We start from the raw sequence: 72089 nt of genomic DNA, 5'->3' as shown, positions 1-72089 counted from the left end.
CCACTGGTAGGTGGCCCGCCGCAAGTTGTTTCTACCCTGCAACAATTAACCATTCCGGTTGCCTTGGGATCCTAGGGTAACCGGGTCACGATTAGGGCGCTCGTGGACAGTGGGGCGGCAGGAAATTTCATTGATCTAACCCTTGCACGCCAGCTGGGGCTACGCCTCCAGAGGCTTGCCCGGCCAATCTCTGTCTTGGGAGTGACAGGAGAGAAGATAAGGGAAGGAACTGTCCAGTTCCGCACCTATCCCTTTTCCCTCTAACTCGGAACACTCCATGCCGAGGAGATCACCGTGTACATCCTTCCACATGCCAAAGACCCGTTAATCCTAGGCCCTTGGTTGTGACAACACAACCCCCTGCTTGACTGGAGGACGGGTGAGGTGACCGTGTGGTCCCGAGAATGTATGGTCTCCTGCATGTCTTTACCCTGTCGAGCCTCTAGGGTGAAGAGCCCCAAGCCGGAGGATCTGAACTTAATCCCGAGGGAGCACCAGGACTTCCGTGATGTGTTCAACAAAGCACGAGCCTTCACCCTTCCCCGCACCGTGACTGTGACTGCGACTGCGCAATCGAGATCCTAGAAGGCGCCACTTTTCCTAAAGGGAGATTGTACCCTGTCTCCCTCCAGGAGAAGGAGTCACTAGAGTATTACATCAGGGAGGATTTGAAGCAGGGAATAATCCATCCCTCCACCTCACCAGTCACCACTGGGTTCTTTTTTGTAAAGAAGAAGGATGGTGGGCTCCGACCGTGCATTAACTATCATGTTCTGAATGCCATTTCCATCAGGAGACGGGAAACGTTACCACTAATCCCTTCTTCCTTAGAACAACTCCATGAGGCACGGATATTCACCAAGCTGGATCTCCGAGCCTATAACCTGGTCCGAATTAGGCGAGGAGTAGGGGGCAGTACAAGTACCTCATTATGCCTTATGGGTTAACTAATAGCCCGTCGATATTTCAGGCTTTCATGAACCATGTGTTCAGGGATCTGATTCATCGTTTCGTAATCGTCTACATAGACGACATCCTGATTTATTCCCCAGACGAGCGGACTCACGTTCAACACGTGCGCCAAGTCCTGCAGAGGCTACGGGAACATCACCTATTCGCCAAAGAGAGTAAGTGCAAGTTCCATCAACCCCAGGTCCAGTTTCTCGGCTACATGATTCAACATGGAGCCGTGGCTATGGAGGAGAAGAAGGTCGCGGCAATCCGAGAATGGCCGAGACCCCGGACTCTAAATACTACAGTGATTCTTGGGGTTTGCTAATTTTTACCGCCGCTTCATTCGCAATTTCAGCCAGGTGATGGCCCCCCTCACTTCCCTGACCCGAGGTTTGCCGACACGGCTGCCTTGGCCCCTGGAAGCCGAAGCCGCTTTTGCAAGATTGAAGAAGGCGTTCTGCTTGGCCCCCGTCCTCACCCAACCCCAACCCGACCTCCCCTTCGAGGTCGACGCCTCCGAGGCCGGGGTAGGAACCGTCTTGATTCAGAGGGATCCTCAGACCGGGAGGCGACACCCCTACACCTACTACTCCCGGAAGTTGACGGCTGCTGAGCGCAACTATCCGGTAGAAGAGAGAGAGCTGCTCGTGATCCGTCTGGCCTTAGAAGAGTGGAGGCACTGGCTGGAGAGAGCACGTTATCCCTTCATAGTGCTCACGGATCACTGGAACCTGGAGTACCTCCAGTCCGCCAAGAGTCTCTCTGCTCGCCAAGCTCGTTAGGCTCAATGGTTTGCTCGCTTTATGTTTAAGGTCTGCTACCTGCCAGGATGCCGGAACATCAAGGACGACGCCCTCTCTCGACAGTTCGACCCTCCAGCCGGACCGGATCGACTCCATACTCAGCCCATCGTGCTTTGCCGTAACCATCACCTGGAACCTGGAGGAGAGCATTCGGCAGGAGAATGAGGGGAGGACCCCTCCTCCCAGCTGTCCTTCCGGAGTCCAGTTCGTCGCCCGAAGATTTTGCAGCGCCCTGCTCCAGTGGATACATTCCCAACGAGGTACCGGGCACCATGGCGCTACCGCCACCCAACGCTTGGCCTCCTGTCACTATTGGTGGCCAGGATGGAAAAAACAGGTCCAAAACTATGTGGAATCTTGCCCAGAATGTGCGCAGGTCAAATCGTCCTCCCAGGCTCCGGCGGGTCTCCTACAACCTCTCCCGATTCCCTCACGACCCTGGTCCCACTTGGCTATGGACTTCATCACGAATCTGCCCCGCTCAGAGGGTAAGACCACCATCCTCACAATGTTGGACCGATTTTCTAAAATGTGATGCCTAGTAGCACTCCATAAGCTTTCCTCCGCAGCCGAGTTAGCCGAGATCCTCGTGAAACACCTCTTCCGATATTACGGGTTGCCAGAGGACATTGTCTCTGACCGGTGTTCCCAATTCAATTCCAGGGTGTTTAAGGAGATTTGTCGAAAGCTCAACATCACCCTTAGTCTGTTATCTGCTTACCATCCTCAATTCAACGGCCTAGCCGAGCGGACTAATCAGGAGGTAGCTAAGGCTCTCCGAATGCTTAGCAGAACCGATCCCTCCAGATGGGCTTCTCACCTCGTGTGGGTGGAGCACTCCATCAACACCTGGGTGAGTCCCATCACTCACCTGTCTCCATTTCTGTGCGTCTTAGGTTACCAGCCTCCGCTCTTCCCGTGGGATTCCCTGGAGGGTCCCGTACCCGGAGTGGAAGATTGGTACCGCAACAGCCGTCGAGCCTGGCAACAAGTACAACAGTCGCTGAGGACACAGACCGAGAAGCAAAAGATCCAAGCTGATCGACGGCGGCGTCCAGGACTCTCGTATCGAACAGGACAGCTGGTTTGGTTATCAACCAAGAACCTGCGTATCCCAGGGTGCCGTAAGCTGACCGCCCGGTTCATCGGTCCCTTCCGCGTCCTTCGACGGGTGGGACCCGTTGCCGTTCGGCTCCAGCTGCCGAGGATTTATCATATCTGCCCCACTTTCCATGTGTCTCTGCTTAAACCCGTGAAGCGCAGTGCCTTGCGACTCGACATCGCCCCAGTGGAGGACCCCCCTATCGAGATGCCGGAGGAAAGCCCCTGCGGCCGGATCCACTCCATCCTGGACTCTCGCCGTCGCCGGGGACAATTTCAATACCTTGTCGATTAGAAAGGAGGTGACACGGAGGAACGTAGCTGGGTACCTGCCAGCACGGTGACCGATCCGGACCGATCAAGGCTGCCTTCCTTCCTTCGGGGAAGATGGTGGCACAGGAGGTAGTGCTCTCGTTCGGCAACTGGAGGGTTGCAGGTTCGAGCCCTGGTTCCTCCTAACCCCATCAAAGTGTCCTTGAGCAAGACACTGAACCCCAAATTGCTCCCGGTGAGCAGGTTGGCACCTTGCATGGCAGCCTCCGCCACCGGTGTGTGAATGAGTGTGTGGATGGGTGAATGTGAGGCATGAAATGTAAAGCGCTTTGAGTACTCGTAGGAGTAGAAAAGCGCTATATAAATGCAGTCCATTTACCATTTACCTTCCACCACTCCCACCCCGCCCAACTCACTCCCCGGTCGCGGGGACGTCCCCGCAAGCACCCTCGGCCTCCAGGAGGCGGCCGTCATGATGGGGGGTACTGTCACGCCCACGCAGGCAGGAGCCACTGGGTGTGCAGTGTTACCGGTCACACCCACGCAGGTGGGAGTTACCGGGTGTGCAACATAACCATCAATTAGACGAAGTACAAAGGAGACCAACCTACCTCAGCACGTCGCGATGTATTGAGCCGAATGTTTACGTGCCATACCAAGCGTTTCTTTGTCTCTTGTCTTCCCAATTTCCCACTCCCACTCCGTTTGCCTAGTGTATTTGCCTTACCTGCTTCCCTTTCCTTCCCCAGAACCGCTCCCGCTCCTGACCTGCCTTCCCTGCCGAGACCGGCACGTCCCGTTCCCTCTCCCCTGTGTGTACCTGTCTCGTGCCTGCTCGTAGGACGGATTCCCTGGCTTTTGACCCCAGCGCTCCTTAATCGACCCTTGCTTGCCCCTCCTATTACCTTTATTGTAAGCACGTAAATAAACCAGACGACAGCTTGCATCACTGGATCCATGTCTTCCTGTTCGGGTGCCCCCTATATATATATATATAAAATCCCGTTATAGTGGACTCGCATATAACGAATGTCGCTTATAACAAACAAATAATTTGGTCCTCAGGGCCGCTTTTAGCTGTAGTTTTGTTTGGCTATAATGGACATGCAGGCTCCGCCTACAAGGCGCGTGGCGTGCCAGTGATATCCAATGCAGATATGTAGTCGGGATTATTAATAGTCACGCATCTGGTCAGGTAAAGTTCGATTACTACATGTACAATATAATAATCTATACTACATGTGGGGGGCGGCATGGTGATGCAGTGGTTAGCACTGTTGCCTCACACCTCTGGGTCCCAGGTTCGAGTCTCCGCCTGGATCACATGTGTGTGGAGTTTGCATGTTCTCCCCACGTCGTCGTGGGGTTTCCTCCGGGTACTCCGGTTCCCCCCCCCCCCCCCCGACAGTCCAAAAACATGCTGAGGCTAATTGGAGTTGCTAAATTACCCGTAGGTGTGCGTGTGTGAGTGTGCCCTGCGATGGGCTGGCCCCCCCATCCTGGGTTGTTCTGGGATAGTCTCCAGACCCCCCACGACCCAGTAGGATAAGCGGTGTGGAAAATGGATGGAATATACCACAAGTGTGTCTCCTGGGGTGTGGCATCAGTAAATTGTGTCCCGTAGTTGTGTTCTGGGCATATAGCAACTCTGGATATAACGGACTGTTTTGCCAGGTCCCTTAAAGTCCATTAAAACAGCATTTTACTGTATTAAATATTAGTTAATCTGACACATAGGAAATGAAATGCTGCATTGAGTATGTACAATGAACACTACTTGTAATTTGTTGGACACTTTATGCCAACCGCCTTTTCTGGTTTGGGCTGCTTTTGCTGTGTTACAGTGCCCCTTGTGCATATTAGTTTTTCAAATTCTTCATATCCTTCTAATACAAGATCCTGCTCCGCTTGTGTGAAAAGGTGTGCCCTTTCTTTCATCATTTTGTTGCAGTCTATCAAAGACTTGCTGATCATGTTTTCTAGACTCGATATATATGGGCTTTTCAAGCAGCGCGAGCGCACTCAATCAACTTGGATGAATGGATTCAGCTAGACTAATCTACTACACATTTGCGTTTGAAAGACCAACTTTTCCTGGATGACTTTGACCGGCATTAACTCATCCAGGGTGAGGCATCTGATCTTGGATGACTTAGGCGACATACGGGAAATACCTCCCAGGGGGGTATTCTCCATACGCGAATTACGTGTTTAACCGGATGAAATTGTTGACGATTCGGCATGATCCTGGATCTGTCGGTTTTTCAAAACTCTTGCTAATCGTCAAACCTGCTTGGAGCAGGGGCCTGTACTATGAAGCGGGGTTTCTGGTGTATCGGGGTAACTTGTCGAATTTAATGTAGTCTGGGCAAAATGTAAGTGAATGAATAAGAAGTCCATTTAAACTGTGGTACCTTGAATCCAACAAGTTACCCTGATAAGCCAGTAACCCCTCTTCGTAGTACAGGCCACTAGTTTGTTCTGTTTAAACAAAGATTAGCTCGCACACGTAATCAGTGTCCATGCGTAGACATCCAATTAGTCATGGCCTCGCCATTCCTGGATGAGCGACCAATTGCAGTCGGTGCACAAATAATAAGAAGGGAATTTCAAATTGAGAGGGTTTTGCGTGATCGGCAAGATCCTTTATTGTTGCCGGATGATATTCTTTTCGAAAAATCTTCATCTTCATCTTCAGCCGAGATGAAATATTATATCTTAAAGATTTATTAGCTCCGTATAGTAGAAGTCCAACTAGGCGAAGTCGGGCTCTCACAGCCACACAGACAAGTCATGTTCAGACTTCACTTTAACTTGTTCCCATGTCCTGTATGATTGTGCTTGTATTTGACCAGCAATTATGACAAAAAAATAATAATAATGAAACATTGGAAATGTACTGTAATACTACATTCAAGTGATAAATACAATAACTAAAAACTCACACATTTAATTTGTCTGACACTTTTTCCAGCCGTCTTTCTTGGTTTGGGCCACTTTTTATGCATTTCCTTTAGTAAATATTAAATCTTTGAATTCAACATACCTCTTTAATAAAAGATCCTGCTCGGATTGTGTGAAAAATTGCACTCTGTTTTTTTAACGTTTTTTGGAGACAATGAGAGATTTGCCAATGAAGTTTTCTAGACTCAATATATATGGGCTTTTCAAGCAGCGAAGGCGCACGCAATCATCTCAGATGATTGGATCCAGCTAAGCTAATCTACTAATGAAGTGCGTTTCAGGAAACGAATTAACTGAATGATTTAATTGATGACCATTAATTGATCCAAGATGAGGTTTCTGATCTTGGATGATTTAAGCGATGTATGGAAAATACCCCCCAGGATCTGTAAATATTTCTGATAATTTAAATAATATCAAACAAAAAATGTAAACATTATCGATAATAATAATGAAGCATAAATTGTAAATAACGTACACAATGACTAGAATACAACGGCTCATACTAATGACACTGGGGAGGGTCACGCCTCTGATGTGGAGGTCCAGGTGAGGGATGATCATGAGGTTGGTAGCGTCCCTGAGTTCATTGGGGCTGTGCAGGCTGAGACTGGGAGAATGACATGGCCCAGCGGGTATGGAGCAGCAGGGTGTGGTGAGCATAGTCCAGAGCAACAAATCAGACAGAGTCACTCGGCACTTAGAGGGCAAGGCTGGAATCGTAGTCAGGGAAAACAGATCAGAGTCAGGGTACAGGAAGGCAGGCAGAGGTCTAGACAGGAGGAGGGGATATGGGACAGACCTGCTTGAACTCGCAAATAAAGCTGAAAATCTCATGTATGGCTGGCGCCTGAAACGAATAAGAAGTCCAACTACTGCCAGTGCACTAGTTAACCCAAAAGGCATAACCAGGTATTCAAAATGTCTAGTGGCTGTATTAACCCTCTGGAGTTAGCGATCCCGCCGGCGGAATCTGGCAGAAATTTCAATACCAAATACCAAGCCGTTTAAATAACTCTGTGAGTTTTTGTCATATAAATATTTAAAAAACACCCACAGAAACCTTGGACGGCCTACTTTTCAAATATATATAGGTCGAAACTAAATATATTTTTACAGCTTCATGATATGAATAAATAGAACAAGAGTGACTTAAGCGTCTGTGTCTCGAAGCAGCTCTTATCTCCCTTCCTCTTTCAAATAGCGCTATTCGCGAAAGCAGGATAATCCAATAGTTTGAATTGGGTAAAGAAATATGTGAAGACACCCATTGTGACTCAAATAAACAAGAGCACATGTCTGGGTGGTGTTTACACTGATCGGCTACAATATAACACACTGATGCGTTGCTGTGTACATTGTAGCGCTGTTCAGTCGCATGTGAATGCGGGTTGAATACGCGGTAATGCGGCTATTTAGACCTTGAATAGCGATCTTATGGTGAAAGCAGCACTACACGCCCCCCATGCAGACAGATTACTGATTTAGTCAGTCTTTTTTCATGATTCTGCATAAGGATTTCAGCGAGATATAAATTGAAATACACAAGAGAGATACGCGGTCGACGATGTCCTCATCCCCAGAGCGTTAATAATAGTGCATTATTTTATTTCCGTTAACTCTGCATAGGCACTGCATCATATTTATCGCTTTCTATAGCACAGTTTTTCATTTTTCATTCCATCTACCAATAAACTGTGAAAAGGATTTTATTGTTGCATTTCAAACTACCTTTCCAAAGTGATGAGTGTGGGGCGCAGTGACATTACAGACTGATGGGCCACTGACAGTATGCAAACACCTACAGGTGTGGGGACACCTATCTTATCAATATTCATTGTGTAGGCCACTGACTTTGAGAAAAAAAGTGTCACTCCAAAGTTCTAATGTCAGTCTTCCACTCATCCTCCGTGCAGATTCTAACCAAATGATAGGCGCTCCGCAAGTCTAGTTTAGTGAACCACCTAGGCCCCCAGAATCAAATCAAGGACTGATGATAACAGGGGTAAAGGGTATCGGTTCTTGTAGATATCATGAAAGGAAAGCTTTTAAAAGTAATAGGATGAAGTGTTTGTTTTAATCTGTGCCTTTGTGCGAACACAGCAAAGAGAGAGAATAATGTTTTATTTTAATAATAATGAGTTTTTTATATTTTGAGGGGGGATGGGGTTTAAATATACAGGAGATAGTAGGGATAGGAATCATTTCATGCTGCTTCTTGGAAGCAACACACTGAACTCATCACTGCGGGTAGTGGTGTCTGTGGGCAGTGGTGTCTTAATGGTTAGAAATGCGCACTTGCAATTGAAAGATTGCTGGTTTGAATCCCTGACCAGCAAGGCACCACTGAGGTACCCTGACCAAGGTACCGCCCCCAAGCACTGCTCCCCTTGCACTGAATTAGCTGCCCCCTGCTATGTCACAATGTCACATACTGTATGGGTCAAATGCAGAGGACACATTTCATTCTTGTGCACTGTGTGCTGTGGTGTGTCAACCCTGATCACCAGTGGAGGTTTGGAACAAACTTTTTATCTTGTGAATGTGAAACGTTGTGCAGGTATTTGATGGATCATATTACTGCTTCACAGAACATATATGAAGGAACATCTACACCTGATTTCTTTTTCAGACAAATTGCCCCAAAAATGAGGCAGCAGCACTGTGTGGTAGCAAATAAAGGAAATCGCATCTGTGGAAGACACTTGGTTTGTGAACACGGTATCTCTAAAAGTACTTAACAGATCTTTGCAGACATATTAGATGGATGAGAAACTAAAAGGATTTAAATTTTGAGACTGATCACTCTAAATTTGAAGCAGAATAGTAGCATGATAAAGCATAAACTATTTAACACATCTTTTTATTTCAGCTTTTGCAGAGATGTTGTAATGGTAATCTGGACCTGATCAAATTTTGAGACAAATTGCACGAAAATTGAAGCAGTGCTGCATAATGATAGCCAAGAGAAGGGCAGCCTCAGACACTTGATCTTGTCAGCATGATACCTTAAAAGTTATTTGTCCAATCTTTTCTAAAGTTTGCAGACACATTGCACTGTGAAGATCTGGATGTGTTCAACTTTTGAGACAAGTCACACAGAACACTTAGTGAAAACTAGGGAGTTATAAGAGGTTTAAGCCTGAGAAGAGGATAACTCTTTGTTATTATTACTTTATTTATTCAATCTGATCTTTGATGGATTTTATTACCACTTCACAACACAATATATGGATGAAAATCTACTTGGACCACTTTTGGTATTGAAGTACTGACCACTGCATAAGTGGAATACATCACAACGGCCACTGTTTTGGAGATGCTCTGACCCAGTTATCTAGTTGTCACAATTTGGCCCTTGTCAAAAGTCGCTCAAATCCTTACACTTGCCCATTTTTCCTGCTTCCAACACATCAGCATCAAGAACTGACTGTTCATTTACCAAATATACTGTACAATGCCTCTTTGAGAGGTACCATTGTAAGGGTGTAAAATCACCCCTCAGTGATTTTAATATTATGGCTGATCAGTATATTTAAGTCATACACACACACACATTCATACATACCAAAGTAAATCTATTGTATAAATATTTATGTTTTGCTAGATTGAATGACATTCCTGTGTTGTGTCATTCATGAATGGATTGGGGCACAATACACGAAATCTTGAAGAACCAAGGTACGTCCTTTAAAACGGCAAAGTGGATCACTCCGCACAATCAGCAACAACAAAGGCAACTATCCGAAGAATTCAATGCAACTGAACCGGAGATGTTGTTGTTGGTCTAAGTGCTGTTGTGTGGGCGGACATGAACCCCTTGGTTTGCTGAGTTAAGCAAGAAAAGATATGACAGAGACCTGCTGCCATAAAAACATGAAGGACAACACCCTGGACTGTTCAGATCGACTCCCTCCTGCTCTAAATCTTTGCACTTCACCTGGTGGACGTCAGAATTTTTTTTCCCTGATAAATTCAACCTTTTTATTTCTTGCATCACCTGCATAAGTTTTATCTCATATTAAAACACAACAATAAAAATTATGATTTTTATGTAATTGTTAGGAATGGCTGAAAGGCCAGAGGCTTCAGGAACCAGAGAAGGCCATGTAGTTCCAAAAGGTGCAAAAATGTATTATCCTTTCTCACAAGAGGGCACAAATACAAAGTATTAACAACAACAAAAAAAATCACCCAAAAACAGGCTATATCCCGGCAGCCCCTGGATTCATAACAACTTCCCCCTTTAGCACCTTCTGCGGGGTTTATATAGATTCCAACCCCTCCCCTTGGGACAATTAATCTAACAATTATCTTCCTCAATACAATACATACAAGACCACAATTTTATTCAGATTTATTCATAATACCAACAAGGACTAAAATATCAGTTTTATTGTAATGTGTAAAAATTCTCCCCCCCCACTTGGTTTTACCCAACAAATTGTGAACACCCTTCCCCTCCCAAATCACACAATTGCAATGGTACAATCCATGAACAATCCTGATCCGAATCCATATTTCAGCGATGCTACTTTAAAGTGGAAGGGAAATACCTAAATGTCACTCATAAGATATCCGCATCATCACCATCACTATGCTTAACTTTATAAAATGTTGGCCAATTAATATTAACATAACAATATTGTCAGGATCCAATCCGTGACAGTAATACAGGTGATTTTTTTGAGAAGGATGAAATCAAGGACAACATTGATTTTATAAAACAGTGGGAGACATTGCAACATTTGAAGAAATGTGGTGCTAACGAGGAGCAGTGTGCCAAGTGGCTGATAAATGTATGTTTGTTAAGCAGTTTTTATGATGGTTCAATGAACACAGTGCACTTTACTGTGTTCTCATTTCATTTTAATTTGTTTTTTATCATTTTTAATGTATTTTTTTATAACCACAGAGAACATTTTTAAAATTTTAAATTTCTCTCTCTCTCACCTGCAGCCTCACTTCAGCTCTCTCAGTATTACATTCTCTAGCTTCTATATGACTCTGAACTCCAGTATTCAGTAATAGGGATTTCTTAAAATGTAATTAAATTTTATTCCATTTATTTTCATGACAGACCAATATATAAACATGGACAAAGCCGGATGAGAGTGGAGGTTTGGAACAAAAGCCCCATAGACTGGACCGGTAGGAGAAAAGCACACTTGGGATATAAGTTCACCCCGATGCTCCTGGGCATCCTAGCCTTACTGCATTAACTGGATATTCAGATGCCAGCAGGCAGGTAGGTGATGCCATCTGACCTGGATCAATGTGATCTGCTGTAGCTCTCCATTAGCTTGTCTTAGGAAAAGCTTGACCTCAAGATGAGGCTCATCGACTTTGACCCCGGGGCATTAGAAAATGTACTTCCAGCTCTGCGCTTTAGCTCTAAATTTGGCTAATTTTCCCACCCCCACTCCCAAAAGCAGGCACCTGCTCACTTCTTTCTCTAGGGCTGTTCTCATTCCAGTTTCTGTCCCATGCTCATTAACACTTGCTTCTTTCTTTTCAGCTGGCATATCTTAGGGCACCTAAGGGGTCTTTATGTACCTCTTGCACATAACTTGGTGCTAACTTGCTATTCTTGTCCTGTTCCCATTTGCTTTATTTATGCCCACAGCAGAATGGTAAACAGAACAAATATTAACCTTGAATTACACTGTCAACTAAGATAAAATCATATTGTAATTTATACAACTGTCAGGATGCCAGAAATAGCATTTTTTGTTTTATTGAAGTTTCTAAATATTCTTTATTGAATTGTGGTATGTATGTATTTTTATATATAGTAAGATAAAATGGATGACATTATGAAACAAAAAACCCGATTAAAAATAAAGTTTTAGTTTTACCTAATTTTAGTGGTGCAGTAAACTTCAGAGAAAGAAATAATTGGAGTTTACAAATAAGATACACAATCCAGTACAGGGTTGTGGGGGTGGCAAGGCTTGGAAAAATCCTGAACAGTATGCCAGTTCATCACCGTGCAGGCCACACACACACACGCACACACAAAACGCACAATTAATCACAAAATGCTGGCAATTTAGAGTCACCAGCATTAGATATAAAAATAACAGTCACATTTCAGCACACTCCGAGACACCTGCAGCACGGCCACGGCACAGATGTATTTCCTACAGTAGGTCAGTCTTCTAGAGATTTACAGATATGGATAAAAGTCTGAGAGATTTCAGTTAAGCAGCTGGGTATTGTCATGACCTGCTCGTCCAGTCCTCTCATGTGCCACGCCCTCTCATTAACCTTGTGTGAAACCCTGATTGTTACCAGCTGTTCCATGTTTCCTGCCTTCAGTGTTGTGTGTTTAGTCCACGTTCAAGTCTGTTTCCCCAGTCCTGACTTTGAAGTTTCTTGTATGGAAGTACTGTCTGTTGTTTATACCTCTCTGTCTACTCAATAAAGTCCTCTTTCCCCGATCCTGCGTCTCTCTCGCCTGCTTCCATGGTCTGTACCTTGCACAACAAGGTATAATTATATAAAATTGGGATATCAGGTGAGGTTTGTATGATTTAATGATTATAAACTGTACATCTGCTGATGCCTCATTCTGGACACTTCATCAGTGATGTTCCTGGGATCATCGGGTGTTTCTGGTCTTTCAACATCATACACCTTCCCCCAGGGGTGTTGCTAGAGATTTTGGGCCCCATGAAGGCATATCATATTGGGCCCCACAGTCTAGACCAATCCAATTACTTTCCAAATTTTCTAGGTCCCCTGTCACTCAGGGGCCCTTGGGATCGGCCTAACTTTCCCCCACCTTTCAGTGCCCCTGCCCTCCCCCAGGTGACCCCACTGGGGCTGATAAGACCCCAGCGTGTTTCCAGACAGCTACTTGCTAACTGTTTTGTTCATATTGTAATTGTCTAATTTTATAAAATTGCATTGTTCATATCTGCCTGTTTTAGGCAGAATAGCCTCAGGTGTTTAGTGGCTTCCACTGTGACTATGGAAAGAAAATCATTCACCTGGTGTTCACAAGAAAAGTGACTACACGGTTAGTGTCTGTTCATTTCTCTCCATGCCAATGGATAATATCCAATGCATAATATGCAAGCCTGTTACATGTAGTAATCATTAAAAATAGAAATGAATGAATGAAAATTAAATTATATATCTTAATGTGATTAAAAGTGAAAATTAAAATGATGATTGATGGACATTGGGTGCAGGACGCAAAGCGAGGCTTCACAGCCATGCAAATATCGACACAGAAAATATTCTGCAATGCAGAAAGCAGGGTTTGGCTGATATTTGAATTTGCATTATGGATTATTGCCACAATATTTCGTTCAGATGTTTTTATAACACGTACATTTCTATGTCGCGGGGCAGAGATACCAGGCAAAATACAATGTAAGGCAGCTCTAGCACATGAAAAGCCATTTTGGTGTGTGTTCACAACTCATAGCACAAATGCAAGAACTACTGAAAACCCCATTAAAGCATTCTTTTCAGCTGTTATTTTCCTCTGTTGAAACAGGAGCAGGATATGTTGCCCAAATAAACAGCGCACTGGCAGTGCTCATTAATAATAATTGATACTTGATCCCTGAGGGTAAATTCTTTCTCTCTGTAGGTGAGAGCAAGTTGGCAGCAAAGGGTAGCCCCCTGTTGTAGCACCCAGGAAGCTGGGAGTTAAGGGCCTTGCTCAAGGGCTCACAAGTGTGCCAAGGCTGGGCTTGAACTAGCAACCATCTGATCACAGACAGAGAGGCGTAGCCCACTGAGCCACACTGTCAGTGTCTGTCTGACCATACCCTTCGTCTCTTCCCTTTTCTGGCCAACAGGTGTCACTGGTCATCCCACCTTTCTCATCCCTGTTTCATGTCCTTCAGCACCAGTGGTTCTCCCTAATTCCTGGACTGCCATGTAGCTCAACGGGCTGAGCGCAGAAACAATGACCCTCTGGTCCAGCAGAAAGTGTTGTCAAATAGGACAGTCTGGCCTATGGTTAATTTCCTATTTGCATCACCAACCGTTCCCAACCTTAGCTTGGAGTTACGAAGCACCACTTCTGTTGCCTGCGCATTCACTTTGCTGCTGTGCAAAACTGTTGGGAGTTACCATCGGTGTCACGCTCACTACAAGAGCTGGGTGAGAGAGCGGGTGTTGGCTCGGGCAAGCAACGAGCAGGAAGCAGGCAATCAGGCAAAAGACGGGTAAACGGAGATTTAATGATCAAAATAACTAGACACAGCTGGGTACAATCGGGGAAGAACACGTGGGTAATCAGGGGGGCGTGGTACACACGAAGAGCGGACGAGCTGGGCATGACAGAACCCCCCCCCAAAGGCGCGCTTCACCGGGCGCGCCTGGGAGGAGGCGACGGATGGGACGAGACTGGGGACCTAGGACCTGAAAGACAAGAAAGCCATCAACTCTGGACAGGAAACAAGACCGAAGAACAAAACAGAGCCAGGGACAAGACGAAGAACAAGACCCGACAAAGAACGGGAAAAGCGGAGAGACAGACAAGAAAGGGAGAAACAGAGGGAACAGGTGGCACAAAAGGAGCAGGAGGGAGTACCGGGGAAGGAGACGAGGGAGCTGGAGGGGACCTGGGCGAAGGCAAGGAGTGCCCAAGCGAGGGGAACCGCAGGCGACGGAGGGGCCGCGTCCGGGGAGCCCGCAGGCGACCGATGAGGAGTCAGAGGAGGGATCGAGGCCGGTCGACGAGGCCTCGGAGGGGGACCCGTAGGCGACAGCCGACCCGGGGGGCCAGGACCCCACGCCGACCAAGCCCCAACGCAAGCGATGGAGGGTGAGCCAGGGGGCAGGGCAGGCGGGACCCCAGCCCTGCGTCTGTGTCCTCTCCCCTTCTTGGACACAGACATTGGGGTCCCAGGCTGGGGTCTTTCTCGCCGGGGCGAGGGACGAGGAGTCACTAAGAAGGTCCCCGAGGGGTCCCATTCCAGCTCCTCTACCTCCATGGAGGGAGGAGCGGTGGTCGGACTGTCCGGGACCTCCTCGGGGACTAGGGCAGGAAAGACTGGAGCTGGGTCAGGGACAGGAGTGGAGCCAGGAACAAGAGCCCCAGGGGGCACAGTCATTTGAGGCGGAAGGAGCGCCTCGGTCGTGAGCGCGGGAGCTGCTGCAGGCACAGGGAGCGCCTCGGGCGTGGGCGCGGGAGCTGCTGCAGGCACAGGTAGCGCCTGCTCGGGAACAGCAGGCAGCGAAGGCGGCTGCGCAGGCAGTGAAAGCGGCTGCACGGGTGCTGGACCCGCAGGCAGCGAAGGCGGCTGCACGGGCGCTGGACCCGCAGGCAGCGAAGGCGGCTGCACGGGCGCTGGATCCACAGGCAGGGGCGGCTGCACGGGCGCTGGACCCGCAGGCAGGGGCGGCTACACGGGCGCTGGACCCGCAGGCAGGGGCGGCTGCGTGGGATGCGCAGGCGGCTGTGCGGGATGCGCAGGCGGCAGGAACGGAGGGAGCTCCTCTGGCGTGTTCTCCGGATGGGGGAAGCTGCCCTGGGAGGCAGCTTAGCAGCGCTGGGATCTTCCAGGGTGATCGGGATACACTCCCGATCATCACCAGGAAGAGAAGTGGGGACAAAGGTGCACGCCCCCAGGGCGATCGTCAGGGCGATCGCCGGTCTCCTCTTCCTCCTCCGGCGCACAATGGTGGCGGGAGGCGGCGCTATGTCCGCAAAGACGGACAGCGAGAGGATAGTCCCCAGTTCGCTGGGAGCGACGTATCACTCTCTCCGGAGCTCGGCCACCCGCCTGAAGTTATCGCGCACCTCCTTCGCTAGGTGCGCGTCTTCCTCCAGATTTAGCTGATCCAGGATATCCCAGCTCCGGCTTACAAGGTTCCATGCTGGGGAATCCTCCCGGATGCCGGGCTGGGAAATCCAAAAAAGCACCTGGTCGACGTAACTGCTGTATTCCTCCTCAGTTACGGAAGGTGCCTTGTTTCGTGGGTCTGTCATTCTGTCACGCTCGCTACAAGAGCTGGGTGAGAGAGCGGGTGTTGGCTCGGGCAAGCAACGAGTAGGAAGCAGGCAATCAGGCAAAAGACGGGTAAACGGAGATTTAATGATCATTTGCAGGCAGGTTGGCTCTTAAACTTCTCCTGTGAATAGTCCAGGGTTGCTGCGGTGCCACTGTACAGCCTGGTGGAGGTCATTCAGGATGTTCAGCTCCTCCTTTGACAGAGAAAAATACCTGAGCATGAAAACAATTGTTTGATATTTCACAAAGGAAAGTAAACTTTGCTGAATCACAGTAGGCAGTTCTAGACAGGGGCGCTGTAAAGGGGGGGGTAAACGATGATGATTCTCGGGGCCCATGACTGAGAGGGGGCCCAGAGAAGCCCCCAATAAACTGTGTTGGGGGCCCTGTCAAGATTCTTTTCATGGGGCCCAAAATCCTTAGCAGCGCCCCTGGTTCTAGAGGTAACACGACAAATACATTAAACCACCTTAATTAGAAAGAAAGACCCAACACAACTTTGTTTAATATTTGAAATAAAGTTTAACTAAGGATTTCATTATCATTTTGAAAAATGTCAACACTTTAAGTGTCCTTAATGCAATACTGTGTTTTAAATGATGCTCATAGGTAAGTCCTTAGGCTTGTTCAAGTCTGGGTATTCTTGAAACTGGGAAGAAAAGTCGCAATTCAGATTATGAATCACGATTGTGTGTTAGGAGGATTGCGGTATGATTTGTTTGAGAAAATGCCCAACCCGTAATTTGTAGCATAAAATTTTTGTCTGATTTTTTTTGCTGGTTATTTTATATTACAGTTTACTTGTGTAATAAAATGTTCTGTTAAATACAGGGCAAGAGCTTCAGAGATGAGAGAAAATGATAAAATTAACCAAAAATGAGCAAAAACACACATATAAGTGATTATTTATTTGTGTGGGTTACATGCAGTAAAGCTATACTGTAAGATTAAAAACACTTTATGTAGTTTTGTGTTCTTTTCTTCTTTTTTTAAAAATCACCAACTCAGAGCAGCAAATCACATACTTTTTAATAAACCTAAAAAGTGATGGTAATTAAAATGCTTTACATGAGTTTATATATATTAATTTAATGTAATAGTTTAACTTGTGGTATACAGATTATTCATGTCCAAAAAAAATACTACTTGTGGGTTTCAGGCTGGCCATCTGTTGGTTATTTATTTTTGTTTTATCCGTAGTTCCATTGTTTATCCCTGTGTTTAATTTGTCTTATGGTTCCCTGCCCCTGCCTTGGTTATTCTCTGTTGTGCTTGTTTCTTGATTTTTCTCCAAGGCTAGTATTTCCTGTGCTTGCTTAGTTTCAGGTCTTGTAAGCTCCTTAGTTCTGTGTTCATTAATGTTTCTTCACTTGTCTTGTTGCCCTGTGCCCTTGTTGATTGGTCACTTTTGAGGATTCACACCTGCTTTTTCTTACTCCTCGTTATCATTGTATTTAAGTGCCTGCCTTTCTTCCTTTTCCCTGTTGGTCATTGTGTAAGATGTTGCTCTGTGCTGCCCTGCCTGGTTTCCTTTGTAGCTTTGGTCATAGTTTTTTTGTAGTGTTTTCCCCTCTATGGTTCTGACCCCTCCTGGTCCTGTTATTTTTGTGATTTGTTTTCAGTGTATGTTTCAGTTTCGCTAATGAAGTCCTGTTGTTTCTCAGAGCCGCAAGTGGATTGTAACATCCTTTTCCCCACTTGCACCATACCCTACATCCATAACAGTAGGTATGTTAAACAAGTATTTTTTTCATTGCACCATGAATTTAAAAAGCTCCCTAAAAATGTAGGCCATCAAAATTGTGGTTTAATGATCACACTCTTAACCTATAATACGGAAAATATGAACATACTAATATTTTCCCGAAGAATGGCACAGTGCATACTAGCACTGGTGCCTCACACCTCCAGGGCTGTGGGGTTGAATACCCTTATGGGGACCACTTTCCATAAGGGAAAACTCAATTTAATAGAAATCTGTGACTGTAATGAATAAACTAAAAATGCAAGGGCTCTTGTATTTTGCTTGGTTACTTATGATTGAGAGGTCCCCATAAAGATATGTTTATCTGGTGTGTGTGTGTTCGTTGTCCCCATATCATGTGGTTTTCTCCAAGCTACTCTGGTTTTCTTCTGCAGTCCAAAGACATGCAGTTTAGCTGAATGGCATCATTCATATACCTATAGTGTATGACTGGGTGCATGTATCTCCCCTACAATGGCCTGGCCGTGTCATACAGAGTTAGGGTTGGGACAGAGCCATGTGCCCTGTGCTGCTTAGGATAGGCTGCAAGCCCACAGAGACCCTGATCAGAATAGGCTGATGGAGGATGGGTTTTGACAGAACATAATAAATTTACAAATGAGAGGAGGCCATTTGGTCCATCAAGCTCGTTTGGGGAGAATTTAACTAATAGCTCAAAGTTGTTAATCTTATCTAGCTCTGTTCTTAAAGGACCCTGAGGTTTCAGCTTGCGCTACACTAACAGGAAGACTATTCCATACTCTAACTATGTGTGTAAAGAAGTGCGTTCTCAGATCCAATTTAAAATGTTCTCCCACTAATTTCCACCTACAGCCACGAGTTCTTGTATTTAAATTAATATTGAAATAGCCATTTGGCTGCACAGCATCCAGACCTATTAGAATCTTATATACCTGGATCATGTCCCCCCTTAGTTTCCTTTGCTCAAGGCTGAACAGATTCAGCTCAGCTAACCTCTTCTCATAAGACATTCCTCTAAAACAACAAAACATTCTCGTAGCCCTACGTTGAACCTTTTCCAAAGCAGCAATGTCCTTCTTAAGGTATGGTAACCAAAATTGCACACAATATTCTAGGTAGGGTCTTACCAAGGAATTGAATAATCGTAGCATCACCTCCCTTGACTTAAACTCCACACACCTAGAGATGTAACCCAACATCCTATTGGCCTTTTTTATTGCTTCCCCACACTGGTGAGAGTGGGACATGGAAGCATCAACATACACACACAGGTCTTTCTTATAATCAGCTACCTTTATTTCAGTGGAACCCATAAAATATCTGTACTTTTTATTTCTTTTTATTATTACCTTACATTTATCTGTTAAATTTCATCTGCCAGGTATCAGCCCAGTAGCTAATTAAATCAAGATCCCGTTGTAGCCTCTGTGCTGCTAGTTTAGTATCTGCTACACCACTTAGCTTGGTGTCATCTGCAAATTTAACCAGTTTATTATATGTATTGGTGTCAATATCATTAATATAAATTAGGCACCATAGTCAATTGTCGCACATATCATTTTTAAAGGTGAATGCGTACTTGCGTACCAGTTATGTCCATCCCTGTTTATAACTGTCCAACAGCAACTTGACTGATAGCGTAGGAGTAGTTTACTGTGATTGGTTTTTCTCCTGTGATGATCACAATATGGCCTGTCACATATTAGAAAAGAAAACACATCAAGATCTTCAAAGCTATGCTTCAAGGTAATGAGTAACAAGAACTTTCACAGAAATGTAATGAAATTCATCCATCGATGCATCCATTTTCCAAACCATTTAACCTTCTGGGTCACGGGAGTCTGGAGCCTATCCCGGAAACTATGGGCACGAGGCAGGGAACAACCCAGGACTGGGGGCCGGCCCATCAGAGGGCGGTCGTGAAATCAAAAGTATATTTGTCTTTCAAATGTAGTGGAGACAAAAGAAAAAAAAGAGGAGAGCAAAGTTTTCAAAAAATTACTCGATACTCGATAACTTGCATACAGTAAGTACAGTATTCTACAGTAAGTACAGTTTCTTACTGTGCACCCTTGATATTCATGTTGGTCTTATGTCATTTGAAACAAAATTAACATTTCCTATAAAAGACGATGCTGAATCACCGGAAAATGTCAAATAGCGTAATCAAAAAATAATGAGAAACATATACTCTAGGTTGATAAAATATATATACAAGTGCACTCAAAAATAATTACTTCATTTTAAAATATCCCATGAAAGGTCTTATTAGGATTATCTAAAATTTAAGTTTTTCGTTTCTGCAATATTGAGTGGGTCACAGTGAAAACACCTTTTTTTCTAAATTCTTTGACAAATTATGTAAAAATTGTTCAAAAAGCATGTTAATTGGTTTTTATCATTCAACAGTAATTTCCCTATGTATTTTCATATCTTTATGAAAATGACACAAACCAGGTACAACACCTGACCATGTTGCTTCTACAGTCAGAGACCATTGCTGGTTGAAGAAATTGACAATGAAAATCGAGCATGAAATTCAAAGGTTTCCCCCCACAGTCCAAAAACATGCTGAGGCTAATTGGACTTTACTAAATTGCCCGTAGGTGTGCATGTGTGAGTGAATGGTGTGTGAGTGTGCCCTGCGATGGGCTGGCCCCCCATCCTGGGTTGTTCCCTGCCTCGTGCCCATTGCATCTGGGATAGGCTCCAGACTCCCGTGACCCAGTAGGATAAGCGGTTTGGAAAATGGATGGATGGATTTTCATAATGATTAATTGTCAATGTTTTCCTGAGGTCATATCATTCGACATGTAAACCTAAGCTTACCTGACCATACCCTAAAAATGTCAAGCTACCTAATATTTTAAAGCAGGGATGCCCAATACAGTATGTCGATCGCGACCGACCAATAGATTGCAAAGGTAGTGCAGGTAGATCGCACAACATTCAAAAAAATGTTTTAGATGTCAGCCTCTATCATCTGTCAACCCCTTTGGCATTCGCCCCTTGATTGACGTTACAGGTGGCCAGTCCACTTTTTCTTAATTTATATATGAGCACATACACATATATTGTATAAGCATGTATTTAGTATTTTTTTATGTAGGTAGATCTTTTTCACCTGCTCAATTTAAAAGTAGCTCCCAAGCCAGAAAAGTGTGGGCAGCCCTGTTTTAAAGAGAGTTACTAACCTTAGCATGCAGCAGTGACAGCCGTCAGGGATCCGTCTCTATGAGATTATTTCCTATCACATGGTTTTGCTGCACAATAAGAACAAAATGAAAAGAGAGAAATATGAACTTTATCAGGCTGGGTTGTGAAAACATCATGAAACAAAGTGGTGCAGATCGGGCGCTGTTGTAAAATATGCTGTAAAGTGTAATGCTGTGCATGCGCAGACATGTGAGGTACAAATCAGGCATGCATACTGTAGATATTTCACAAAGCTATATATGCAGTTATATGTAAACTTCATTGGGTCTTACCGTTTGAGGAATTCTGCTTAAGATTAAATTCCCAGTGCAACCATAATCCATATGAAAAAGTTATTAAAAGTATACCAGCAGGCGTAGGCATGAGGCCGCAGGCTCGAGTGGGGAAGAGATCATGAGGCAGACAGCAAAGTTGTTGCGCAAACCTTTAAAAGGGCAGCGGTAAAACAACAAGTGAGAAACAGTTGCAGAGTTGCATAGCCTTTAAGGAGACAGAAGTGGATACAGGCGATAGAGACAAGGTGCTACAAGTCATACTCTGAAACCTTTTTTTCAGTTCGGCAGCTTATAAAAATTAAAAATCCGAAACGGATACAAAATAAATCCAATAAAATAAATCCAACTTTACTCTCACTTCTGCCTACGTTCATTTTTTGAAAGCAGTGGAAACATGGACGGGTTCTCAAAAGGCACCAAGTGAGAATCAGCCCAGGACTGGCTATGTGTTGGTGCAATGAGACACATGTGACAGTTTTTAGATACTGTACACCTGTAAAGCGAAGTGATACAGCTAATCTGAAATGTCCAAGTGCGGTTATACTCACACTCATAGAAAGCCTCTTACCCAATCAGATGTCTTGGTCAGAACTAACTGTTGTATAATGTGTTTCATGGCATATAGTTGTATAATTTCTGCTTCATTAATAAGAAATATTTTAAACGTTGTCGGCACTTCTAGAAGTAATCTTCCAGACAAATCTATTCAACCACATTAAAAGGAAGCATCTGACACAACTTTGTTAAATATTTAAAATATATTTTAACTTGTCACTTACAGTTGGTACAATGGTACAAATGGTAATTACTGTATCTTTAATGCTATATTGTGTACTAAGTGGTGCTAATAGATACGTCCTTAGGCTTGTACAGGTCAGGGTATTCTTGACAGTACATTTTAAAACAGAGAAGAAACATCACATTTCAGATCATGGATTGTGATTGTGTGTTATAAAAATCGCAATATGATTTTCTTGGAAAGATCACTCAGCCCTGGCTTACCATCATTATGGTCTGGGTATTGTGGGTATTGTGACCCTGAATAGGACAAGTGGGTACAAAAAACTGGAGGCATCCCTGTGCCCTGTGCATCTTGGGATAGACTCCAGCACCCCACCCCCCCACCCCCACTGTTTGGGATGATGAAGATTATATAAGATGAATGATGGACAATGTGTGGGGAGCAGAGCCCTGAAAGACAAGTGACTGCAAACACCTGGGTTCTGGGTCCCTGTCTAGTCCCCGTGTCATGTGATTCGCTTCCCCATTTTGTGTTTTATAATAACTATTTATTTGCTGTATGTCATGCATGGATGAAATGGCATAGCTATCTGTGTTTAATGATGAATAATTGTTTACTGTGGGTAAAAACAGCTACTGATAAATAATTACACTGTAGCAATGCTTGACCTGCTGGTAATGTAGATAGTGTTATCTTTTGTGTGTGAAAATGGGGTTTGAATCTTGCCCCAACTGAGCTGCCGCATTGACATCAGTGTGTGCATCAGTAGCTGGTTGCTGTGCACAGGGAGCAGAGTAGACTAAACAGCCTGTTATTTACACAGTTAGACGTACTGCTTTCAGCATGGGAGATCTTGGTTTGACTCGCCATGGGGTGGCCCCAGTGGAGCTGCTGTAAAATAAGATACCTGAAAAGGATTTGCCCATGAGTCATAAGATATCTATAGTTTCCAATGTCAGATATTTCCTCATAACTGGGTGTTCAAAAGGAAATTCAGATCAACAAAGCATTCACTTGCTAGCCTGGTTTGTTAAGCCCTATAACACAAACCTTATGGATCTGCCTGCAGAAAGTGGCAGAGATAAACTGGGGGATGATGTATTAAAAAGGATACAGTTCTGAAATAATACAAATATTAAATCTAAATTAATTAAATTAATGTTGAAAGTTGAGACTTTATAGTCATAGTCCCTGTTGATCTGAAAAACAATACACTTTATGATCATTTAACCCAATTTCTGAACACATGCTACTGCCTGACATCTGAGTCAGGAAATTCTTTTATTTACTAACATTTGTTTTAATGTGTAAATACTAAATAATTGCACCAGCTTCAGGTTTTTGGGCCAAACCCTTTGAGGGAGGCAGAACTTCAAAATACAGAATCTTCTCCTATAACACAAGAGTTTCATTCCTTAAAAACCTTTCCTTAAGCAAATGCATGTTATAGGAACAGCAGGGTTTATAGAAAAATGGGGTTGGGGCAAAACACTCAAAAACATTAAGTACCACACATGCATGCAAATACAAGAACCTGAACAGAATGATAGCACAGCGTTTTAAATAATACATATGGAAATGTATAGAGAGAAATCCCACAATAACCATGATAGTACACCTTGAATAAAGACATGAAGTTTGCTGGTGGAAATGGGTCTTGGATATTACATGTTCTCTCTTAATGCTTTAATATTTCAGGCTTCTCCTCCGTACTTAAAGCGTTCCTTTTGCACTCACTGTTCGGTGTTTTTGAACCAGGATTCTTGGACATGTTTTGGGGCATTACATAAATGTTTTCATTATAAAAGTTAACAAATGCTGACTAATAGCAAAACATACACTTGTAGGATAACATACGTGGTCCATTGATGCAGTGACTGAGCATTTCTCTGTTTCACCTGGTGTTTCTCACACAAAAAAAATCCCGCTTAAATCGCACTGTCCTGTAACTGATCGTTTGCCCTAGAGCAGCGGTTCTCAAACTCAGTCCTCGGGACCCACTGCCCTGCTTGTTTTCCAGCTATCCCTGCCCTACACACTGCTGATTACCTGGATCGGGCATGTTCGGTCAATCAGAAGCTGAATGACAGCTGGGACTTGTGTGTGGGGCAGGGATAGCAAGAAAACAAGCAGGGCAGTGGGTCCAGAGGACCGACTTTGAGAACCACTGCCCTAGAGCAAGTTCACGTTCTCAGAACAGGTGTTACAGGAGAACATACTGTAAATTCAAAAGAATGTGAGAAACTTTTTTTCTTGAAGGACAAGAAGTGTTTGTTACCTTGACTGATGTTTCTGTTTGTTCCATCACTGGGATTTTTTCATTATTTTTATTTGAAAATTGTTTTTGATGACTTCACTCTAAGACCAATATTGTTACAGTCAAGGATGCCCCTATATGTGAATGGAATGATGTGAATGAAAAGATTGGTGAGGTATGACAAATTTTTGGAGAACAAAGGGATTTTTTTAGTGGACATAGAAGCCATTTAGAAGTTAGGAGAATAGATGACGGTGTGGAGGAGGGAATGCTAGATGGAAAACAAGCAGTGAAAGAGTGACAAAGCAGACATACTGTATACAGCTTGGAGTCTTGGTGACCATAGGATATAACAACACTTGTCCTCTTTCTGCAGGTATCTACCATTGATCTACAGCTCATCTCAGACAAACTCAGCCTGTGTAAAATACATAATTTACCATCATCCAACGTGTGTCCCTGCCTAGTACCCTGTCCTGCCCAGGATTGATTCCAGGCCTCCCCATAACCCCTCCTAGGATTAGGAGGACAGTTTAATACATTGTAGGTAAGTAAGCAGGATGGTTGGATGGATGTGAAGTTTTTTATTTGTTTGCGGGAGAAGATTTGGGAATGAACAGTTTCCCTGTACTGGTTCAACTCCAGTACTACAAAGACCTGCCCACATGAGGCTCATAGCCATCTTAGCTGTTCCTGAGGGATATCAAAACATTTGACTGAAGTTGAAAAAAAAAAAGATTTGGGGCCTTGGAGAAATGTCACTATTTCCACTTTAGGTATGGAAAGGTGCATTGAAATGACACTGAATTTTTCACTCTATAAATCATTCATCTCAGTTCAAAAACTACATTATTTTTAATAACTGCCAAATAACTTGTGATTCTGTTTTGAATCCAGTTTGTTTGTTTATTTGTTTGTTTGTTTATATATATAGAGTTATATGCTCGTTCATCCATTTTCTAATAGCTCATCTAGTACAACCAAATCAGTGCTTACCCAACATAATACACATACTAAGTTTGCATTGTTTAGCACCCATATATATTTTTGCTAAGTACTTGTATAACATTTGGTCAAAATATGAATTGATGTATTCCTAACACTGATATAACACTGCTGCCTAGCTTTGAACCCAGGCAGTAAACTTGACCTGTTTTTTTATCATCATTTCTGCTGACAGGTAGGAGAAACACGAATTAGTTTATATACATTGGTATGCTTCCCATGTTTTCCAGCATGTCACTAATGGTCTGAGGCAATTTAAATTCATATGCAAAATAATCAAGGTTGACATTTTCCTCTATTAATAATTAGACTTGTTTACAAATGGAAGAGTGCATCATGGTACATATACTGTTCATTGTCAAGATGGGAATTATTTTACCATTTTTACATTGAAAAAAAATAGGATTTGTATCTCATTGCTAAACGAATTGCAGTTGCCATGTAGAAAAAGGTGTCAACAATTGCATATTTCAGCATAATATATTAAGTGTGCATACTGGGCTGTCTGAACCTCTCACTGCATCCAGTTACCTCGATTTTTTATTTTTTTTTACTTGCTACTTTTTATTATTTAATTGCCAGCTTGCTTTCTGCCCCTAAGGCATATTAGTTTCTCAATTTAATCCTGGTTAAAATGATTAATTTTATGGATCAGCTTCAGGCCAGAGATGAAATGAGCCGTCTCCACAGTGAGAACAAAGCCAGAGGATCTAAAAGGGGGGGGGTACATTTCATATTCAACAGCTTCCATGATAAAAAATACAATGACAGCATTGGCTTCGGGCTATTTTGTCATCACAGCAAAAATGTTTGGTCTAGTTTTGAACTGAAGAGCTGATATGTTATGAAGCTAAGTGCATGGACAGATCCCATATTATTCTTTCTCAGCTACTCTCTTAAAAACATTTTACTTCTTAAAGTCTAGTCTGGTACAGTGTGATGCAGGGGTTTTAAACTGTATTAAGAAATTGCAGCAGGCATTGTCCTTATACTGATTAAGATATTAATCAGCTCCCTGTGTTGCATGTAAGAGAGGCTTCTGAAAAGGAAGTATGCAGCAGTGTTATGAATCTTGGTTTCCTTTCAAATTTATTTTAAACTTAGGGGGGAGGGGGGTGTAACCCGGGGAATGCAGATCATATACCTTCTGAGATAAAAATGTCACCTGCAAGCTGCATTTCTGTTGTTAATGATACTTCAATCGACTTTTTTGTGCAATTTTTTTGTGAAGTGATGATGTAATTTAACAATAATAATAATAGGAATATTTGTACTTCAAAAGTAAAATGTGAAATTAAGTGCAAGACAACACTAACCCTAACTCAGATAATAATTACAGACTGTAATTCAGTTTTTTTTTCTCAAATTATTTCAATCATCAGTTGATCAATATATTTAATCGTTTGTATCAAATCTTACAATGGAAGGTCATTAAGTTCATGGATACACATTAGGCTGTTTGGACTCTTCTCTGTTACTGGATGATGTTTGAATGGTCTGGCCATCAAATATGTGTGCGCCCTGGCCAGCTGCCATTGGCGATGTTTCAGGAACATTCCACTGAGCGAGAGCCTGGGATAGACATGGACTTGGCTTGTCACCATCATAAACCTTACCAATAGAACTGGTGTGAAGTGGGCAGATTCTTTTCTAAAAAGCAGAATGTTTGCATCCATTCATACATTTTCTTTGCCAAGGGTGAACCTGACCTTATTCCAGGAAGTACAGGCCTTGGAAAAGAGTATTTTTTTGCCTGGGATGCCAGTTTATTACAGAGCTTTTTAAAATTGACTGTGGTCGGTATTGGAACTTTGATTCAAATTGACTGATTCATATTTTGAATGCATTCAGAACATGCTGTCAAATTTCAGCACTAGAAATTATAGGTTTAGTAAAGAAAGCAAATGATGAATAAGGGTGAGTGAGGAAAATAAAATGAAGAATTAAGATGATACCTACCTGAGACATGCAGACGCTTACTCAGGGGGGTGCACTGGGTGTGGGGTTTACGTGTTCTGCTTGTGTTGTATGTGTTTCCTCTGCAGTCCAAAGATAGGCAGTTAGACTAACTGAAATCTCTAAGTCGCATTTAATTGTCTGGCACCCCATCCTGGTTTAACCCCAGTCTTTTTGCTCAGTACTGCGTGGAATAACCTCTCACCAAAACCTCCTGTGACCGGGTTAGAAGATAGATGGAGAGGGTGGAGAATCTCTGCTCGGTGTAATTCTAAACACAGTTATCACTACAGTCTGTTATCGAATGCACCAGGAAGAACCTGACACAGAGTACCTAGCATAATAATGTACCCCACCATAAGTATATGACCACACTACAGAAACCCAAATGCTAAATCTGTTAAACCAAGATGCCTCTGAGCTTAGAATTCCTCAAGTGAGTTTATCGAGGGAAAAAAAGCCTCAAGTATTGACCTCAAATAAGAGTATTTTTACTGTCTAGACTATTGATCCATCAATTCATCCATGGCCACTTATCCATTGCAGGTCTATGCTGAGCTGGGAATCCATCCCAGGAGGCACTGGGAAGAAGGCAGGGGACAATCTAGACGGGATGGCAATTCATAGCAGGGCGCAGATGCAAGGAAACTGCACAAGTGTGCTGTTCGATTCTCTAAATAAGATCAAAAGAAGAGAGAATGAAAAACAGCCATAACTGTGAATGAAACAGGAGACGAGATAAACTGGATATGCTGCTAAAGAAATCACACAATAACAAAAAAATATATATAGTTTATAGAGCTAAACAGCCATATTTTGAGCTTGTGGAGTGAAAACCAGAAACAGTAAAATGAAAGATGTGCCCAGTATGGCTATTAGGGGAACAAGTGCCCAGCATGTAAAACGCAAAAAAATCTCTCTTTTTGCTGTGTTTAATCACATGTACAGCATTCCTTTGATAATTCTTGACGTTTCTAAACACAGCATGACAAGTAACTATATCTGAGAAGGTATTGGAAGTTCATAAATTCATGTGGCGCTGCATCAGCCATTCGTCCATGGTGGACATATCATCATCAGAGACCTGATTAAACACTGTAGCTTGGAAGCCAGAGAATTAGCTGATGGTCACCGATGCCACAGCTCCAGAATTACAGTGATCTGTATGTCCTTTCGATTAAACTGTTAAAAACTTAAGATCGGCTCACATTTTTCAGACATTTTTTTTATTTGAAGGGTTTTTCTTGTTGCTGTTTTTCCTTTTTGATATAATATGCTCTTTCAATCTAAAACCAAACATTTCTGAAGCATTTATGGTGGCATGGTGGCGCGGTGGTAAGCTCACTTGCTGTACACCTCTCAGGACCCGGGTTCAGGTCTGTGCCATGGTTCCATGTGTTTGGAGTTTGCATGTTCTCCCCGTGTTCTTGTGGGGTTTCCTTCAGGGTTTTCTGTTTTTCCCCCCAGTCCAAAATTGTGATAATATGAACAGTAGTTACCAAACTGCCCGTGTGTGTGTGTGTGTGTGTGTGTGTGTGTGTGGCTGTTCCCTCTGATGGGTTGGTGCCCCATGCTGGGTTGTTCCCTGTCTTGCACCCATAGCCTCCAGACCCTGAACAGCACAGTTACGGAAAAAGAATGAATACCCAAATATAGTTTGTTCTTCAGGATGCCTGAGTCATGCGTAAATATCCCACGTGCATCATCCTATGGAGGCAGCCAGGACTCATGATGCCATTATACTGCCCCCTTTGTGTCACTTCAGTTTCCGTCATTTCATTCTTAAAGCAAATCTATCCATGTTTTATTCTTCTCTTACCTGGAATATTGTGATTTTGTACTTTTTACGCTACCAAAACAAAGAAAAACTGCTGTCCATTTGGTATTCATCTGCCCCAATTCTGTCCATTCCATATTCATTGTTTTCCCACAGTGAAAGTTGACATCTATTTTCACACTTTGTTAATAGTAGCATTAACACAATAGCCTGCTCCCCCAAGCACACACCCCACCTCTTCAGATATCTGAAAGGATGTGAGTTTCACATAACATTTTGCCAGTGTTGATGTATTTGATGTCCAACTACATGTCGCAGTGTGCTGCAGTTATAGACATCTGATAGTTCTGTATGAGGCATTCAAACAGCCCCTTAACTCCAATGCCCCTAGGAAGAGGAGTGCAGACACACAGACTTGCTGGTATCTGTCTCTAGGTGACATCAGTCAAGTTTGCAAGTGTGTTCAGTCAGCAGCTTTTATCAGTTCATTCAATGTGGAGGAATTTAACTCTCAAAACGTATTGTTTTGTATTATTTTGTGCACAATATGTCAGTGTTGGTTTAACAAAAAATGCTCGTTATATTCTAAGCTACTTGGTCCATGTTTTTGAGCTTTTTTGATGCTTGACTATAAGGTCACATTCTATATAAGAATAAATAGACATTCTAAAATGAAAAGAGAGCAGAATTAGGGGTGCTATGGTACACAAAAATCAGTTCAGGTTTAAAGTCACTGTTCGGTACGATTTTGCTACAGCGGAGGTGAAAGAAACAAAACATAGTAAAATAAAATAAATATCCATTAAGGTCCACATTTAGAAGATTAACTGTACCTGATCTGTACTATATTCACATTAGCAGCTTTCAGCTTCATATTAGAACTGTGCAACACAAGCATTGACTCAAAAAATACAAAGCATACAGAATAAATATCCATTATGGTGCAGCATTTTAAAAAATGCCTATACTGTACTTGTATTCATATTAACTTCCAGCTTCACATTTGGACGTTCACACACATGTGTAGTGGCATGGCTTCATCCACCCCTTTCCGAATGTTGTTCATGGGAAACACACTAATACACAAAGGTTCCGCATTTGCTGCATTCATTTGGTACATATGCATACCGAATCGAAAGACCTGTGCCAAAAAATTTCTGTACGAATACATGTACCATTACACTCGTAAGCAGAAACCAACAAATGAGGTTTCAGCACAAATTTCCGTATTTCTGAAGTTCTGGTTAATGACTGATTTACAGAATTACAGTAAGTTGAAAGGTTTTAACACCCATTCATATGAGATGTCGGGTTTTTCTCCCTGAACACTATGCTATGCTTTTACAGTTCCTGCACCTCCACCTGTGATCTCATGTGCCTGTTCTCATTATCAGTGCAGCTGGGAATTGTGGGGATGAGAATCATCAGTTCTTATTGATTTTAATATTCACCTGCTATGCTGTCAGAAATCACAGAATCTCACATTTCATTTCAGCAAATTACTTTCCATTGTACGTATATGCAGTGAATACATGTCTTTCAGTTTGTCTGTTGGATCTGTACGAGCCTTTGGTAAGTTAAACTTAGCACCACATCTAACCTGAAAAAAAATTGTTAATATATGTTACAACCTGTCAAGCCCATCCCCTGGTATGACCAGCAGGGGTCGCTGCTGGTCCTCCAGATCCCTTATGATTCTCCCCAGCCGTCTCTCTTGTTATCCCCAACCCTATTATCCCCCAGTCTGCTTGTTGCCTGTGCTCTCCCTGTAGCAGCCTTCTTGTTTTGATCCCTTGCAACCCTGTTTATTTCCCTTGTTTCTGTTTTTGACCCAAAAAAACCCTTTGATTCTCCTAACACAAGGGTCTCCAAATCCGGCCCTGGAGAGCTAATGTCCTGTAGGGTTATGATCCTACCTGGCTTCTGATGGGTCACAGCTGTTTTCAGGTAAATACAAGGAACAGATGTGGCTCATCTGACTAGAATAGTTAGAATAGAAAACCTACTGGAAAGTGGCTTGAGTCCTACCCTTGAATCCTTTTGTTTCACAAGACACAACAGAATGACTGGAGTCCCAAATAAGTCCTGCAACCCAAACTTCAGTCCTGGCTTCCAGGCCACCCTGTAGCCTGCAGACCAAACACCCTGAGTGCCCCAGATCAGGAGACCTCATGGATCATATGAGCCGAAGAACCCTCTGGAGCTGCCCCACCTTCAATCGGAAGACTTCTTCTACCTCTTGGTCACCCATCAGAAGTGTTGGAGTAATCCTGCAAGATCCCTGAGGCCAAGGCTCTCTTCTGGAATGCGGGGAAGGTGTTAGCAAGACTTGCCTCAGACACAGATCCCCAGGGCCTCCAGGGTCTGGCCCAAAAGGGGCCTCTGCTCATCCCAAGCCTCCAGAGTCCAACTCACAGGTGTCCAATTCGCCCATCCACACCTCTGCTGCACCCCTAGAGACCATCTTCATTTCAGCTGTACCCTCAGGAGCTACACTTCAGGCTCTCAGACCATAGAAAGGCCACTTTGCCCGAGTCCCCTGCACCTGGCCCAAGAAGGACCTCTTCTGCCCTGTTCTGCCTCTATTCACATCTGCCCCGACGTGGTCCTCACCTGCATTGTGTCAGCCCCCCATTAGTCCTCTGGTTCCTTGTGCTCTCCCCATGCTAACCTTCTTGATTTGACCCCTCACAGTCCTGTTTATTTCCCTTGCTCCTTTTTTTAACCCCAATGAACCCTCTTTGGTTCTCCTAAAGCCTGTCCTCAAGTCCTTCGCAAGACACAACAGTATGACCTTTTGGATCACTGTTATACACTCACCGGCCACTTTATTAGGTACACCTTGCTAGTACCGGGTTGGACCCCCTTTTGCCTTCAGAACTGCCTTAATCCTTCATAGATTCAACAAGGTAATGGAAACATTCCTCAGAGATATTGGTCCATATTGACATGATAGCATCACGCAGTTGCTGCAGATTTGTCGGCTACACATCTATGATGCGAATCTCCCGTTCCACTATTATAATGCATTATGAAGGTATCTATAGTGCATTACAGGTGAAAGCTTCATTGGAACTTATGAAGTATTATAATCAACACTATAATGCTTTACGATTGTCAATAAAAGATGCTGTAATGCTTTATTAATTCTTCTACTTACCTTCATAGTGCATTCTAAGGGTATCTATAATGCAGAAGAGATGACAGCTTTGAGTGTTTAATTTTCTTCTGAATACAAGACATCTGATTTTTTTCATTGCATTGCTTTATGTGTTGTAGAAATGTCAGACTCATTCATGAGGTCATCCATTTCTTACAGTCATCCTTAGCCGGTTTCTTCATATTTTCAGTATATCACTGTCATACCCTTAGATTAAACACATTTCTGATGATTTCAACAACACTGATCAAGTGTGTAGGCCTCTTTTTTCCAGCTGGCATGCAGTGAACGAAGCGGCCCAGTATCCCTTAGAGAAATGACAAACAGATTTGTATTGTCTGTTACATCACTTGCAATTTCAATGCTGATAAGCTTGTTATGCGTTAATGCTTCCAGTATTACATCTAGAACAGTGCCGTAAACAACAAGGTTCCTGGAAATAAATTGATTGTAATAGAACTTATTGAGATTGGCAATACAGCAAATTGCATAAGGACTGGCAGAGATGAGGGAAGCTCGTAATCAGAATCACACTATTTAAAGCCTTTCACTGCCAAAAGCATACATTTGCCTTGTCTGCCTTCACAATCATAGATTTAACTTATTGACACAACTATAGCATTTGTCAGTGTTTTTTTTTTTCTTAGTTCTCCTTTTTCACTATAGTCATAATCCCCTTGACAGCAAACTGAATATATATAGTTTGCTATTTAAATTAGACTATACTCTCTGTAGTGACTCAGTCAGCAATGGCATTCACCCCTGTTACAAGTTTCTGTGGTCTAGTATGGCTAAGTATGTCTTTATATAATCCAACTGCAAACAGGGGCGTTTGGTTCGGCATCGTCTCAGTGTCTGCAGTGTAACTGCTTCCTGCAGAGGAGGGTGACTCTCAGGGCGGTGTGCAGTATTGTGTGAGAGAGGTGATAGGTGCTAGATGAGAATGTGTGCAGAGCCACTGCTGTTTGCCATTTCCTTACCTAGAGAAGCAATGGCATAGCCAAGTACAGTGAGCTTACTGAGGCATACATGGGTCTAATCTCTCCTTCCCTTTGTGAGAAATCTACACAATTGTTTAAAAATTGTGTTTTTGAACTCCCTGTGAACCTGTTCTGGAAAAGTGTTATAAGGGATGAAAGGATATTTTTTAAATTCCCTTCACTGCAATTTTTTCAATCTTGTAAAGAGGGAGAAAAAAGCATTTTCGTAACTTCTTTGCATCTTGTTTCCCTTGTGTTTCTCTCCCGCTGGTTGGGCAGTTTGCAGCTGTCGAGTTAGCATTCCTCTCAGGTTTCCAGACCAACCAAGAGGAAGCTGTTGATGTTATCTGCCTGTGTGGTGCTGATCGCCCCCTACAGGTATGCGGCAGGTTCCTGGTGAGCTGTCAGATCACGCAGTGTTGTAAAAGGTGGCAAAGTGATGGACTACTTACACAACGTTCATCCAAGATCTCACCCTACAATCCTATCTTCTAAATGCAAATGTCTAATGTATTCTATGCTTCAATTTCTGCTAAACTGGTTAGAAAAAACTGGCAGGCTGATTAAAGGGCCAATTCAAAAAAGAAATGCACACACATTCTCAGGACTTAGAACTTCCCATTTCGTACAACAATCTGTAAATATTTGCCTCCCAGATGAATACCCATAATGCACTTTACAGATACTAATTTGACCAAACCTATTGATAATTTCTTGATCCCCATTGAGAAATTCTCTTGAGGCCTCCTCCAACTTCCTCTCTGCAGGTGAGAGCAAGCTGGCCACAAAGGGCCCTGTTGCAGCACCCAGGGAGCTGGCAGTTAAGGGTCTTGCGTAAGGACCCACAGACATGATGCGGTTGGGCTTGAACCAGCAATCTTCTGATCAGAGGCACAGAGGCTTAGCCCACTGAGACACACATTGACACAGTTTATAAGCAATGTGTTGGTATTATCTGGATTAGGTGGCACGACAATCATGCTATAAGGTCAAAGTTGTTATTTTGGTACTGCTACCATTTCCTTTATTTCCCATTTTGTAATAGAAAATTGTCACAACTCAGTCAGTGCTTTGGGTAATGATGTCGCTTTATTGCCTGAGCTCAGGGAGCAGCCACTTCACTGTTAGATCCGTGGTTATGCTCATCAAACTTTAGGTAAACATACCTTTTATAGTGGTACAGAGAGAGTTTGTGCCCCCTCCCAGAACTGGATCAAACCGATTGGGTTGGGGCGCATGCATCTTAACACGTATGCTTTGTGCAGTTTGCATCTTGCAAGCACGCATATACTTGATGCAGTCTGTATCCTGCACACCCTTTATCTCATGGGCCTGGCCACCTGCGTATAGCCCCCACCCATCTGTAGTTCGTTTGTGGTTTTCCTGCTCTGTCTGATAAGTGCGCGCCAAACTTACAGTTCTGTTCTCTAGCCTGCATTTCTGCAAAATCTAATGAGAACTAAGTTGGCGGCTTGACCATGTGTTATTACTCAGGGACGCGGAAAATCTACGGGGCGGTGCACCAGACATGACAGTCATCTTGTTCTGCACGTGTTGTGTTAGGTTCAGATTTGTGTTTAGATTTCAAAGTTTCTTGGACAAACAAGTCTGAGAAATGAACAATACCCTTAGACATCCAACCTGTCAACCAAAAACCTCTGAACTGAGAAGGAAGATCTGGGTTGAGGGCAATCAGAGACCATAATGAGACTGAATTTGAGATTTTCAAAATTTTCTTTACATCTCTCCAAGCCAGTAATGTATTATAAATAACTGGATTGTTAAGGACCGACTTAATCTGACTGATGTTATCAATGAAAGGAAGAGATTTAAGTAATCTTGGCGTTATAGCTGAGGCCTCCATATCAAACCATAAAGAAGTTTATCTGTCCAAGAACCAAGTTATCATGTTTTTTATCTGTGCTGACCAATAATAAAACTGCTAATTAGGTAAAGAAAGACCACCATGGTTCTTTGGTCTGGTGAGAACGGAATATTTAATCCTGGGCTTCTTATTATTCCAAATGTAATGAGATATTTGGGAGTTCAAAGTTTTAAAAAAAAGGTGGAGCAAGATAACAGGGCAAATTTTGAAATAAGTAAAGTAAACGAGGAAGATTGTTCATTTTGACCACATTAATTCTACCAAAAAAAGAAGTAAGCCAAGCTGACCATTTCTTCATATCTTCTATAAGTCTCTTAAACAAAGGGGAATAATTGGCGTATACTCAAGTTTTTGAAACCTGTATAAGATACATGGAATGTTGCTACTGTTTCAAACCTTGATAATCAATGATTGATAATCAATCATGGAATGTTAGAATCATGGAATCTTAGAAAATAAGAGTTTTTGTGTGACTCGAGTATATTCCATATTATTGTAAGTTTTGTTAAAGCACTGATCAATAAATTAAAATTAGTCAGTTGGATGTTCCTCATGCTCTCTCTCCAATTTCAACACTTCTTCCTCCAAGACTTTTGTATCATGCTGTGATTTGTTTTTTCTAATAAGAAGATAGCGAGATTAAATGACCACGTAAAGTGGCTTTGCTGGAGTCCCACATAATGGCATGAGACAGAAGAATGTTTATTATCCTGCAGAAATTGAGAGAGATTATATCATGTAACACAGTTTTTGTGTCTGTGAAATAACTATTAGTTCCTGTTACCTTATATATATCTAAATGATGGAAAATAACTTTCATTTCAAAATAACTTTGATTTTGTGGTCAGGACATCAATATCAGAACACGCATTAACAGCATTAACAGCCTTTGCAAGAGAATTCAAAGTTTTCACAAAACCTTCTGACTTGTGTCCATAAAGTCCAATTAAACTTAGAAATTACATGTCCTTTTAGACTGACGATTGTAAACTTCAGTACAATGTCCCAGTTACTGTTACAAGCAAGATCCCAGATGTAGTCCTCCATCATATTCTCATTGTATTGTCCTTGGTATTGATGCTCGAATTCCTTGAGATCTTGGTGGAATCTTTCTCCATGTTCCTCTGAGTACGCTCCCATGTTCTCCTTAACATTTTGTAGATGAGCATCCAGGATGTGCACCTTTAGCGACATCCTACACCCCATAGCCTGATAGTTCCTTACTAGTGTCTCTACCAGATCCACATAATTCTCAGCCTTATGATTTCTGAGGAATTCCCGTACTACTGCGATGAAGCTGCTCCAAGCTGCCTTTTGGTCCTCTGTGAGAGTGCTGGAAAACTGCTGACACTCCATGATTTTCTTTATCTGTGGTCCAACAAAGACACCAGCTTTTACTTTAGCCTCAGACAGCTTGGGAAAGAATTCTTCTAGGTATTTCATGGCTGCAGACTCTTTACCGAGAGCTGTGACAAATTGTTTCATTAGCCCCAACTTGATGTGCAAGGGCGGCAGAAGAACCTTCTTAGGATCCACCAGAGGCTCCCATTTGACATTGTTAATTCCAACGGTGAAGTTGCTCCTCTCTGGCCAATCTCTGCAATGGTCGTGTTCTTTGGTGTCTTTGCTGTTCCAAAGACAAAGGTAGCATGGAAACTTAGTGAAACCACCCAGAAGACCCATTAAGAAAGCTAACATTTTAAAATCACCAATGACCTCCCAACCATACTGTTCATAGTTCAAAGCCTGCAGCAGCAACAGTCCCCGTAAGGTGTCACATACTTCGGGTTTGATAAACAGCAAATTGCTGCTGCTATACAAGTGCTGCCATCTGGCAGCCATGTCAACGACATCTAGCGATATATCCGACTGATGTCACAGCAATTACATTGGTGTATGTTTAGACTTTATATATACAACAGCTTGGCACCATAACTTAATGCCATTGAACAACAGAATTATTAGCAGTGACTCAAACAAGGTTTTGCTGCAGTGATGCTAAACTTATGGCCATGACTGTGTACAGTACAAAATGTTGGACAGAAGAGACAAAACCAAAGTTTTGATTCAATGGATGATTGTTTCTAGTTGCTTGTGACCCATGCAACACGAAAATAACGTCTTGCCAGGAACAAAACAAAAAAATTTGTTGCCTTCCCTAATAAGTATACAAAAATTCTCATTGCTTAATACAGAAGTATTAAGGCACCACAGTGGGGTTTTTGGAATGTGGGAGGCCAAATTAAAGCATATATATAAAGGGGCATCATCTGAAAGAACTACAGACCCTATTTATATGGATATGGTCTTTCTGGGCAAAGAGGTAGTCAAGCCTTGAATACGAGTTATGAGGGTGGAAATAGAAAGTGTAATCTCTGGAGCCCGGATGAAACTCCCTCCAAACGTCTATCAATCCAGTTTCACTAGTCAATGAATTGAGAATATGTGAGGATCTCAGATTACTTGCAAGGGCGGCAGAAGATTTATCCAAATGAACATTCATTAAACAATTGAAGTCACCAGCTAGAAAACCTAAACCCCGACAGTATTGATTAAACATCAGTAGCATCTGGAAGATAAACTTAGGAGAATCCGTATTCGGGGCATATACTGTACGTTTAACAAAGTAATGTATTGGCCTAAAATGGTGCCCGTTATCAGGATAAATCTACCTTCAGGATCGGATTCCTCATGTTCAAGAATAAAAGGAAGTTTTTTATTGATCAGTATACAGTAGCTGTACCTCTTCTATTCAAATCATATGAAGAAAAATAAGCCTGACTGACCAAATCTCTCATAAGCTTCTTGTGTTCCGAGACAGATAAACGAGTTTCTTGAAGCAGTGTGATATTGGTTCTGTTTTTCTTTAAAAATGTTAATATTTTCTTTCTTTTGATCACATGCCCAATGCCCTGAATGTTCCACAAAACCAGCCTAAGATCAGCCATAAAAGATAATCGTTTGAAAATAAGAACAGGACAAAATATTTAAAACCAAAAGCAAAAATAAAATCCAGTTTACAGTAAAAGCAGAAATAAAATAAACCAGACAGCAGCAAAAGAGCTGACCCCGCCCAATCCCATCAACCCCATCCCCAAACAGTGGGGTACAACAACCATAATGAAATCACTAAGCATGCTATCGAAAAAGACAACAACAAAACTGGCCACTGGATCCCGCCGATGCTCCTTAAGAACTGTATTAATAATGTCATTGTTAATGATTGCGGCTGGATGGGCAGGCAGGAAGTGGGGAAGGATGAGGCAGGCAGGCGAAAATGCAGGAATACGGGGATTTATTATGGGAAGACAGGGCAGACAGTGACGAACATCAACAAACATCAGCTTCCTCAGAGTGACCTGCAAACTAGACAGATAGGTGAGCAGATTGCTATCCACTGTTTCTAATGTGACTCCTCCCCCTGGATACAAAAGTGGCATGGGATGTCCCATTAGTATTTCAGATGGAGCCTCACAACAGGCTCTTAGCCATGGTCATGACTGTGGCCTGCTGGGCAGGGAATGGCTTGACCCACCCAGGGAAAAGATGAACCACAACTAGGCAGTATCTGTAACCCCTGAATAGAGTGAGCTCTATGAAGTTCTTCTGCAGATGTTGGAATGGGCCTTCTGCTGGCGGGGTCCCCTGCCATTGGTGGCCTTAATGACCAGCCCATGTTGTGAGTCATGCAAGTGGGACACCGCGCAACGAAAGTCTGTACAAAATGATCAAAAGAAGGGGACGGCCCAATGTCGCCGGACCAGACTAATCATGGCGTCATGTGAAGCATGGTCTAGCCCATGGGCTACCTTTGCGAGTCCTGGGAAAGCTGATTTTGGAAGAAAAGCAATGTTAGTATATGGGTCTCTCCAGACCCCATCTTCCCCTAAGACCCCACCCTTTCGTTTCTCTATGTCCTTCTCGTCCTCTGTGGCACCTATCTGCAAAGGAATGAGGGTATTCTCACACACTGGTTGATTAGACATCACTTTGATCGTGGCCTCTGGATCGGTTACAGCCTTCTTTGCCCACCAGTCGGCCAAATCGTTCCCTATACTCACCCTATCTTTCTGTTTAGTGTGGGCTTTGCATTTCACCACTGATAATTGTTCTAGTTTCATGATAGCTTGGAGGAGGATTTGGACCAACAGGTGATGCTGAATTAGTTTTCCTGCTCTGTCTGATAACCACGCTCCAGACTTGCACTTTTGTTCACTAGCCTGCATTTCTGCAAAATCTAATGAGCACTAAGTTCAGGCACACATTGTTACACTCTTTAGCTTACATTCTTGGGTGTTAGCTGTCTAACACACAGGCACTCTTGTATCAATATGTAAAGATGCATTCCTAAAGCTGATTATAAAAATATCTGTCTGGTCAATTTTTCTGTTACACCTTCTATTGGGTAGTGTTTTTGGACTACTCCTTCTCTTATAATTATTTTACTACTGCTTCCTCTTTGTCATTACCCGAATACTCAAGTATTTGGATGATTATTCCTCTTGCTCTGTATGCTGCCTCCCAGGAAAATCATTCAAAAGCATAAAATTTAATCATGACACAAATTAAACTTGGTGACACTGTACAAAGTCTCCAAAATGTTATAATGAGGCAAAAAAAATTGGAGAGAGAAAATCATCTGTCTTTAAACACTAAAATAACTCAAAGTTCTATTCCTGTTAGTATGTAGATTAAAATGTTTTGCTGTCACCTTTTAAGTTTGAGGGCTTAAACTATTGTTTTCTTCTCTATATCCAGGTTCCTCTGTGCTGAGCTGACCATTGAATGCAGTTACTGTATTTTAGTTAGTATATTTTATGAATATATAGCAATAGCGGTTTTAATTAGACTAACAAGCCTGGACAACACCAGATGCTCAGTACAACAAAGGCCAGGGCAGGCTGTTCTTTGAGAAGGTTCGACCCATTCAGTGTGAGCAACAAGTAAATGGGAATGTTAAATAAAGCCATCAAATTATCCCGCCACAGTGTGCCACGAAGGGATATTTCATCTATCATCTCCCAGTGGCCCCGTATAAACTGCTTATATCAATATAGCATGTCTTTGACAGTCATTGCAAAGTAGGGGTGAAACGGTTACTAGTTTCACAGTAAACCAAGGTAAAATTCCAGACAGTGTTACTGCTTCAGATTTTAATTATTAATTAAAACCATGATTGATTATCAAGGTTTGAAAAACTAGCATACAGAAGCAACATTCTTCCATATGCAGGTGCCCAGGTGCAGGATGCAGCGTGGGTTTGTATATTGCACAGTGCTCCGGATGTTTGTAATTGTAATGTGCATTTCATATGGTTCTCATATGTTTACATAAGGTATTGGTTATATAATTATTTTAATGTATATTAAAATATACATTTCCCAGTGTGGGGGAGCAATAAAAAAGGCCAATAGGATGTTGGGTTACATCTCTAGGTGTATGGAGTTTAAGTCAAGGGAGGTGATGCTACGATTATACAATTCCTTGGCAAGACCCCATCTCGAATATTGTGTGCAGGTTTGGTCACCATACCTTAAGAAAGACATTGCTGCCTTGGAAAAGGTGCAACATAGGGCAATGAGAATGATTCCTGGTCTTAAAGGAATGTCTTATGAGGAGAGGTTAGCTGAGCTGAATCTGTTTATCAGTATGGAACAGTCTCCCTGTTAGGTAGCGCAAGCTAATACCCTTGGTTCCTTTAAATCAGACCTAGATAAGATTTTAACAACTCTGAGTTATTAGTTAAGTTCTCCCCAAACGAGCTTGATGGGTCGAATGGCCTCCTCTTGTTTGTACATTTCTTATGTTCTTAAAAAAAGTGCATAGTGATGCTAATTTTAGGTGTGATTTTAAGCACTGAACTTGTGAAAATGTATCAGTACTTTTTAAATATTTTTACAGCAGCACATTTTAACAATATCACGATAATGCTGGTAACTGTGATAATTTGTCACTATAATCGTGATATGAAATTTTCGTACCGTTTCATCTCTACTGCGAAGTATAACCAAAATTCTGATTTTATATGGACTTTGTTGAGCCATGCCTGCTTATCCAGTGCAGGGTTGTAATAAATCTGGAGCTGATCCTAATAAACAAAAGAGACAAGCCAAAGAACCCCCCAGAACAGAATGGTGATCCATCACAGGGCACACACTAAGCATGCCTTCAATGAAATCCATTCGCCTTCTGTACCTACTTGACCTATTCAGAGTCACAGGGGGTCCAGAGTCTATGGGCACAAGGGAGGGAACAACCCAGGATGAGGTGTCAATCCATCATAGGGCACACTCACACATACACACACCTATGGCAATTGGGCAAGTCCAATTAACCTCAGAATGTTTTTACTTACAAACTCTACACACACAAGAAGCCACAATGGAGACTCAACCCTGGTCCCAGAGGTTTGAGGCAACAGTGCTAACCACTGTGCCTCCCCATAGAAGAACCAATCCTATTAAACACAACAGAGGAAATCCTAAGAGCAGGCAGGACATGCAAAGCATTCAAACAGTGGCAAAGTGGGCATCAAACCCACAACACTGATGGTGTGAACCTACAGTACTTACAGGAAGCCACTGTACCATTCTCTCTTCATAAATCTCTCTGTATCATTCTCTCTGTATCATTTTTCTCTGAAAGAAATGGCCATATTCAGAAATATTAAGTGTTTCTCCAGTTAAGAATGCCCTGTTTAAAAATAGAGCATGCTCAGTATTTGGTCTGAGTGCTTTCTGTTTGGAGTGAAGACAGCTGGCTATACAGGGCATTATACTTGGTAAAGTGGACTGTATAGAACAGCCGATAATTTGTCATTCCTTATATAGATTGAGTAAAAGTGATTTTTCATTATGATTTCTGTTGATGGTGAAGAGAGAAAAATATACTTAGTTTCTGATTGCCTAATAATTATGCACATTGATAATCAAATGTTTTACTTTTATTTTTGTTTATTTTCTCTCTAAATAAATTTATGGAAACAATTTACTTCAAGTTGTTATCTGCACTATATGGACAAAAGTATTGGGACATGCTTCATAATCATTGGATTCAGGGGTGCATTTCAATTTGTGCATTTGACCGTACTTGTGTTTTCATCTTCCATTGCTGAAGATCAGTTCCAATCCTAGGAACACAAGTAGAGAGGACGGAAAAAATTCCCAGGTGTTGGTCCTGCTCTGTTCCAAATATCAAGGATATATTGGTTCCATCCTCACCGAATGAGACCAATTCCCTTATTCATCGCACCCCAAGTTCAATCTTGGGAGGAAAGTTAGCAAGACTGGCCATGCCAAAACTACAAGTATGGTCTTTGGGTTCTGGGTATTGAGACTCACCCCAGGTGTTTCATTCAGACCTATTTCCACAGGTGTATGGAGTCAGGCATCTAGGTATTCAGTCAGGTTTACAAATATTTATGAAAGAATAAGTTGTTCTGCACAGCTCTGTGAATTCGAGTCGTACTGTCATAAGCTGGTACTTTTGCAAATCATATAAGTTCTTCTGAGGTGCAAAGTGCGTAAAAGTCGTCAACATTCTGTTGAGTCAATAACTGCAGAGTTCCAAACTTCCTCTGGCATTAACCCCAGCACAAAAACTGTGCACCAGGAGCTTCATGGAATGGGCCTCCATGACCAAGCATCTGCATGTAGGCCTCACATCACCAAGCACAACACCAAGTGTTGTTAGCTGCAGTGCTGTAAAGCACGCTGCCACTGGACTCTGGAGCAGTGGAAACGTGTTCTGTGGAGTGATGAAACGCGCTTCTCTGTCTGGCAGTCTGATGGATGAGTCTGGGTTTAGCAGATGCCAGGACAACGTTACCTGCCTGACTGCATTGTGCCAACTGTAAAGTTTGGTGGAAGAAGGATAATGGAATGGGGTTGTTTTTCAGGGGTTGGCTAGGCTGCTTAGTTCCAGTGAAGAGAACTGTTAATGCTTCAGCGCACCAAGACATTTTGGACAATTCATTGCATGGCGGCCAGTGGAACTGTTTCTTGATGATGTGACACAGGATGGAAGCAGTTGAATGAATGCTGAGGTGTTCAGAGACATCATGTCTGCTGAAATCCAGCCAAATCCAGCCAAACTGGGCAATGTTTCATAATACAGATGAATGCTTGCCTCATAATTCTGCACACAGTGTATATGCATTTTTATGCATTTGTGATATTTTTGGATATTTTTTATTTAGGTTGGAAGAACAGTGTATCTGTTATAGACATCTTTTTTTAATTTTATTGGATTTTGAAAATGTCATGAAATTTTATGTGGTTAAAGTGGTTTTTGGGGAGGATTATCAAAAAAGAACTGAGAAATGAATTAGCTTGTTGTGGTGCCGTTCGCATTTCACACACCGAAAGAGTTTTGTATGGAAAAGCAGCCATCAGCTCCTATCTACAAAAACTTTTCAGAAGGGTCTAAGAAACCTTGTCTCATCCATTACAAGGAACCTGTGGCCGGAAGCAGAGGGCAGGGGAACACCCTGAACAGGATGGCCGTTCTCACACACTCACAATGGATCATTACCTGCCCCTCTGCATGTTTTACTCTCCCACATAGCATAGGAGGAACATGCCAACTGTGCACATGCTGAACAGGGGTTGGATTTCAATCTCAAATGAGGCTAAACTACTGGCCACTGCACCACACTCTACACAGGTCTACCCTTAATTAATTTAATGTTTTACTGTTTCCTTTGTCATCACCAAACAAATGGAAACTAATTTTATGTGATATTCTGAAAAAACCAGTGGGGTACGCTATAGTCTCTTTATATAAACAGCACAGACACTAAAAAATGTTAATTATTCTGAAAGCATAGTATAATTTTTAAAATTAGTTTTCATTCTAATAATCAAGAGCTTGGTATCAGATAATGCGGCAGTTAATCATTATGAAGGCGGAAATGGTATTTATTATGATAATGGAAAGAATGATGATGCTAATTAAAATCATGAGTATAGTGATGAACGTTAGCAAGGACGGAGATGAAAGCATAGATGACATTGATTATAATGATGATAATTACCTTTGGCACTCCACTGACGGTGTTCTGGAGGCAAAATAAAAGGTTAACAAAGTATCAATCAATAAAGACTGAAAATTGACCCAACAGCTACTGTACATTTTTTCTGCTCAATGTCGCCCAGCTGTCATTCATTTCCAGTGGCTGTTCATGTAGTGTCTCATTATTTGTCAGTCAGTCAATAATGGCTGAATCCCTAGTCTATGCAATACCTATCAAAAAAGACAAAAAGGGTGAAAATATATCTTAAATATAAATAAATGCATACTAGAAAACAGTAAATTCACAGTGAGTTTTCATTGAAACAGTTGACTATACAGAGGGTTGCACTGTCTGTACTGTTATGGTTGTAGAACCAGGATGGAAACATGATCCCTGTTCCTAGAGGTGTGAGGTCATAGTGGAAATCACTGTGCTACTATATCACCCCCAACTATAGGTTGCTATTACTGTTCATGTGTCTGTGTCACTTGTGATGGTCTATTATTCCAGTGTTTCCAAATCTTTTTTCTGCCATGGTACGTGTTGTATAATACAACATTTTTCAACCAGTGTGTGCTGTGGGACACCAGATGAAAGATATTATTCCAGTGTGTACCCTGTCCTGTGCTTCATTCATGCCTATCTGTATTATCCATCCATCCATCCATTTTCCAAACCGCTTATCCTACTGGGTCACGGGGGCTCCGGAGCCTATCCTGGAAGCAATGGGCACGAGACAGGGAACAACCCAGGATGGGGGGCCAACCTATCACAGGGTACACTCACACACCAATCACTCACACATGCACACCTACGGGCAATTTAGCAACTCCAATTAGCCTCAGCATGTCTTTGGACTGTGGGGGGAAACCGGAGCACCCGAAGGAAACCCCACGACGGACCCACACTTGTCCAGCGCCTCTCACCAAGGGCAACTCCAGTGTGGAATGGACTCCAGCCCCTCTCCAGTAGTTTGGTTCCGGAGCCTGAGCCCTGTGCTGAGGTGAGCCTGACTACATCCAGTCGGTATCTCTGTACCTTATGCACAAACTCAGGCTCCTTTCCCACTAGAGAGGTTAAATTTATTCCTAGAACCAGATCAGGAAGCTGACAATCTACATGCCCGATCTACATCATACCCGACCTCCATGGCTCCCCCTGCAGGAAGTGGGGCCACAGGAAGGTGGACTCATGATGTTTTTTCAGGCTATGCCCAGCCGGCCCCATACAGGCCTGACCACCAGGCACTTGCCTTCGAGCTCCCACCTCAGGCCTAGCTCCAGGACAAGGCCCCAGTCTCCCCAATCCAGACGGAGTCACATGATCCTTCTTGTTCATCGTGTGGTGGCCTAATGGTTAGGGAAGTGCACGTGTAATTGAAAGATTGCTGGTCTGAATCCCTGACCAGCAAAGTACGACTGAGGTACCCTGAGCAAGGTACTGCCCCCAAACACTGCTTCCCAGGCACTGAATTAGCTGCCACCTGCTATGTCACAATGTCACATACTGTATGGGTCAAATGCAGAGGACACATTTAGTTGTTGTGCACTGTACGCCGTGGTGTGTCAACAATGACAACGAATCACTTCACTACATAAGGGTCTATGTGAATTGCACTTAGTATGGTCACTCACCTAGGACCAATTTTCCTTGGGTGGCCCTACAAGGGGTAAATGCCCTTGACACTATAGCTCCTAGGATCACAAAGGCACACAAACTCCTCCCCCATGATAAGACGGCCATTTATGGAGGGGATGGATGAATGAATGGATGAAAAGGAAACATACACTTATTGCACTCCCCTGTAACTACATAAGCGGTTTGGAAAATAGATGGATTGATGTATCTATATGAGAGAGCTGGATGACAGTGCTAGAAAATCACAGAAACCCAGGCAAGAAAGCGATTAATATGTCGGTTTAAAGTTAATTTATTAAAAATGATTAAGATAGAATGGTGTGTGAGTGTGCCCTGCGTTGGGCTGGCCCCCCATCCTGGGTTGTTCCCTGCCTCGTGCCCATTGCTTCCGGGATAGGCTCCAGACCCCCCGCGACCCAGTAGGATAAGCGGTTTGGAAAATGGATGGATGGATAGATGGATGATCAAGATAGTGTACCTCAATCATGGTAGAAATAACTCAAATTACGTATATCTGAAAACTGTGTACATTAGGAAACAAAACAATCCTTTTATATCACTTTATATCATAGCATATTCAAAATGAAATTAATTTTACAAAAAAAAAAATACAATTACATTTTGCATAAATGAACGTTTAGTTGATCATGTATATGTGTCCAATTAAAGTATCATTTTTACATTATCCCAAAAATCCCATAATATTTGTTGATTTGTTAGCCATAAAGTGTTAATATTTTCTGGTTTTGCATCAGTCTTCCCATCGGTATTGGTGGGACATGCGCTGCACTCTGCAGAACATCCCAATAACAGAAAAGAACTTTTCAACCAACGAAACAAATATTTACACACAGCAGCTCCTCAGGAATACAAAATAATATTCTATTATGTTAGTGGAGGCAACATGCAGAGACTTGAACAATCGTTCTTCGATTTTTTTTCTTATCCTAATCATTACACTTCCTGCAACCCCTACAATCACTGGAAATGATGCCTACTGTATGGCACTCGAATGAGGGATTGGCACGATGATACTGTCATTTAGCTGAAATGTTACAGTTCCAAATACTAAGCTGGACTAAAATCTCCATCCATCTTTCTAAACTTACCCAGGACTGGGTTGAAGGTCCCTGACACCCATCTATGGTGCACTGAGCAGGGAGAATTCCAGTACATCACAAGGCAAACACTCCATAGGCCATTTCGAGATACTAGCCAACATAACTGTATGACTCTGATTATCCATAAACAAGATGCACAGCAAAATGTGAACCCTGAGGTGTGAGACAAAAGTGACGCACTGACTAGTGCCAGTAGAAAGGAAGTCTGGGGCCCCTTGCCAACTAGGGGGTAGGGTATCCCTTTTGGTAGATTTTGGCGACCGGGGGCTCCGCCAGTCTTCCAGGATCAGGTCAAACATTCCAATCCCCCTGTCCCTGGCAACAGCCATGACCAAGAAACAACTAATTGTCAGTTAAATACAAGCTGAAAACAGCTACATATCCTACATATGGAACTGTAAAAACACACAGAAAACAGATCATTTTACCATGCAGATTAATGTAACATCTCTGTTAGTTATGATCCCATGACATTACAGTGGAAAAATGTGCACAGTGCTGCAATGAGCAGACCTCTGAAATGCATGCTGGCATGAAGCTTTGCTTAAAAACTAATTGCTGTCCAGCCTTGTTGCACTTCACATTTGGCCCACAGATATTCAGTTTGGATATTTCAAAAGCCGCATCGAATATATTAATGTCAGTGGCATTAAAAGCCTTTGAGCTTGTAAAATCTATCTGCACAATTAGGTTTAATAAAGACACTAAATTTAAGCCAACAATATCATATTTCCAATGAAATACATTTCTGGTAACTGCATAGGACCACCTATCTAAAATGCTCTTGCAAAAAGACCATTGGTCATGAAATCCAGAAACAATATTGCAAATGACATTTTATGATGTAGTTCCTTTATGATGCCAGTTCATTTAAAATGAAAGGTTAGAAGATGGATAGATATATGGAATTAAATGGCTTTGTAACAGATAAACTGATTTGTGATCGAATTTACTGTTTCAGGAAATGTATAGTTTTTAAAACTATTCTAGGCACAAAGAAAGATTCCAAAGCTGGTTAAATTCTTTTAAAGTCCTGTTAGAAAATGATTTTTCTTAGCCTGACATTTTGATACAGCTGTGTTGGACTGTAGTCTGCCCTCTGAAAGTATTATTAATGCAAGGTCGAACAATGGATTAAACATAGACAGTTTTTGTGTTAATATCTGTAAGGATCAAGTATGAAATTAACTACCTTCAGAGACGAATTGCATCTATAAAGTGCAAAAACAAGAGTACTTTCACGTACCAGTAATTCTGTCCTGACAGCTGTCGCATTTAAAATTAATTTGAAACGCAATTAATGATTTCAGCAGTCTCAAACTGCCACTCATCATTAAGGGATGTCAGCCGGTGCTTCATTTCTACAGTAGACTCTAGTAGAGTTTTTTTATGCAATATGAAATGGTAGATGGTTAATATAAAGGTAAGTGGGACAAAAGCAGATACAGACAATCTTAGGCGACATACAATAACAATTATGCTTTTCTGGTAAATGCAAAATTCACCTAGTGATCCTGGATTGATAGGTTTCACCTTCACAGTTTCAAAGCAGTTCCAAAATAAAAACATTGATACTTATAAAGTGATGTCCTGCACAATTCTATTATTTTTCTCACTGCATACAACATTTGAGCTCCAGCTCCTGAGAGGTAGTGATGTAATGCTCATATACACAAAAACACGTATTTGCACAAGAGGGAAATTAAGTAAAACGGAAAGTGTTACTAAAACTGGAAGCTGACAGAAGACTGTTGGAAATCTGTTAGTGATGAGCAATAGTTTAACAGGAGTAGCCGCCATTACTAAAGGAATCCAGAGTTTTCCACTGATGGTGATGCATTAAATGAGCCTTTGGCAGGTTATATGTCATGTGCCTGACTCACTGTAGACTCCTACACAAGACATGGTTTACCAGCTGGGTTTGGAAATAGATAATGCCTGCATACAAAGCTGCTGCATGCTGAATAAATCGCATTTGCTGTAGAGGGTCATTCTAAAAAGAGACTCGAACATTAAAGCAATAAAAGATTAAAATACATGCAGGAATTATGTTGAGTGAAGCAGGAAACTGATACTGTCTCTTTTGTTTGAATTTATTGGAGCAACCAGCCAATGATAGGCCTACTATATATTTAGTTATAAGTCACACACACATTTTTTTTTGTCCTTCAAATAAAGATAGTTTTTTTTTTATTTTGAAAAATAAACAAAAATGATCCAAAAAGTGAACTTTTTAAGCTATGACAATGCAAGTACACAAGACACCAATGGCTCCAAACTTAAACCACAAAGGTAGCTGCAGTAAAAAATACACCATAGAGTTCAATTAAATGTAAGCAAACTCTGATAGGTGGATATGTTAAATACGCTGTAGAAAGCAATTAAATAGGAAGGCACATCATGCACAAATAAAAGACACAATATACACTCACCGGCCACTTTCTTAGGTACACCTTGCTAGTACCGGGTTGGACCCCCTTTTGCCTTCAGAACTGCCTTAATCCTTCGTGGCATAGATTCAACAAGGTACTGGAAACATTACTCAGAGATATTGGTCCATATTGACATGATAGTATCATGCAGTTGCTGCAGATTTGTCGGCTGCACATCCATGATGCGAATCTCCCGTTCCACCACATCCCAAAGATGCTCTATTGGAATGAGATCTGGTGACTGTGGAGGCCATTTGAGTACAGTGAACTCATTGTCATGTTCAAGAAACCAGTCTGAGATGATTCGAGCTTTATGACATGGTGCATTATCCTGCTGGAAGTAGCCATCAGAAGATGGGTACACTGTGGTCCTAAAGGGATGGACATGGTCAGAAACAATACTCAGGTAGGTTGTGGCTTTGCAACGATGATCAATTAGTACTAAGGGGCCCAAAGTGCGCCAAGAAAATGTCCCTCACACCAATACACCACCACCAGCAGCCTGAACCGTTGATACAAGGCAGGATGGATCCATGCTGTTGTTGACGTCAAATTCTGACCCTACCTTCCGAATGTCGCAGCAGAAATCGAGACTCATCAGACCAGGCAACATTTATCCAATCTTCTATTGTCCAATTTCGGTGAGCCTGTGTGAATTGTAGCCTCACTTTCCTGTTCTTTGCTGACAGGAGTGGCACCCAGTGTGGTCTTCTGCTGCTGTAGCCCATCTGCCTCAAGGTTCGACGGGTTGTGCGTTCGGAGATGCTCTTCTTCAGACCTTGGTTGTAACAAGTGGTTTTTTGAGTTACTGTTGCCTTTCTATCAGCTCAAACCACTCTGGCCATTCTCCTCTGACCTCTGGTATCAACAAGGCATTTTCGCCCACAGAACTGCCACTCACTGGATGTTTTCCCTTTTTCGGACCATTCTCTGTAAACCCTAGAGATGGTTGTGTGTGACAATCCCAGAAGATCAGCAGTTTCTGCAATACTCAGACCAGCCCGTCTGGCACCAACAACCATGCCACGTTCAAAGTCACTTAAATCACCTTTCTTCCCTATTCTGAAGCTCAGTTTGAACTGCAGCGGTTCGTCTTGACCATGTCAACATGCCTAAATGCATTGAGTTGCCACCATGTGATTGGCTGATCAGTCATTTGCGTCAACGAGCAGTTGGACAGGTGAGTGTAGACAGTGTGCATTGTGCAGTAATGTTTGTAGGAAAGTGAGTCGTATCAAGAGTTAAGAGTTAACTGCAGCACAGACAACATGTAGCTTTGGGGGTCAGACATCTGTAGCATCTGCCAGAGAGGTGAGTCTGGAAGAACTGATGAACTGGAAGAGAGAAATCAGAATGTGCTGTTAGATCAATCACTCATAGACAGCCAGGGCATGTGATTTTTTGTTGCCTTTTTGTTTGTCTGTGCTTACATATCCAAAGAAGACGACCTTTTTTGTATCTAGATTATGCTTAAAATGCATCTAATTTTGGCATGGGGATTTTTATGTTGTTATGTGTAATTTCACAAATGTGTGTGTGGATGTGTGTATACAGCCTTCCTTTCATTTGTATGACTAATAAAATCACAAAAAAATATCATAAATTGAATACAGTATATACATCAAAAAACTGTTTCCATTATTTTAAATGGGAAAATTATAATGCGTTTTTAGTGTAAATTTTCCAAATATCAAGAGTCAATTAAAGTTCTTCTCGACATGGCATTTGAGCTAAACACCATCAAGGCGGGGCGCTGTTTGCATCAAACACAAGGGGGCACCACTTTTCAGTAATCAGTAACATACCACCCACCAACTGCCAGAGAACCTCACAGCATCCCTCTTACTGCCCAGACAGCTTGGGACAGAATTCTCTCTCCACCAACTTCATCATCAAACTTTGGATGTCAGTCCATTTTGCTAGGGCTGTTGGGGGGGGGCAGTGAATTTCTTCATCACGTTCAGGTGCTGGCAGACTTCCTACATCACGGCCTCCTTGAAGTTGTAGCCCTGGTTTCTACGCAGCTCTTCTGGGGCCCAAAAGTGGCAGAACATCTCAGTCACCAGCTTCTGCCACGTTGTCATGACACCCTGATCCTGCACAGAATACTCCTCCTGGACGGGACCAGGAATGGCCCAAAGTTTTTACTGGCAGTCTCTCCATGGGCACCCTGGGTGGTGGGGGGGGGAGTACCTGGGAAACCCTCCTTGGCGGAGCAGGCGTTGCAGCAGTGTGGCTTAACATCACTGCAGCAGGCAGCCCAGCACAACCTCTGCCACTGGGGGTTCCCACTCACTCTGGGACCGGTTATGGCCAGTACTGAGCCCTGTGGCCCCTCTATGGGCAGCGTTTTCATTGGTGTTAGTGCTTTCACACCTCCATGGTCGTGTGGGTTTCCCCCTCATAGTCAGAGGGCATGTCCATAGTAATTTATTGAAGCTATCATGTCTACAAATAAAACAACAGAAACGACCTTTATTGTAGTTAAATGTGAGTTTTTCAGGCCAGCCTTGGCTCCTCTGTGCTTGTGTCCAACCAAGCAGCCATGATCCTCTTCTAGCTCTCCCTCTTTTCCAAGCTCTCTCTGTCTCCATGGTTATGCTTCCTGTTGTTCTGATTGCTGTTTCCTGTGTTCCCCTTGGCTCCCTCCTGGCACTTGGACTCCCAGGCCAAGAGGTTGCTTTGGAAAGTGTTTTCAGCTTTGGAGGTTCTTCCTGCCATTCTCTCATATCTTCCCCAGGAAGCATCTGTCCTAAACTCAGATAATGGCACAAACCCAGAGTAGTAGCACTCACAGTGGACATTGAACTCCCCATGTCTCTCTGGAGGCTCTCATAAATAATTTGAGATAAGTTTTGTGCAAATGGGGCCAGCCCAGCATGTAATATATTGACATATAATCTTGGGTGGAGGCTCTTTGCTTTCACAATCCACCAATTCAGTGTTTGTTTCACCATATCCTGAAATGGACACACAGTAGCTAAGGACCTAAGTGACCTGTACTATGCCGCTCTATGTCAGTCCGGATCCCCGGCCCACAGGGAACTCTTTTGCTCAAAGGTAATTTTAGTTCCTATTTTCCATAATTTTTTATTTTAACACTTTTTAAAATTTTGGTTACTTTTTGGTTTTATATTTCAGTATATTTTTATATTTAATTCAGTTTGCATTTTTACAGAGCTTCATAAATTAGTTTTCTTTTAATGAAAGAAGCCCTCGAATGAAAACACACAGCACACAATGTACTATGAATAACGGCACAGCTTCAATAAATTCTCCGTAACATTTTCTATAATGAAATAATTTAATAATAATAATAATAATAACAAAAAAAACAGTAATTTATCTTAGAAAACTGCGGCTTTGAAGCAATAATGCATTATTATTTCTTTGATGGTGCTAACTTTAATTGCGTAAATTTTGATCCTCCAATGGTAGAATAGAATGGGAAGCTGACACCGGTTCCCCTCACCCCACATAGCAAGCGTGCAGTACTCACACTGTATTAATAACTGTTTGCTGCAGCATTTTCCCCCTAGAGTGACTGTTTCTTTAAATGCCCATTGTGTGATATTTGTCTCCTAATAAGTGATCTCATTTTTATAATGTCTCCCTACTTCCCCCCATTTTGTGGAAGTGGACAGTTTTATCTAATCGAAGCACACTTCCCGTGTTCACTGCCATTAAAGCACCTCCCAGAATTAGTGGAGAAAGCAAAAAATTGCAAGCTGTGGCAGCCAGTGTGATCTGGAAGAAGCTCACAGCAGGCCAGGCAGCTGTGTGAGTGCAGTGAAACTCACTGGGAAAGGAAAATGAAGCTCTGCATTTTCTTGATGTTTTTCATCAGAGTTCACTGCCAGCATGCTGTAAATTTCTTCGTTCACAATGAAGAAGCCAGTTTTAATGATGCTTTTATTATGTGTCAAGACTCTGGATTTCTGACAGACATGAGTAGCATGGAAGAAGTTAAGAGCGGCATTCTTCCAGCTGTGTCCCGCGCACTGCATTCGAAGGGGAATTTCAGTTTCTGGATCGGTCTGAAGAAATTCAAAGTGCAATGTTTCGAAAAAGGACAGCCTTTGTTTGGATTTGTGTGGACGGTAAACAACAGTTCCCTGTCAGATGTTAAAAAATGGAGGTACCAACCTAGACAAACCTGCTTAAACATATTGTGTGGATCACTGTCTGTGGAGTACAGCGGAAACAGCATTACTGACTGGGGGTTTGAGGAGAAAAAATGTAACACGAAACAAAAGTTTGTTTGTAAGAAGGTCTCGGAAGAAAGAAGTACAAATCCTGACAAAAATGGAACCTCAAATAAAGGAAGAGCCGGTTTGCTTCCCAGAACTAACCCCACAGATTCCTCTGATTTCATTCTGTCTGTACAGCCTCCTGTGAAGAACAATACTCCATCCACCACTACTCTGAGAATGGTCACAGCCGTTGAGTCCAGTGAGATTCAGCACAGCAAACTTAGTGTTTTCATGCCTGTGTTGATAGGGCTGTCAGTACTGGTTCTTTTGGTGATTGTCATCTTGGTCATTGTCAAATGCTGCCTCATCAGGAGGACGAAGAACTGCAAGGGGAAAAAGGGGCCCAAGGGGCCCAAGTCCAAAGAGTCGGTTGATCTAAAAGAGAGAGATTCTGAGGAGCAGTTGAACGAAAAAGACATCTTAAGAAGCTGAAAAAACAGACCTGAGCTGAGAAGCTTATTCATGGGTAAATGACTTTTGTTTTGCATTCCTTTTCATTAAAATTGTAGCATTAGTTACAATCATTATTGTTAAATAATGATGACTGTATAACTTAATCTAATGTTACAGAAAAGACATTGTTATAGTTTAGATGTGCAAAATTAATATTAACGTGCATTTTTATGTATATGTATAGCACATTTTCAGTAATTGCTAAAATGAAGTTTAATACCAGTCCAAAGTGTGGGTATGTCTGCTTGAAAGTATTATCATAATATTATAACATTTGTCTATTAATTAATAGGTCTTATGTACAAATGAATCAGAATCGGTGTCTTTGTGAGAAGATAGCCTAGTGATTCTGAGGGCATCACTGGTGCCTCACACCTCCAGGATTGGTTGTTTGCATCCCAACCTGTGTGTGAGGAGTTTGATTGTTCTTCTCATGTTGTGCCAGATTCTTCCACATACTCTGGGTTTCTCCCACAATGCAAAGACATTTAGCCTAACTGGAGCCTCCAAGCTCCAGTGGATTGATTATCCATGCTTGATTATGCACTTATGTGTGGATGGACTGGCATGCCATCCAGGGTGTCTTCCCATCTTGTGTCTTCTTTGTATGGAATTGTTCCAAACCTCGCTGGAACCCAGAGTAATATAAGTGGTTGGAAGAAGGATAGTAGGAAGGATACAGGTATTTGTAAGTTGCAGAGTTGATGACTTCATTTCTGCAAATATAGGTCCCACTGTCAAGAGGGGAGGAGGCAGATAGATGTTTGCAGCTGCTTCATCATCTTTATCATCGCCATGGCAATCCCAAGCAGCATGCTTATCCTGACATATTTCAGAGACATGTCCTGCCAAGGCGACTGCAGATTAGGCAGTTCTTCATTTTTCTGCAAGATAATGACCCAAACACACACAATTGTTCAAGAAGAGGGGAAGATGGAAACTGAAGGACAATTCAAACTGATGACCTGGCCAGGCTCCAAACCTCATTCCCAAAAAGGTGTATGGGCTGAGCTGGCCTGAAGAGTCACAGCAAAGCAACCTACAGGCAGCCTGAGACTCCGGGAACCACTGAAGCTGAGCAGGGGGAAATGCATCAGGAGACTCCACGATGAAATTTGCTTCATGTTTGTGAAGCTGTTAACCAGCCAATTGGTGGTTATTTTGAGGAATACAAGACTTAGAAACAATTAAAAATTTCCATGACTACTGCTTTAGCATTCCTTATGTTTTTTATATCTTAATGTGCTTTTTAACTTTTCTAGCAGATGTACTCAAAATTTTCACTGGTACTATGCATCTAGCTCAATGAGTCTGTATAAAACTCATACCATTCAAACAGCTGGTGTTATTGCTTGTCAAAAAGGTGTTTCACAAAATATTTCATGTTTCAAGAATCTCCAGGCATTTCTGCATTTTTCCAGTACTGATCAGGCTTATCTTCCTTTCGGTAAATATTTGTTTATTTACTTTTGCTTGGAACAGAATGACTACTGTACATATTGTGCCAGCAAGCGATGTTCTAACTAAGCAACCAAGAAGTGTAAAATAATGTAAAATAAAAATGTATATTACAACACACACTCAGGTTATGTATAAGAAATTCCATAAACTCAATATATCAATGGCACGGACATAGGTTTGGTCAAAATTTATAATTTTATTAATTTATTATGACATAAATTCGTTATTTCTTTTAACTTTTCCGTATGTTGATGTTTACATGTGTTAAATCTGGTTGAACCGAATTCTGATAAATTTGTGTGAGCTGTAGGCCTTACTGATCTAAACATTGTTTTCAAGAAAAGTTCAAAATTACCATTTGCAGTTTCTTAATAAAACATTCTCAGTCGATTGCAAAAGCGATTAACTCACTGGGATGGTAAATAACATTGGCTTTTGAGTTGCATTTGTAACAGCAATGAATCTTACCTAAGGAGCATAACTAAATTGCAAGCAATAATAGTTTTTAATAATATACCCCATTATGTGTAATCGAAAATGATCTCGGCATGTAAAAAATCAGTATATGCGGATAATACAGTCCTGGTTGCATTAAAATAATTCATGTTTGGACTAAAAAAAATATATGTGAAACAAGTATCAACAGAAGAAAATCTTCAGCCAAAGGTTGGACTTGAAACGCTTTGTTCACTGATACTCAAAAGTGCAGTGTGTACGTCATGAAGACACGAGCGCCTTTAGTGCGGAGCGATGGAGCCACACAAACTATTTCCTGTCATTAAAAGTGGTATGAAGTCACACACCCACTTCCTTTTTCTGAATTGCCTTTTATCTTTTTGTACTTAAATAAGTATTTTATCTAGGTATTGCTCAAGTCATCACCTTTTCCAAAATGTTTTTGATATTTATAAGTTTTGATAAGTGTTCAAAAACACTAAACGTCAAAAAAAATGTACCAAAACAGCAACGACTTAGGAAACCCAACTTTCCCTCTCAGTTTACTGGTCATAAGCATGCAATAGTAATCGAAAGAGAAAAGCATAACATTCTCCATAAGCCTTCTCTTCTCCGTAGTAACCGAGTATACAGAATCAACTTAGGTCTCATTTTCTAAAACAGCGACCTGGGGAAATATTGTTTTCTCAAATGAACTGTCTCTCAGGTGACTTTATTTGTAATTAACCTTCCTCGAGATCCTTCATCGAGAATGTTCGTCCTTTTTTTAGTTTTCCTTTTACTCACTTGTAGGTTAGTAAAGTATTCCAACATTCCAGTGCTATGGATTTTGGTTTTAGGCTAACAGAATGTTTCATACCATTGCCATGATTAATTATCTGTAAAATAGCCTTTTTTATTGCCTACAACAGGTTTTCACTAATTCCCCAATACATATGTATGTGTGTTTATGTTCAGTAACATTTATAATGTGTACAAAAATAATATTATATTCAACGTTGATTTTTCTCTTTCTATAGATATACCACAAGTGGAAAGATGGAAGAAAAATGCCGAGACGGTTTTAAGTTCTTTTTTTAGCAGATAAAAATGCAAGTTGCAATGTTCGCCTTGTCTCCTCCTTGTGGTTTTCCTGCGTGCGTTGCAGACTCTGCATTCTTTGCCCAGTTTTATAGCCTACTGTTGTGTTTCGACTATAGTAACATGCCTTTAACAATAGACAGTATTTATGACCAGTAAAGAATGAGAGTTTTTGTTTTCCTTGTTGTTTTGAGATGTTAAACCACGTCAAGCTGTGAGCGTTTTATATTTAAGTGTTAATTGCAAATTATGTTCAGTCGCGGTTCCCAAAATAAAGGTGCGATGTTTCCCCGTTTTCCAAAGTCGGCAAACTATTTCAATGCCAAAACATTATTAGTTTTATAATAAATACCTGTTCACACAGAATAAGACACATATTTCTTCATTCGCTACTTGTTTGAGAACAAGGTAGGCTATTAAAGCAAGTTCATTACTAATAGAAAGAAATCATTTACGCGCTATTTTAATGACACAATTTAATTACGTTAATAAAAAAGACAGAAACGGCGTTACCCATATGGAATAATGCAATAAGGACATTAAAACACATAATGATTACATTAATTAACTGGTCTGGCTACAATGTAGTGGTTCTTGAGGTGCAGGTACCATTCCTGTAAGCGCTGTCCGACTCCATATTATCGGGCTGAAATTCATCCACACTATAGCCGCGACTTTTCAGGGCTGTGGCATAGTAATCAATGGGCTCTTCCGTGGCGTTGTCCATCCATCGGAGGCACAAGATCCTTTGGAAAGAGCGCTTGAAATTGTCCGACAGGAATCCATAGAGAATTGGATTAGCGCAACTGTTGGCGTAGCCTAAAATAACAGCGAGCTGGCTGACGGTCGCGTTGTGTCGCCCCACGAAGACGTTCACAAGCTGGACGATGTGGAAGGGCATCCAGCAGATCACAAATACTGTCACCACCATCATCACCATCAGAGTTATCTTGCGCTCGGACTTTTTGCGCTGTTGCCAGCCCGCCTTCAAGGCGACCACTCTCATCTTAAAAATGATGAGAATATAGCACAGGCATATAGCAATGACTGGGAACAGAAAGCCCATTAAAAAGGCATAGATCACAAATACAGCCATCCACTGTCGCACCGGCTTCGGCATCTGCATGTTGCAGGCAACTGAGCCATCCGAATTTGGCGCTGTCGTGGAAAATATTATAATGGGCAAAATTACTACAATAGAGAACATCCAAACCCCCATGTTGACTATCTTGGCTATGGTAGGTCTTCGGTATCTGGCAGCTTTGATGGGGTGCACCACAGCAATGTAACGGTCTATGCTCAACACTGTAAGGCAATATATACTGGTAAACATATTAATAGCATCAACACTTAGGACAAGTCGGCACAAAAGCGAGCCAAACGGCCAGTGGTGGAGCAGAGACGAAGTCACCAAAAAAGGCACACTCAGCATCAATAACTCGTCCGCGATCGCCAGATTTAAAATGTAAATGTTGGTCGCCGTCTTCATTTTCGCATACCTGAAGATCACATAGATTACCATAGAGTTCCCACACAGCCCCACCAAGCACACGACCGAGTAAATAAAGGAGATGAGGATTGCGCTGCCTTGAGATTCGCCCTGTGTGTCGTTCCCAGACGAATTCATAAAGTAAAGGCTGTCCTCCAAACTCAGCTGCTTGTAGGAGTTATTCGGCAGCATTTTCCTCGCCACCATCCGCTGTTAAAAGTAACTGCAAAGAGAATCCTTCTTGCGCATAATTTTGCTGTTTGCAATTGCACTTGCACCTGAACTCATTTGCAGCACCAGAAGAACTGTCCGGAGTATGCGTACCCCCGCTTCTCCCCTCGGGCAGCACACAAGGCGTTTCAGCACCATGGATAGTGACCGCCGGTAAGGCTCCCTGACTATTATTTGCCGGTGTTAACGTAAGATGCTGCAAAATGACGTTGTCTGTTTTGTAATCGACAGTAGGACTGCTAACTGAAATAGATCTTTTGATACACGTCACCAATCCATTTTCCTGTTTTTCGTCAGCGGCACTCACCCAACCGTTTAAGTCATTATTTCTCATTGGCTTTGCACTATGTACGTACCAGTTCAAATATTGCTTCTGCAAATCCTTGGCACATGCATCATATCGCATGGTGTCGTATGCATGTACAAGAATATTATCGACGTGGTGCGATACAAAGTGCAAAAAAAAAAAAACATTAGTGCAAATGCATTTAATTTTCATGTTGTCAGATCATTTAATTTGTTAAACCAGTTTTTAATGCACAAACCAGCAGTACATTCTGAAGCAGCTGGTTGACTTTTTATTTTCACATTGTCTGTTTACATCACACTTTAAGAAATAAGCCCAAAATATCCAATTGAAGGATGCAGCTGTTGTTGCTTGACATGGGAGAGATTTCTTGTCATTATCTTACAGATTATATGCTTCATTTTAGTATCCTGTCATTCATCTTATGCCAATATCCATACTGGTGTTTTTGCCCATGTGATTAAAATAAAGTAACTAAAGCAATAGACCATACCCAAAATCTGAACCCATGAGGTTAAATTAGCGCGTGACAATCTGTTTCGTGCTGAAAATTGTTTTACACATCAATTGTTAAGTGATCACTGGGTGTCATTCGCAGTAGTTTTATTTCAGACCTCCCTGCTTATAAGCACATATGTGAATCTTCTGCAGCATTAAGGCCAAGATCTGTTTTTATTTTTAGAAAAAAATTATTTTCTTGTCTGGTAGCTACATGTATTTATTTATTATTTTGATTCAATTTGCTTAGCATACATATGATGAGGATGGCAGACTTACCTGTTTTTCCATGTATAAATTACATTTGAATGTAAATGTTGTCAGCCGCAGGAAATGTTATATTAAATACTGTCAATCAAGTCAAAACCAATAAAAGAAGAATAAATGGCTGTTCTGATGTATTGATCGAATGATGTATTGAATGATTGTTCGATTACCCATTCTGTGCTTGTTCACTTATGACTGTATTAACAAGTCGTATACTTCTATACTAAAGACTATTCCAGAGTTCAGTCTATATATAAGCTCAGGTTGTCAATTTAGAAATGAGCTTGTTATTCTTAATATATAAATACTTATTTTTTACATATTATTTTCAGGTTTAAGGGAAAATATATATTCATAATATGTTTTCAGACAAGAGCAGAATGTCTGGCTAACTTGATGAAAAGCACACAGACCTATAATCAATCCATCCATTTTCCAACCGTGTATCCTGGCCTGGGTTTGGGGGCCTGGAGCCTATCCCAGGCAGCACAGAGCACAGGGCTGGGGTGCAGCGTGGATGGGATGCCAGTCTATCGCCAGGCACATACACTACGTGCAATTCAGAGATGATGATTAGTCTAATTGCATGGCTTTCAAATGCAGAAGGAAACCATAGACCCTAGAGAAAATCAGGAAAACATCAAACAGCATATACAGAGAGCGGAGGCAGGAGTAATACCCTCAGCCCTGGAGGTAGCAGGATGCTGTGAGCCACCCAGGCACTGTAGTGCAGCATCAAACAAACAATACATTAACTTTTTACATGATTAAACAATTATGATCACATATGATGCATGTAATGTTAAATTAGCACAACATTTATAACTGTATTTGCACAATCTCACAAAAAAATTTGTTCAATGCTAGGTGCTGATCATTAACTTTCAGTCTAAACAATGGCTTGTTTAACTATTATATAACTATTTTGCTTTGATCTACAAAACTAACACTATCGGGTTTGGACGCAGCGAAGATTACAAGCTTGGCAAATCTCCCAGTGGAAATCCCGGATGATGCAATTTTAATTATTGTGCCCAATTGGGCACAATAATTAAAGTTAAGAACAGACATTCTTATTTTAAATTGCTGACAATTTGAGTATTTCATACAAAAAATGCTTCAGTTTACTTTAATATTTGTACTGCCATCTAGTGGTAGAGCTAATGGGACTTGGACCAGTCGCACATGAATGTCCACCCTGCATCATTTCACAGTTACATTCAGAGGGAAAATGTGTTTGCTGTCTCTTGTGTGACATAACTCTCATGGTCTTTGCCAGTTGTAACAGTGTTACATAATTAGAACAAGAATTCGCCACAGCATGTCCATTAAAGCAGGAGAATCAGGCCAGAATTAAATGTGTTTATTTGTAGAGAACAGAATTAAATCTGTTTACTGTAGAGGACATTAAACCATTAAATCTGTCATTCAACAGAAACAGTTCAGATTACCAGAGAATGTTCCATTTAGAGTAATATTTTATGCATTTAAAGGTGTGTGTGGAGAGGAGGTTAATTTGGGAAGAATGTTTATTCCATTTTATTTTTTATGTCTATAATTTTGTGTAAATTGGCATCTTTCTATTTTATGCTTTTAACCTAGAATCCCAGCTGGAAGCCAGACCTAAGATTACTCCACATTCTGAATCCCTGTTCAGGCTCCAAACACCAGGCCATTTGTTATTTATGCAATTTATGGTTAAATTCATATATTCGCACAAGTGTCCAGTTGGCTTTGCTCCTGTTCAGATCCCAGGGAAATGCAGCATGTTCTAGTATGTTCACCTGTTCTTGCTGCCAAGGCTACATGTTATGTGGTTCTGTTGACAGTCCTGGCCTGAGACGTACTGGCTATGGAAGTCCTCCTGGATTTAAATAAAAAGTGTGCTATAGCTTTTAGGTGCCTTCCAAATGAGTGATACAAAACTTAAGCATATAAAAAGATGCTGGTAATAAATTTACCTGGGATCTTCTCCCATTAGATCTTCTCAGAGAGTGCGGTGGAAGCCAGATTAGTGATACAGAGGCTGCAGCAAATTGTTCATTAGATGTCGAATAGCATCGGTGCAACAGGCTTTCAAAACACCTCCATCTGCCGGACGAGTTCCTGGTGGCACCTTGGACACTCTGAGGCAGTGAGAAGCACATAGCGTCCCTGGAGCGAGGATAAAAAATCAAAAGCACCCTGCAAATTACTGTGTGAGGTGGATGTAGGTGTCACGCTCGGCTCGTCCGCTCCTCCTGTGTGCCACGCCCCCTGCTTACCCACGTGTGTTTCCCGAATTGTACCCAGCTGTTTCCGTTTGCTGTCATTCAGTCTTGTGTATTTAAGTCCTGGTCTCCCCAGTTTGCTTTGTCTGTCATTGATGTTGTCGATGCCCATGTCCTGTCCTGCCTTGCCTCTATTAAATCCCCGTATACCCCGTACTCCGGTTGCCTTGCCTGCTCCTTGCCCGCACGATCGCCTGTCAGCTACACCCCGGATCGTGACAGTAGGAGAGAAATACAGAGATCCTGTCCTCCTTTCACACGCTAACATACAAAGACTAGACAGGTAAAGCTGTTAACATAAAGAGTGATTTGATGACTGTTAGCATGACAATGTCCTAAACATTAATGTCTCTGTTTTATTGTTTGTTAAAATATTAGAACTGTGTGTCTCCCTAAACTTAATGTCATGCAATGATAACATCTGAACAAATGAAGAAGAATGACATAACTATCTTAGAGAAGGACAGACAGAACTATGGGAGATGGTCCTACCCCAGAAATGTTCTAAGGTGTGATACATGGTAGGGGAGTTGCTAAGATCCAAAGACACCTGAGACCTAATCTGTCTGAGTGCTCTCAAACTGAGAGCATGGCTGCTAAAACAACCGAGCAGAAGAAATCATTCAGGGCTCATTTGGATTCACTTGGAGCTGCAGTACCCAATGGCCCAGGCTTGTGATGCATCTGATACATTGTGTAGGACTTCTTATAAAAAAAATTATTTTGGTAATCCATGATAAATTGTATTGTATCTTGTTCTGGAATATCACATTTTTGGCATACCTCACTGAATGGCTATTTTAAAAATAAATTATGGTCTTGATTAAGACATCCTTCATTGATTCTAACACACTAAAATTGTTAAAGACATTTACTGATTGTGCTATAAAGGCAAAATGAAGACAAATGAATTGTAGATGATGGTAAGATGCATTGATGAACCAAATCTGACTGGGCCCTCAGCTCAGGTTCTTAAAGTAATCCAAAGTTATTCCACCATCTTCAGCAGAAGATTTCTTCAGTAGTTTATGTGTGGGCCTTGCAATGTGTTCTGCTACGGAATCGAGCCGGACATCAGATGATCTCACAGAAGTCCTACTCAATATGACAAAGATGTCACAGCATGTTCATCGCTTAAACCCAGCCTCTTCTCTGTCTGAGAGGAGCTTGCATGCTCTTTCAATGATCTGTGTCTGAAATGCCTTTAATATAACGTCTCTCGTGTGTAGGTGTGCCTGTGGACCCGTCTTGGTGTGCATGTGGTGTATAATTGATGGTTTATGTTACCGTAGAATTTGTGGATCCTAGAAAAGCTTTTCAATCAGTGGGATTGCAAGTGAATAAGAATCTGATGAAAACAGAGGGAAGGAAAATATCTTTTCAAACATAAGGCTGAAATATGTGAACCCAAAAATTTGATTGATTGACATTTGAATGATTTTTTCCATACGTCAGAACTGTCTTCCATTAGCTAATGGCCACTATTTTAAATTTATAAATGGTCATTTATTAATCTAAAATAGCTCAAACGTGTATGACTCAAGCATAAGATATATATATATTTAACGCAATATGAATGATTGTGACGCGTGACAGATCTAATTGCTAAAAAGGCCTTTTGTTGCTTTTTCATTTATTGTAGACACCATTCATGCAGCCTGCTGGTTTGCTGCTGTACTGAAGCAGGCTGCTAATAACATGCCGAGCGTAAGAGAACATATTGTGTTTGTGTGTCCTGTGTGGACAAAAAGAGAATAAATTTAGAACTCTTCAACTGATCATGGGAGAGAGTCATAAAAGAGTCTGAGTACTAAGGGAAAGCAAATCAGGCCAAGAAAAAGGGAGCCAGTTCTGGAAAAGGGAAGATGGGGATGTACAAGGAGAAAGCAAGCTTGCTCTGGAAATGCGGAGTCAGGGATGTACAGGAAGAAGGGGAGACGACTCTGGAAAAGGGGAGATGGGGACGTACAGGGAGAAAGGGAGCCGACTCTGGAAAAGGGGAGTCAGGGATGTACAGGGAGAAAGGGAGCCGACTCTGGAAAAGAGGAGATGGGGATGTACAGGGAGAAAGGGAGCCGACTCTGGAAAAGCGGAGCAGGGATGTACAGGGAGAAAGGGAGCCGACTCTGGAAAAGCAGAGCAGTGATGTACAGGGAGAAAGGGAGCTGACTCTGGAAAAGCAGGGTCAGGGATGTATAGGGAGAAAGGGAGCCGACTCTGGAAAAGCGGAGCAGGGAAGTACAGGGAGAAAGGGAGCTGACTCTGGAAAAGCAGAGTCAGGGATGTATAGGGAGAAAGGGAGCCGACTCTGGAAAAGCGGAGCAGGGATGTACAGGGAGAAAGGGAGCCGACTCTGGAAAAGCGGAGCAGTGATGTACAGGGAGAAAGGGAGCCGACTCTGGAAAAGCGGAGCAGTGATGTACAGGGAGAAAGGGAGCCGACTCTGGAAAAGCGGAGCAGTGATGTACAGGGAGAAAGGGAGCTGACTCTGGAAAAGCAGAGTCAGGGATGTACAGGGAGAAAGGGAGCCGACTCTGGAAAAGCAGAGCAGTGATGTACAGGGAGAAAGGGAGCCAACTCTGGAAAAGGGGAGCAGGGATGTACAGGGAGAAAGGGAGCCGACTCTGGAAAAGCAGAGCAGTGATGTACAGGGAGAAAGGGAGCTGACTCTGGAAAAGCAGGGTCAGGGATGTATAGGGAGAAAGGGAGCCGACTCTGGAAAAGCGGAGCAGGGAAGTACAGGGAGAAAGGGAGCTGACTCTGGAAAAGCAGAGTCAGGGATGTACAGGGAGAAAGGGAGCCGACTCTGGAAAAGCGGAGCAGGGATGTACAGGGAGAAAGGGAGCTGACTCTGGAAAAGCAGGGTCAGGGATGTATAGGGAGAAAGGGAGCCGACTCTGGAAAAGCGGAGCAGGGAAGTACAGGGAGAAAGGGAGCCGACTCTGGAAAAGCGGAGCAGTGATGTACAGGGAGAAAGGGAGCCGACTCTGGAAAAGCGGAGCAGGGAAGTACAGGGAGAAAGGGAGCTGACTCTGGAAAAGCAGAGTCAGGGATGTACAGGGAGAAAGGGAGCCGACTCTGGAAAAGCAGAGCAGTGATGTACAGGGAGAAAGGGAGCCAACTCTGGAAAAGGGGAGCAGGGAAGTACAGGGAGAAAGGGAGCTGACTCTGGAAAAGCAGAGTCAGGGATGTACAGGGAGAAAGGGAGCCGACTCTGGAAAAGCAGAGCAGTGATGTACAGGGAGAAAGGGAGCCAACTCTGGAAAAGGGGAGCAGGGATGTACAGGGAGAAAGGGAGCCGACTCTGGAAAAGCAGAGTCAGGGATGTACAGGGAGAAAGGGAGCCGACTCTGGAAAAAGGGAGATGGGGATGTACAGGGAGAAAGGGAGCCGACTCTGGAAAAGGGGAGTCAGGGATGTACAGGGAGAAAGGGAGCCGACTCTGGAAAAGGGGAGTCAGGGACGTACAGGGAGAAGGGGAGCCGACTCTGGAAAAGGGGAGTCAGGGATGTACAGGGAGAAAGGGAGCTGACTCTGGAAAAGCAGAGTCAGGGATGTACAGGGAGAAAGGGAGCCGACTCTGGAAAAAGGGAGATGGGGATGTACAGGGAGAAAGGGAGCCGACTCTGGAAAAGGGGAGTCAGGGATGTACAGGGAGAAAGGGAGCCGACTCTGGAAAAGGGGAGTCAGGGACGTACAGGGAGAAGGGGAGCCGACTCTGGAAAAGGGGAGTCAGGGATGTACAGGGAGAAAGGGAGCCGACTCTGGAAAAGGGGAGTCAGGGACGTACAGGGAGAAGGGGAGCCGACTCTGGAAAAGGGGAGATGGGGATGTACAGGGAGAAAGGGAGCCGACTCTGGAAAAGGGGAGTCAGGGATGTACAGGGAGAAAGGGAGCCGACTCTGGAAAAAGGGAGATGGGATATGCTGGGAGAAAGCGAGCTGGCTTTAGAAGAGGGGAGCCTGCTGAGGTGTCTCACGAAGACAGAAATGCAATTAATGAATCTTAGCTGCAAAGACTGAATGAGCAGAATCTTACCGTTGGATGTATTTTGTATCATGTCTTTGATGCTGAGTTAATGAATGCAGACAAAATACATACATACCCCAGGAAACAAAAATAACAACCAGCTTCAAAATTACTCAGATACTTGAAATACTGAAAATGACTACCTTTTGTGCAACTGGCTTTGATATATACAGGCAGGCCAATACTCATTACTGTAATTTCCTTTCATGAGTGCATATTAAATGTAACGAGGCTATGAACCATCATTTTTGCCTCATAGCCGGTACCCACTTCATAGCATAAGCACACGTAACACTATGTGTATAACACCTGAGAGGGAGAACTATCATACAAGCAGAACCAGCACAGAATCTAAATAAATCTTTAAATGCCCAATCTATCAAAGAATAAGTCTGTTTTCTTGATGCTTTAGACAGAAGGGTTGCATACAACAGATTTCAAGGACTGCAGTGCAGAATATAATACATTTTTTCATCATTTTATTAAAAAGATATATATGGAAAAAATGATTTAGAGGTTGAAGTGTATTTTGCAGAAATACTTTTTGGGGCACTGTGACCTGGTCTGTGTCCCCAGTGAAGCTGTAGGTATTCCTGGTTCATGTGGCCCAGCGTAAACATGGCAGCGTTTGCTAAAGGTTAAAAGATGGAGCAGGAAGACACTTAAAAGCTATCATCTATCATCTTTCTTCCTCCCAGTCCTTAAAGTATGCTTGCTTTTAGAAACCAACAGTCGAGAGAATTACAGTGAAGGATCGATAAGAGCATGTGGTATTCAGGGGCCTCCATAAGGCATGTGAGTGGTATCTGTGGCTCTCGTCAGCAGCAGCACCCAGCATTCAGACCCTCACTGCTCTCCCAGGACAGGAGTCGCTATCCTTCTCGGGTCAGGCTTCAGATCTCCCCACAAATAGATCAGAACTGACCCATGGATGGAAATCTCCATGCCGTGTCGTCACCGAGTGAGAGTCGAAAACACTTCCCTTTGATAAGCTGGGTTCATTATCCCACTTTGGAGCCAATCCCAGAATTACACTGGTCACCCAGTGCCGCCATCTGCCAGGCAGCAAGCCTCTTGGCTGCCTTCTGGTCTCGCCTGCACCCAGACAGCAATGCGGCAGTTAGGGATCGGGAACAGCTTGCCCTCTCCACTCACTGCGAACACGATGGCCGTTCTTCCTGTGATGAGCAAGTAGGGCATTGGGGTTCGGGTTAAAACACGTGGCTCCCAGCGTCCGTGCTGTCAAAGAGCAATACAATTAGCCACATTGCCATTGTGTTTTGTATTTTGAATTTTTCAAATTTCCAATTGGCATGGTCTCTATCAGAAAAGAGAGAACACAAGGAGTTACTGGCTCAAGGCTCATATCCTGGGGCTCATTATTTATGAAAATCTGAAAGACATTCTTGGCTTCTCACAGCCCCAGCAAGATGTGAGGGTCTTTCAGAAGGGATATTTTTGTATTTCGTTTTTTGGTAAAGCTGCCATTGTTACAGTAATATTACAGTTCTCATATCCACCCAGTCACTGAGAAATGCCACGGTCCATTTTTTAAATGATGGGTTTCCTTTGGGTTCAATTTGAATTTTCTATGCTGAAATCTTACATGTGCTATGAGTAAGAAAAAGGCTTATTCGACAGAAGTCTTTGATTTCAAGATATTTCAGAAGTCAGCATTGTTCATGATTTTAACTAAGGGATGGTTGGAAATAAAGTGAAATTAAATCCTTAATTAAACAAGAAATTAATTGAGTATATAGATTCAATAAAGGAAATAAACGATCTGGTTCATTACTACATAAGAAACCATAGTAAGGCAGTCCCTGGGTTAAGAATGTTTTACTTATGCACAGACCCTGCTGACAAACACACATAAAGCTATATAACTATATAAAACGCAGGTAAAACACAAAGGCTCGTAATAACCACTTTGTGACACTCATGGAAACATTGTATGGCTTCAAAGGTTCATTATTATTAGAAGTGTTTTATTTATTTATTTATTTATTTATTTAGTGTATTATTTAGTAGTAGTGTTACATGCCTATAAATTCAACTTAAAGACAAACTTAGGGAATGGATCTCGTTCATAAACTGGGGATTATCGGTACAATGACATTTTGAAAATCTATTTCAGATTTTTTTTTTAATATTTCGTCAAATACTTTCATGTTGGCATGAAAGATCAGCTTGCACTCTTTCATGCGGACTACAAATGCAAGGTCGAAGAGGCAAATAACTCGAAAGTCAGTAAACACCATTTTCTGTGCCTTTCTGCATAAAGATATTTCGGGTAAAATACCATGATGTCACCTTATTTTGAGTAAGTGAGGAAATCTTCTTGATTGATAATGGAAAAAAAATAATTTCATGCAAAGTAGCAAGGCAGGTACGAAGAATAAAAGAACCATTGTCATATTATTTGCCATATATCTATGCATAACTAATAACTGGAAATAAATCACAAAATATCACATATTGCATAATAGTTAACAGTTTATATTTGTTAGTGAGAATTCCTGGAAATTTTGAAGTGGCTATTAAGGCGTGTGTTTCCATGGATACCAAACGTTCATGCAGCACACTCTTGTGATTAGTATTTTTATTTAGCACTGGGGTGTATAGTATAATATTATTTAAGTTGCTCAGCTGACTGATTTGTCTAAAGTAACCGATATTGTTATGTGTTGTGATTCCATGTTTGTTTTATCAAGGCCAGATAAACATTGTCACTGGGTTTTATTTTTGTAGCAAAAGTTGTCCTTGAAATGTAATTTAGAGACGCATCACAACTCAGTTTGAGAGTGGAACAGATGGCTGGACTAACACTTCAGTTTTTTCATTGTTCCACTCTACCAGTATGCGGCAAGGGGCCAGCTTGTCATGCAGTTGTTTTTCCTGTCTCTTCAGGGCACCCTGGTTCTTAAAAATGTTTCGGTTTTAGATTTGTGTTGTCTGGATACAGACGTCAATCAGCAGGATGCAAACTCGCCTTTTCACTCCCGCTCACAGACACAACGTATGACAAATCATGTCTGAATACGGAACAGGGAAATTTCAAATTGACCATGATAACAAGGTTAAGGTTGCTAAATGACGTCAACTACCATGCATGCCAAAAGAAACACTTAATTATGAATGCTCCATCATAATTAATGTATGTATTGTGATTTTATCTTAATTTTAATACTATAACAGTTCCTTGGGGCCACACTGCACCAAGCTTAAGTGAAGCAGACCCTTATCTTTTGGTCTTGTCTTCATAAACTCTCAATAATACAAATGTATCATAAAACAGAATATAAACTTGTCATGGAAATACATATCATGATAAATATCATAAAGAAGTACGCCAGGCATGCCTTTTATGTATCCGAAAGAAATCTGGAAGGGTAAATAATCTCAGGGACTATCTAGGCACTGTTCCTGTGTGTTTTTATGAGTAATCAAATAAATATGAAAGGCAGAATTTGAGAATTATTTTGGTTGCATTGATTTCTTTTCAGGTTAATTTCTAACGAACTACATTTCAAAGTTTGGTTGGTTTGTGATTATGTTCTATGCATAGTATTTCAGGCAACCAGATTCATTGAGACCAGGGAATCAGGTGCAGGAGTCGAAATACAGGTAACAGGATTTTATTGTAAGGAAACACCAAAACGCAGGACAGAAATGCATGAACAAACATCGATGACCGGACAGGGGTAAGGCAGACACGGAAGCACTAAATACACAGAATCAATTAACAACAACTTGACACAGCTGAGAACACCAGGATTCCACATGAGGTAACAAGGGGCCGTGGCACACAGGAGGATCGGACAAGCAGGTCATGACAGAACCCCGCCCCCCAAAGGCCCGCACACCGGGTGAACTGGGTACAGCACAGGACAGGACCTGGGGAAACAAAAATAAGAACGTTAACGCACCACAGGAAACAGCACCGGCACACAGAACAAGGACCAAAACACCAACCAGGTCAGACAAAACACAGGGAAAGCAGAGAGACACAGGAACACCAAAGATCGGGACAACAAAGGACCACACCAGGGTACAGAAAACCAATAAGAGGAACAAAAGGACCAGGAGGGAACAAAGGCGGAACAGAGGGAAAGGGAGCAAACAGAGGGGGCACAAAACCAGGTGGCAATGAAACAGAGGGCGGGGGTAAACAGGGAGCTGGAGGGCACCCTGGCGGGTGGAAGGTGGAAGCCGTAGGGGCAATGGGGACCGCGAGGGCGGAGCAGGCGGGACCTTCGGCGACCTTGAGAACAGAGCTAGAGGGGACGCTGAAAGGGGCGAGGAGAAAGGTGGAGGGACTCACAAAGGAGGCAAGGAGGGAGGTGACAGAGACAATGGAGGAGGCAAGGAGGGAGAAGGCGCAGCCACAGCCAGCAAAGATGCAGTTGACCGCCCAACAGGAGCCAGGGGAACCACAGGCAACCACCGAGCAGGAGCCAGAGGACCCACAGCCAAAGCCAGGGGGACCGAACATGAAGAGACGAGGTTCTGGCCGGGATCTGCCACACAGGGGCAATGGTCGGGGTGACCCACCAGAGGGGCTCACCGGGGCAGTCACCAGGGATATCCCTGAGGGGTCCCACTCAAGCTCCTTCTCCATCTCCGGGGGGGAGGAGTGGGGGTCTGATGGCTCGGGACCTCCTCGGGGACAGGGACTGGGATTGAGGGCATGGAAACAGGGGCAGGAACAGGGTCCAGGGAACCAGGAAACACGGGGGATGGAGCAGGTGCAACAGTGCAGGCTTCGGGTGCCACCTTGGGTGAAGCAGTAGGCAGATGGGCTCCGGGCGCCGGCGAGTAGCTTACCTCATCCGAAAGCTTGAGGTATTCCACTTCACTGAGGGGAGGCATCTTCTTTTGTGGTCTAGTCATTCTGTTACGGTGCGTTTGGGCACAGACCAGGGAATCAGGCGCAGGAGTCGAAAGACGGGTAAACGGGGTTTTATTTTGGGAAAACACCAAAACGCAGGACAGAAACGCATGAACAAATATCACTGACCGGCAGGGGAACCAGAAGTATTTTGAATGTGGGGGGGACAAACTGATATAGAACTAATATTTAATGTTAAATTTGGGGGGTCCAAATGAATAATTATGTAATGTGAGGGGGACACGTCCCCCTCAGATTTAATGGCAGCGATGCCCGTGATGAGGATCAGACGAGCAGGTCATGACACTATGGGTTTTGCAGTTTTTCTTGAATATTTCCTTTATAGTTTGAGAAAGGCACTATATAAAATAAACATATTATTATGTTTTAAAATTATCATTGGTAAAACAGTAATGATCAATAGGATCAATTCCACCCATCCATTTTTATCCAGTGTTGGGTTGCAGTACGCCTGGAGTCAATCACAGGAAACACAGAACATGAGGCGGGGACACCTTGCATGGGAAGGCAGATAGAAGCACTCAGTTCAGGTTGGGGAGCTGTGCTGATGCAGTGCATTGCCACACCCACCACGCAGCAAAACCCCTCAGGATCCTGGCTGGTGACCCCCCCCCCAGGCAGCCACATGGTCCAGTCCCACACTCTGGAACAGGAGCAGTAATTCTTTAAAAAAAGCTCTTGTCTGTGACCGAGTATGATTGGTTCAGCACTACACTATATCATGTGGGCTTGGGACAATGGCTCTTACTGTATAACCTGATTCTGTACAATGAATGAAATCCAGAGGAAGTGGGTGAGGCAGTGTACCATCCTTTTTGAGAGAAAACTGTGTTAAGAACCTATATAAGAATTACGATTTTTTTTTTTTGTTGTTTTTATCCACTTTGTAGAAGTTACATACAGATGTGATTTTAAATTATGAGCTAACAAAGACGGACATAGTATCCATCCATCCATTTTCCAAACCGCTTATCCTACTGGGTCGCGGGAGTCGGGAGCCTATCCCAGAAGCAATGGGCACGAGGCAGGGAACAACCCAGGATGGGGGGCCAGCCCATCGCAGGGCACACTCACACACCATTCACTCACACATGCACTCCTATGGGCAATTTAGCAACTCCAATT

The 72089-nt window shown here is 42.5% G+C and overlaps 2 protein-coding genes and 1 long non-coding RNA gene across 3 annotated transcripts; 1 reads left to right on the top strand and 2 right to left on the bottom strand.

Moving 5' to 3' along the window:
- Window positions 1–16092: 16092 nt before the first annotated feature.
- Window positions 16093–21323, bottom strand: LOC125707214 (uncharacterized). Its single transcript, XR_007382249.1, has 4 exons — window positions 21290–21323; window positions 20996–21064; window positions 19389–19493; window positions 16093–16269 (listed from the first exon to the last, which is right to left on the bottom strand). It is a non-coding gene; the product is annotated as an uncharacterized LOC125707214 (long non-coding RNA).
- Window positions 21324–52618: 31295 nt separating this feature from the next.
- clec14a (C-type lectin domain containing 14A) lies at window positions 52619–55544 on the top strand. The gene is made up of 2 exons (XM_048974182.1): window positions 52619–53977; window positions 54693–55544. The coding sequence occupies exon 1, from the start codon at window positions 53071–53073 to the stop codon at window positions 53941–53943; it is 873 nt and encodes a 290-aa protein (XP_048830139.1). The 5' UTR covers window positions 52619–53070; the 3' UTR covers window positions 53944–53977; window positions 54693–55544.
- A 460-nt stretch (window positions 55545–56004) lies between these two features.
- Window positions 56005–59047, bottom strand: sstr1a (somatostatin receptor 1a). Its single transcript, XM_048974172.1, has one exon. It carries the CDS (start codon window positions 58655–58657, stop codon window positions 57539–57541), a length of 1119 nt encoding a protein of 372 aa, XP_048830129.1. The 5' UTR covers window positions 58658–59047; the 3' UTR covers window positions 56005–57538.
- Between the last annotated feature and the right edge of the window lie 13042 nt (window positions 59048–72089).

This window comes from Brienomyrus brachyistius, chromosome 14 (assembly GCF_023856365.1).
Source record: "Brienomyrus brachyistius isolate T26 chromosome 14, BBRACH_0.4, whole genome shotgun sequence".
Taxonomy (NCBI): Eukaryota; Metazoa; Chordata; class Actinopteri; order Osteoglossiformes; family Mormyridae; genus Brienomyrus; species Brienomyrus brachyistius.
The sequence above is the reverse complement of the archived record's forward strand: the minus strand, read 5'-3'. Positions and strand labels throughout refer to the sequence as shown.

What these genes read in the sequence shown, in the direction of transcription:
- clec14a (XM_048974182.1), top strand. Translation starts at nt 53,071, where the DNA reads ATGAAGCTCTGCATTTTCTTGATGTTTTTCATCAGAGTTCACTGCCAG.
- sstr1a (XM_048974172.1), bottom strand. Translation starts at nt 58,657, where the DNA reads ATGGTGGCGAGGAAAATGCTGCCGAATAACTCCTACAAGCAGCTGAGT.